Below are 72,089 nucleotides of genomic sequence, written 5' to 3' on the forward strand. Positions count from 1 at the left end.
TCTTAATGAACATAAAAGCAAAAATCTTAAATAAAATGCTAAGAAAAAGACTACAGCAAATTATCACAAAAATTATCCACTATGACCAGGTTGTATTTATACCAAGAATGCAAGGATGGTTTAATAATAGGAAAACTATCCATGTAATTAACTATATCAATAATCAAATCACCACTAATCACACAATTATGACAGTAGATGCAGAAAAAAACCTTAGACAAAATACAACACATATTTATAATAAAAAATACTAAAAAGGATAGGAATAAAAGTGGCTTTCCTCAAAAAAAAATATGTAGAACCTATCTAACACCACTAGAAAGTACCACCTATAATGGGAACAATTCAGAAGTCTTCCCAATGAGATCAGGCATGAAGCAAGGATGCCTATTATCACCTCTATTATTTAATATTGAACTAGGAAGCCTATTGGTAGCAATTAGAGGAAAAAAGAAATTGAATATTTAGGAATCTATCTACCATGACAAACAGGAATTATATGAGCACAAAGAAAAAGCACTTGTCACACAATTAAAATTGTATCTAAATAATTGGAAAAGCATTAATTGCACATGAATAGAAAGAACTAATAAAATAAAAATGATAACTCTACACAAATTAATTAAATTATTCAGTGCCATACTTATCAAACTACCAAAAATTTCTTTCAAGAGAATTAGAAAAACTTATAAAAGTTCATCAGGAACAACAAATGATGAAAAATATCAAGGGAAATAATGAAAAAAAATGTGAAGGCTTGGGATCTAATAGTACCAGGTATTAAATTGTACTATAAAGCAGTGGTAATCAAAATAATATGGTACTGGCTAAGAGACAAAAGAGTGAATCAATAGAATAGACTAGGCGTAAATGACCTCAGGAAGTTAGTGTTCAATAAGTCTACCCATCCTGGATTGTAGGACAAGAACTCACTATTTGAAAAAACTATTGGGAAATTTGCAAAACAGTATGGAGCAAATCAGGTTTAGATTAAGACCTTAATAATAATTATTATTATTATAAATAAAAAAAATAAATAAATAAAAAAAAAATAAAAAAAAAATAATTATAAATAAGACCTTAATAATAAATTCAAACAGGTAAATGACTTAAATATAAGGAATGCAATCATGAATAAATTAGGTGACCAGAATAGTATACCTGTCAGATCTGTAGGCTCTTAGACCAAGCCAGAGACAGAGAAAATTCCAGAATGTAAAAATGAATGATTTTGATTACATCAAATTAAAAAGTATTTGTATAAACAAAATCAATGTAATCAAAATTAGAAGAAAAGCAACAAATTTGGGAAAGAAATCTTTGTAACAAAACTCTGACAAAGGTTTAATTTCCCAAATATGTAAGGAACTATGTAAAAATTTATAAAAAAAAAATAAGCCATTGCCCAATTGACAAATGTTCAAGGGATATGAATAGGCAGTTCTCAAATGGAAAAATCAAAACTAGCTATAAGGAATTGAAAAAGCTTTCTAAATCCCTCCTGATTAGAGAAATGCAAATACAAACAACTCTGAGGTACCACCTCAAACCAACCTGACTAGCTAATATGACAGCAAGGACCATAAAAATTGTTGGAGGGGATGTGGCACAATTGGGACACTAATGCATTGCTGGTGAGTTGTGATTTAATCCAGTCATTCTGGAGGGCAATTTGGAATTATGTGCAAAGGGCTTTTAAAGACAGCCTGTCCTTTGATCCAGCCATACCATTGCTGGGTTTGTTGCCAAAAAATATAATGAGGAAAAATTCTTTTACAAAAATATTTAGAGCTCCTCTCTTTGTGGTGGCAAAAAATTTTGAAAATGAGGGGTTGCCTTTCAATTCAGGAATGGCTGAAAAATTTGTGGTATCTGATGGTAAGGGAATACTATTGTGCTGAAAGGAATTATGTACTTGAGGAATTCCCAGTAAACTTGAAAGACCTCCAGGAATTGATGCAGAGAGAAAGAAGCAGAACCAGAACATTGTACACAAAGACTGATATTGGCACAATCAAATATAAGAGACTTTTCTGCTAGAAGCAATGCAATGATCCAGGACAATCCAGAGAAATTCATCAAAAGAATACTATCAATGTATAGAGAAGAACTGTAGAAATACAGAAGAGAATCAAATGACCTATCACTTATTTGTATGGTCATACAATTGGGATATTGGTGTTAAAAGATTACTCTACTACAAATATTAATAGTATGTAAACTTGGAGATGGAGAGTAACTGCTATATATGAAAATACATGTATTAATAGTCATTTGCAGATTTTTTTTTAAATCTTGCATTGATGTTGCCAAATTTTGTACTTTTCCCTCTGCCTTTTCGTACCTTATTTAGCTACCAACCTCTCCAAAATTTTTGCTCTTTTGGTACATTTTAATATAAAGTTGACCCAGGGAATTTGAGACATTTGCATCTACATTCATTAATTAAATTGGTCTATAGTTTTTTTTTTTCTGTTTGTCTATTTTGGATTTAGGTTATCGGTACTGGAGTTTTCTTGGACTCCATCTTTACCTATTTTCCAATAATTTATATAAGATTGGAGTTAGTGGATCTTGAACATCAGGTCCTGGTGAATTTTATGGCCTGTTCAATTTATTTTTCTGAGATAGGTTGATATTAATTTTATATCTTCTCCCCTCTTAGTCTAAGCAGTTTATATTTTTGTAGTCATTCTTCCATCATGCTTTCATTAAAATTGTTGACATGTGCCTTGGCAGAATAGTTCTGAATAACTGCTTTGATTTCATATTGATTAGTGGTATATTCACCCTTTTGATTCTTGATGTTAGCAATGTCTTCTCTTTTTAAAGCCATATTAATCAATAATTTATCTATTTTCTGGATTTTTCATTAAGCTAAATTCTTTATTCTATTTATTAAAAATTCAATTAAATTTTTATTTTAAAAATTAAAAATTCAATTAAATTTTTATTTTAAAAATTAAAAATTAAAATTTTCTATTTATTAAAAAATAAAAATTTATTAAAATCTATTTTAAAATCATTTTTATTTATTAATTAATTTAATATTATGATATAAATTGTATTAATCTCATATGTAGATTTTAGGATTACTTATTTGGTATTTTATTGGAGATTTCTGTTTCTTTTTTTTCCTAGTTTGTTCATTGCAGACAATTCATTGCCCTCATCTTTATGTATGTTTATTGTAAGTGTTTAAAGATTAAAAACTTATATCTAATTTCTGATTTCTTAGAAATCCGTATTTTGATATGTTTTGTCATTATTATCATTATATAGTTTAATAGCTTGTTCTTTAACTGACTCATTCTTGAAGATTAGATTACTTATTCTTCAATTGATAGTTAATCTGTGTTCCTATACTCCCTTATTAAATATGATTTATTGCATCATGATTTGAATTTGATAAATTAAGAATTTCTGCTTTTATGCATTTAACTAAACTTTTTTATTATCATAATTGTGATATTGAAATATTTATATTAACCTCCTTGACTGTATAGAGCGGGAAGTGAAAAGTATAATGAAGTCAAAGAAATTAATAGAGAAACAACAGAGGAAGATACCTGGAGTACATGGATATTAGAGAAATCATGGGAGTTATTTGGAGTTAGTTCATAAAAGTCATCAAAATTTAAAAAAAAATTGGTGATAGAGACATAACCACATAAAGAAGAGCAACTGAACCTCAAATAAGCAACTATATGACAATTAAGATAGCAAGAATAAAGGAAGACAAACTAAAAAACCAAATCCAGACAATATTATTTACTATATCTGTTCTTATGATCCACTCTTATAAATGGAGAAAAAGGTGACCATATTTGTTTTGTATCAATATTTTATCTAATGATAACTTACAATCTCATAAAATGACATATTAAAAGTATATATCAGGCAATGGAGGTCTTCAATTCAAATCCACTCAATAAATATTTTGATGCAACTATTTCTTCCAAGTCATTATGCAGTTTCCTCTTGTAGCCAAATATTATTATTTTATTTCAAAGTTATTAAATACATTGATAAGAAATTCCGTATACCTATGAAAGCATAAATATTTTATGATTTTGTGTGATGTCTATAACATGTTCTATGGCCAGAAGTCTTTCCATTATGAGTAGACTCAATGAGAATCTCTGAATTTAGCTAAGTTATTCCTCATGCATAAGACATACAATTAGTAGTCAAAGCCATCTCGTAATATCCCAGTAAATAGCTGTATGTAATATGTAGAATGGGATAATTTTAAAAGTTAGAAAAATAAAAAATATACATTTGTCTGAAGTTTTTTATATTGATTATTCATATTGATGATTTTAATTGATAAATTTTTGATAAGTTTATAGCTCACCAAGACTTGATACTATTTTTCTATATTTCTTAAATAAAAATGATAAAAAAAATTTAAATGCTGAAAATGAGATCTGTCATAATGGAAAATCTTCTGGCTATTGTAATTGTTATGGGCATCACACAAAAAAAAAGATTTCTACTTTACAACTAAGGATCTTATAGAAGTGTATCAGGAACTAAGAGATAATTGACTTGACTAATGCCACCCAAATGTTTCAGTCAGAAGAAGCACTAAAACCCAGAGCTTCCGGACCCTGAGACTGACTCTCAGGCCATCATATTGCAGCTGTAACTATATTTCAGAATAAATGTGAAGGCCAGAAGAGAAATCATGGGAGGCATAGTATTTCTAATTCCAATAAATAATAATATTAATTCCAATTAATAACCATTAATGATTACCTATTCCTTACCAGAAATCCAGAAAATTCTATCAACCAGATCAGAGGAGCTATAGTAAGCAGAACACCTCGTTCTCTATCTTTGGACACAACTAACATTCTCACAAGCACACACAGAGCACCAGGTTTATATTTTCAGAAGATGGAATCTTGGCAGAGAAACGTGTCAGCATAAAAACCCAAAAAGGTCTTAAAACAGTCTTTCTGAGCCAAGAAACCTAACTAAGTTTGAACCCAGGTGCAATGACTGAGTACTAAGTTTTTTTATTAAAGATACTGATCCAAAACAAAGACAGGAGTTGGCAAGATGACATGTGTTCTCCTCATAATGTATTTTGGTCTCTTATATGTGCTGATATTTGGTCACCATGTACCATGGCACCCTATCTTTCTGCTTAGCTGGGAAGGGTAAAGCCCCCCACTACTAGCATCCCAGATATTAGTTTATTTGATTAATATTTTAATAGGATAGTCAAAAGTTGGGCAAAGAGACAGATAAACAGCTCCCTTTGCATCTTCTGTCTGTACTGTTTGTGGGGCACTCTGGAAAATTATCTGGAGGAAAGGAACTGACCCCTCTTTCACCATTATCTCTTCTAGATCCCTCCCTTCAAAAGATATCTTATCAGTTATTACTTCAGTACCACTCCCACCAAAATAATGTGTCACTTCAGCAAAAATTGCTACATTTTTTTTATTTGCTGACTAAAGGATTGAATTGAGAAAAAGGCATTAGAGATCACTTATTAAAAACTTGTTATGACACAAATATGAAAAATTAAATCTAAAAAGAAGAAACAATTTATCCAAAGCTTCAGGATTACTGGAATTATTACCTAAAGTTAGAGGTAAAGAATGTGATAGAAACAATACTTGTTTTAGTTAGAAGACAGCCCCTGTCATCATATCAAATAGTGTAAACTTGGCTTAAAGTGTGAATTTTATGATATTCTTAACTTACGATTAGAGATTTGTTATTTAGTACTCCTCTACTGTATGAGGCATGAATGGTCTTGATCAGAGCTGAAAAAAGTAATATAACTCCATTGGGTTTCCAGAAAAGGGGGAGAAGACTTAGGATTCTGAATTCTCTTCATGTTCATGAAAGGTGAAAGAATTTGAAAACTAAAGTAATGGCTGGTAAACCTTTGATGATGTCCTGACTCCTAGGATATACATTAGAAATGTTGGGGAATTTCCCCTTGGTTGACACCTGCAACTGCCTCTTGGTTAAACTGAATTACCAGGATCCTGAAGAGAGGGATCATTCACCCTTCGAATCCTGTATTATAGAACCTCATATATACATGTTTGTTTGTTTGTTTTATTTCAGTTTATATGATTAGGTCTCTTTAATTTTGCTAAATGTATTCATAATGGTACATATATTTGGCTGAATAGGACTAAAACTTTGGATACATGACATAGGGAGCTCCTTTCACATTAAGGAATAACAATTAAAAGTTTTAGCTTGAATTTGAAAAAGTATTAATTCTTCAATAATCTCTCTCTTTCACATTTTACATATAGTATATATTCGCATATATACGTATCTATGTATATGGCAAGGTTAGTAGTTAGAATGTTGGGCTTAACACTAAAAAGGCTTATCTTCCTGAGTTCTAAGACCCTTATTAACTGTTTGACTTTAGGCAAATCTCTTAACCTTGTTTGCCTCAATTGCCACATCTATAAAATGAGGAGAAAACAAAAGCAGTGAACCACTTCACTGTTTTTGCCAAGAAAACCCAAATGGTGTTTCTAGGAATCAGAAATGAGTGAAGAAAGAAATATGTTTATATAAACATACACACACACACATTTTCCCTTATTTTCCACCTTCATTTTTCTAGATGATTAGTTCTATTAGGGAACAAGAGAGATAATCACCTTATATGTGACACAGAAGACTGAAAAATAAAAATCCCATCAGATTGCTGGCTTTAGTTTATAACATCAGACTTGTTATTCTGACAATTCATGAAGGATCTCCTTGTCTGAAGGGATGACAAGTGGGTCTTATAGGTAAGAAGGAACCAAGTAGTCACTAAAAGACAAATGTGGTCACAAAACAATGGAATGAGTCACAGGGACACAGCATTTTCCTTGTCAATTGCCCTTGATAAAAACTAATCAGTCCATTAATAGAGGCATAACAGGAAATTATAGCTTCCTTGCAGTTCAAGGTAGATTGAAATTTCTTTGTCAATTCTTTTCCTACTTGTACTCCCCAAAGATTATAACCTTTGTCATCCCACACAATACCGTGAACAAAGATATTCTGCTCATACATAGCAATAAAAATCAAAGCCTGAAAGGAGTGACTTTTCTAAAAGAAATAGATGATTTCCCACAATGACTTTATGAGGCTGTACCTTTTGCATGGGATCACCACTCTTCCTCAATGTCAGAGATTGTGACATTCATTCTCTGATCTCTTCCCCTTCATCAGACTTTTCATCTAAGCTCAGACGTTTGCTAGAGGGATCCTGTGGGCAAGGTTGGTCTGGATTGGATTCTGTGGCATTGTAAAGATATGAAAGTAACCTAGAAATCATTGGGATACCCTTCTGAAATTACATGGCAGCAAATGTACTTTCCCTTCATTTTTGACTTTTTCACATATTGCCAATTATATTATAATCAGTTTGGGAATCCCAATTAGTGATATACTTCCCATTGAGACTCCATCTTACTCCAAAGTAAGTAGATCAAGAATTGCAGCACATATATTGGGCCTCAATACGTGAATCTCATATCCATGACAAGTAATATATTATTCTGTTCCAGGGTGAAGGGGAAGATGGAATTGTTCATTAAATGAGCTGCTGACAAGAGCAAATTAGTGTTGTCAGAATCAACATCAAAGATAATGGAGAGGCTAAATGCAGACTACAGTGGGACACATGATTAGAGAATGTAATATAGAAAAAGGATGCACAAAGGAGAAAGAGTCAGAGAGGCAAAATACAAGTAATCCATGGTAAATGGTATCTAAAAAAACCTAGTTTACCAGTAGTAACATGGTATCTAATAACCTTAGGTAGAGACTTTCAAGGAGGAGAGAATGACTAACAATGCCAATGGCTGATTGGAGGTCAAAGAATGAGGATTGAGAAAAGGCCACTGTATCTGACAACTAATAGATGAGTAGTATATTTGGAAGGAGAAATTTTGAGGGAAACTTAGAAGGTATATTATAAGGGAATGGGAGAAGAAAATGTAAATGATCCTTCAGTAGATTTTTTTAAAATTAATTTAGCTGCAAAGAAGAAGATGGTTGGTTAGGAAAGAAGGATTAATTAAGGTTGTTTTTTTTTAGGAATAAGATTATATATCTATTTTTGTAGGTAATGGGGAACAAAAGAGGAGACACAAAGATTGAAAATAAATTATAGCATTGGAATAACAAAGGAACGGTCTATTGGGGGAGATAGGATGGAACAGAATCAGGTGAACAGATAGAGGGATTAACTTGGTAAGGAGTAAGACTATTTGATCAAATAGCAGAGAGGAGACAGATACAGAAGGTACTTAAATTATGGGACATGAGGAAGAGAGATCATAAAGTTTATGACAGAAGAGGCATATTTCATAATTTTCTTTGTTGTCCTTGGCATCAATCCATGATAAATAATTTAGAATTATGAGAATATTCTGTAGGTTCCAGACAAAAAGAGAAAAAAATTCAAAATGAGAACTTAAGAAGTTGAAGTAAAAAATAAAGTTCCTACAAACTCTTAATTAAAAAAAAAACTTATCCAAGGAAAAAATGGGGTAGAAATGAAAGAAAACTATAATAGGGTTACAATAATTCACTCAGTTTAATTAGTATCTATCAATTATCAAAGTAAAGAGATAAAGTGATAAAGTGATCTCTAATCTAAGCAGCCTAAAAAATACTGAATCTACAGATACTGGGCTTCCTTGCAATTTTGATTCTTTGGTTTTTTTCTTTCATATTCAAAGGGGACCAAAATGATATCACTGGTGATGTCTTTTGACTCACACATGAATTAGATTGCAGAGAGGCAGAGTTAAACAAGGTTCACAGCCTCTCTCTTCCAGAGACATCAAATTATTGAAGCATGAAAAAAAAAGTTGAGATGACTGGTGATGGCTTTGGATGCAGTGGATGACCTTGATTTCTTTGATACATAATCAAGTTCTTAGTATTCCACAGAGCCAACTTCATGGCCATTTCAACAAAATTTTTTAATTTCCCCTTTGGGTAAGAGAAGTCTTCGTGTACCTCAGATAGACATCTTCCTAAGTCTTCAACAATTTTGAGGTTGTCAGTTAGCCTCAACCTAGTTTAGTCTGCCTGTTGAGATATTTTGCTGGATGCAATCACTGCAAATTTTATAGATTTTTTCAGCTACAAGAAAGAAAAGGGTGGCAGATGGACACACATAAAGAAAAAAAGTTCTTAAAAAAACTCAGGAAGCCCTGAAACCAGAGCTACTAGTCTTCTCTGAAAACCACGTGCCAAGTAGGGAAATATGGAAGCCACAGGCAAATTTTATTAAAACTATATACTTATTAAAATATATGAAGTATAATACAATATTACGAGCAATTTTCCTTCATAAAATACATCAGTAGATTATGAAGTCTGTTTTTCACAAAGTGAATATGAAACAAAGCTGGGAGTATTGGGCAATGCTAGGTTGCTCAATGGATTGAGAGGCTGGTCTATAGAGAGGAGGTCCTAGGTTCAAATTTGATTACAGACAGTTCCTAGCTATGTGACCCTACAATTGGGTAATTGAAATATTACTGCATTGTGTCCTACAAACATGTAAGGTAGAAATTATTTTAATTGGACCCTAATAGAAGGGCTTATTGTGAATTGATTCTTATTTACTCAAAATTCTGTATACATGGATTTTTGATATTTTGATTCTGATTTTGGATTTTTCTTTCTCCCAAAAAGTTTAATTTTCCTTCCATTTTTTATGTTTTGATTTTCTTTTGATAATTGACTCATACGCCCCATAATTTGGATCTCTTCAATTTCCTTTTCCCCTCTAATTGCTATTGCTAGCATTTCTAATACAATATTTAATATTAATGGTGATAATTAGCACCCCTGCTTCACTACTGATCTTACTGGGAATGCATCTAACAGATTCCCATATCAGATGATACTTCCTGATAATTTTAAAGAATTACTCATTGTAATTATGAGAAAATGTCATTTTATTCCTATATCTTCTAGTGTTTTCAATAGGAATGTGTGTTTATGTCTTATGTTTATGACAAAAAAGTCAATGACTTTTTTGCAGCTATTGAGATAATTATGTGATTTCTATTAGTTTGGTTGTTGATATGGTTAATTGTGTGGTTAGTGTAATGGAGAAGGTTTGTAGTTGGTAAAAGAAACAGGATCTAGGAGAGACAGGTGATGTTTAAAATTGGCTCAGAGAGAGGACAGAGGGTTTGAAGAATTTCCCCCTTTAGCCTTCTGTCCTCATTGGCTGCTCTCACAGATTGGGTCTTGTCCCCTTCCACTACTAGGGCCTAAAATGTTTGGTCCTGGGAAGATTTCTCTTCTCCTGAAGCTGTTATACTCACATTTGAAACAAATTTAGGAAAGGATAATCACTTTAATGTAAATTAATTCAATTAGGGTAATTCAAAGGAATGGCTAGCAGGGGAAAGAATGGAAAATGAAAGTGGGGAAAAGGTGGGTTGCTTTCTCTCTAACCCCTTTCCCCTCCCTCCTCAAGTGTGAGGGGAACTCAGGCTTTGGCAGCCTGAGCCCCCTGAGAGAGAGTCAGGTTGACTGACCCTGGGTTTGGCCCCCTGGCCACAGTTCAGACCCAGGGCAACAGGAGCTGATATAAAGTCTGACAGAGACTCAAAATGTCTTTTCTCAGGTTTCTCTTCAGTAGTCTTTCCAATTGGGAAATGTTGGGGGTAAGGATTTCCAGTCATTAGCAGAAAAAAGGTGGGTAACCCTCCGGAGAAAGTCTTAACAAGTCCTTTCTCCTCAGCTTCTCAAAACTGAGAGACCAAATGCTCTTCAGAAGTAACCTTCAGGCTTCACAAGATTCCAATCTCCTGGGGCCTCTCCCCTGATGAGGAGAAAGATTCAGCCTGGCACTCTTCCTTTATGCCAGCCTCTGTCATATTAGTTTTCCTAATATTAAGTCATCCATGCATTTCTGGTACAAATCCTCCCTGGTGATAGGGAATAATCATTGTGAGAACTTGCTATAGACTTTTTACTAGTATTTTATTTAAGATTTTGCATCTATGTTCATTATGGGGATAGTTCTATAGTTTTCTTTTTCTATTTTTGGTCTTCCTGAATAGGGAATGAGGACCATGTTTATATCATAAAAAGAATTTGGAAAGACTTCTTCTTTGCCTATTTTGTCAAATAGTTTGTAGAGTATTGGGACTAATTGATCTTTAAATGTTTGATAGAATTCACATGTGAATCCATCAGGAAATGTTTGATAGAATTCACATGTGAATCCATGTGGCCCTTTTGATTTTTTCTTAGGGAGTTCCTTGAAGTCTTGTTCAATTTCTTTGTCTGAGATGGGATTATTTAACTGTTGTATGTCCACTTCCATTAATCTGGGGAATTTATATTTTTGTAAATATTCATCCATTTCATCTAGGTTGCCATATTTATTTCCTTATAATTGGGCAAAATATTTCTTGAAAATTACCTTAATTTCCTCTTCATTACATGTGATATCACCATTTATATTCATAATACTCTTAATTTGGTTTCCTTCTATTTTTTAATTGGATTAAATAATATCTTATCTATTTAATATTGGATTTCCAAAATACCAGTTCCTAGTCTTATTTATTGCTTCAATAGTTATTTGCTTTTGATTTTATCAATTTCACCTTTGATTTTTAGGCTGTCCAATTTGCTCTTTCTCTGAGGGTTTTTAATTTGTTCTTTTTCTAATTGTTTAAGTTGTAAGCCAAATTCATTGATCTCTTTGCTCTTCATTTTGTTGATATAGGCAATCAGAGATATAAATTTTCCCCTTTGTATTGCTTTTATATTATCCAAAAAAAAATGTGATATGTCATTTCTTCATTGTCATTCTCTTTGATGAAATTAGTAATTGTTTCAAAAATTTGTTCTTTAACCCACCAGTTTTGGAGAATAAGATTATTTAATTTCCAATTAATTTTTACTTTGCCTCTTACTAATTAAATTTTTTTCACATAATGATCTGAAAAAGTTGCATTCATTCTTTCTTCTGTTCTGTATTTTTTAATGTTTTGGGTTTTTTTTTTTTTTTGCCCAACTACATGGTCAGTCTTTGTGAATGTTCCATGTGATACTGTAGCATATTTTTTTTCTATCCACAGGTATGCAAATGATAAGCAAAACATCAAAACTATAAAAAGAGATTTATTATGAGAGGGTCTATCCCACAACAAATCTGGACCCCTGGTCATGACCAGGGGACCCCCAAAACTGGGAGAGACATTCCTTTATATCCCAAAGAATTAGACAACTTTTATACCACTAATAGTCATAGCCCTCAAAAATAGAGACACCCAGAAGCAAATAAGCATTGGTTAAGTCTGGTAGGAATCACTCCTTATTTGTCCATAGGTTAGTTCAACTAGGAAGCACCCCTTATTTAGTGAAAGAAATCTTTTATTCGTGAATTAAAAATCACTTAATGGAAAGGAGGAAAGCAGTGATGCCTGGGCTAATAGAGGGTAGTAATGAGTGTTACCAGGTTCTGAAATAATGGGCAGGCATCCTGATACATAATAGATAATAAGTTATGGTGCCTGATAGAGCAACATTGAAGGGTGGGGCTGGCAGTTTTTCCATAATGCAAAACTTTACTACCTATACCATAATATTCACAAAAGTCTGCTACAATCATGACTTATGCTGACTATATTAGAATTACAAATACAATTATCTCAAGACAACTGATAACATTAAAATTGAATCTTCATTTTATAGGGGTAAGGAGATTTTTCTCCCACACTTCTAAAAAGAAGGTGTATTCCTTTTTATTCCTATTTACTTTTCCCCAGATATCTCTTAACTCAAATCATTATAAATGATTCTAAATCATTTCTTGCTTCTTGCTTCTTTATTTTTTGGTTTGATTTATCAGGATCTGTTAGAAGAAAGTTGAGGTCTCCCACTAGTATAGTTTTACTATCTATTTCCTCCTCAAATCCCAAGAGTTTCTCCTTTAAAATTCTGAATGCTTTACCATTAGGTGTAAACATTTTGAGTAATGATATTTCTTCATGGTCCATACTACCTTTTATCAGAAGGCAATTTCTTACTGATCTCTTTTAATCAAATCTACTTTTACGTTTACTTTGTCAGAGATCATGATTTTAACCCCGAAATTCTTTTTCTCAGTATATTTCAAATAAATTCTGCTTCAACTTCTTACCGTTACACTGTGTGTGTCTACATGACTCATGTGTGTTTCTTATAGAAAACATATGATATTATTTTGGTTTTTAATCCACTCTGCTATCTGCTTCCATTTTGTGGGTGAGTTCATCCCATTCAACATTCAGAGATATGATTACATGTATAGTTCCCACCAATTTTATTTACGTTATTATTCCTACCCTATCTTTCCATATTTTTTCTACAGGAGTGTTTTACTTTTAATCAGTCCCCTTTCTCTCCACCCTTATTTTACTTCCTTCACAACCCATCCCTTCTAATTACCCTTCTATTTCTCTTTAAGATCTATTCATTGATCCCCACCCAAACCTTTCCCTCCCTTTGGTACCCTGCCTCAACCCTCCCCTTCCCTTTCTACTTTCCTGTAAGATAAGATTCTATACCTCAAAAACTCTGGCTGTTCTTCCATCTGAGAACTGATTCCACTGAGAGGAATGTTTACATATTACCTATTAACACTTTCTTCCTCCCCTGCCATGAAAGTATTCCTCCTCCTGCCATGCCCTCCTTTATGTGGAATAATTTAAGCTATTATAATTCTTTCTTAGTGTTTTTCTTGGTGACATCCTTTTTTGTCTTTTTTTGTAAAGGACAGAAGTTAAAGCAGAATGAGCAAAGTGGGTCTCCTTCTAAATACACTGTGAAAGGTAGGAAGAGAAAAGGGATTTCCGTGTTATTTGAGACAAAACCAAACAAGAAAAAGTGCAGGCTGACCAACACCACTTCCCCACCCCACCTACTTCACCTAACACAGAGTCAGGACCCAGGCAACATCCTGAATTCTATAAGGTGGGAAACACTAAAGCAAAAGCACTATAAACCTACACCTAGAGGTGCCAGGTCCTGGTAGTGAGACTTTCAGTTTAATATCACTGTACTGACAGTGATAGTGGCAGCCAAGGAGGCAGCACAAAGGTGATAGCAACAGAAGCAGGAAAGATAGTTTCTGGGCAAAACACTGAAAAGCTTGCTATATCATAAACAACAATAACTAAAAAAAATAACAATACATCACAGACCTACCCCCTGGAAATCCCATGTTTTGGTGTTGGGGGTTCAAGTTCTAGACCACTGGCTTCACTCTGGAATAAAATTAGTGGCAGTAGTGGCAGCTGTAGCAACAGCAGCAGGGTCAAGGAAGATAACCTATGGACAAAATATTGCTAAGGGGAATACGCTAAAAGAAAAATACTGAAGACCTACCCCTTGCAATCCCAGGCACTGGAATGGATGGTCAGAGCTTAATAATACTGGGCTTTGTGAAGATGGAATTTAGCTATTCCCTATTTGTAAAAATGAAGATACTTAGTTTAACAAAATCAGGAATGTCTTGGGAACTTAAAAATTGCTCCACCCTACTTAGACAATACTTTAGGAGAAGATACAGTTGTCATCTACTGATTGAACAATGAAGGTACTCTTACCTTATATTGAACCTTTTAAGCTAAGTCTATTTTTGGATCTTAATACAAAAAGATGTTAAGTAACTATCAAGGTTAAATTAGTCACAAAAAGTTCAGGTAACTAACAAAAGGTGAACTTAACAAAGAAGTGTTCAGTAACTCTAAAGATATAATTTAATCAAAAGAAAATGAGAACTAAAAGTATGGGCAGTCCTGGAGAAATGCCTTTGATGTGATTGGTAGATGTGAAAATTTAGAGCAGGAGACACAAGGGTGAATGATGCATATATTTTGATCACTTCCTCTCTCTGGCACCTTTTGCTGTGGAGAATTGGCTCTTAGCAGCATGCTGGGTCTTTCAACATCTTAGCATGGCTAAAAACTATTGTCTGATACAGTGGTGAGTTTCTGGCTGAGTTTCCCTTCTTTATTGTTCCAACTTTATCCCCTTAGAAGCCTCTATTCTTCTTCAGAGACCTAGAGGTGGGAATTTTAAACTCCCCCTGGCACAGGCCAGGTAGGAGAAATCCTATATCCTCTTCCCTCCTCATTAAATTCCTTCCCTCTATATTAAATTACCATAAATTTCCAGACTGACTTGGGTATTTTATTTGGGATTTTCCCCAGTGACCAAATAAATCTAGATTTTAAGTCACTACCCTAAAAATATCTTGACAGCTTCCTCAGCCCTCTGAAAGAGAAGTTAAGAGAGCCCCAAGATAAAGTCCTGAGAGATAGAAGCTAAGATAAAAATGACAAGCAACATGCTGGAGTCCCCTTCTTGAAGGGGAAAATGAGTAAACAACACCAAAGAAAGCTCTCAATGCTGGAAAATTTCTGTGGATAAAAAAGAACAAAAAACAGAAGCCAAAACACAAGTTGAGAAACAAACAAACACATGCAAAATATATAAAAAAGGGAATCTGATCACAAGCTCTGGAGAAACTCATAAGGAGTTCAAGAAAAAACTAAGACAAATAGAAGGAAAATGAAAAGAAGAGTGGGAAAAATGGAAAAATGTAACAAGAAAATAACAGCGTAAAAGGCAAAATTCATCAAATGTAAAGAAACACTGAAATAAAACGACATAATAAGAACACTAAAAAATAAGAATTGATCTGCTGAATGAACAGGCAAAGAAGTCTAAAGATGAAAAGAGTGCCATAAAAAGCAAAATAGTCCAAATCAAAAAGGAGAATGAAAAAATCATGCATGAAAATTGGTATTTCAAGACTAGAATTGGGGAAGTTGAAGCTAATGGTTTCATGAGACATCAGGAAATGAGAAAACAAAATCAAAAGAATAAAAGAAGACAAAAACATTCAATTTCCCATTGAAAAAACAACTGATGAGGGAAATAGGTGGAAGAGAGAAATTTGAGAATTATTTCACTACTTGAAAACAATGACAAAAAAGGCTATACATCATATTACAAGAAATTATCTAAGAAAATTTCCCTGATACTCATGAACAAAGAAGAAAAACAGATGTTGAAAGAATCCACAGATTCTACATTTAATTCTCAAATGACAACTTCCATGAATCTTATGTCTGAGTTCAAGAGCTTCCAAGCCAAGGAGAAAACACTGCAACTAGACATGAGGTAACAATTCAGATACCACAGAGCCCCAGTCAGGATTACACAAGATATGGTAACTTCCCCACTGAAGGACCTCAAAGCTTAGAATATGATATTCCATGAGGGAAGAGAATTTGGTCTAAACCCATGCATTACCTACTTATCAAAATTGACTATATACTTCCAAGGTTAAGTATGGGCTTTTAATAAAATAAAAGATTCCAAAGCATTCACAGAGAAAAGATCAAAATTAAAGAGAAAAATTGATGCCCAAATATAAAATTCAAGAGAATCATAAAAAAATAAATAAGAAAGAGAAAAAAAAATAAGGGTTTCAATAAGTTGAAGTTGATATTGAGCTAAAAGGAATAATGAACAGGAGGAATTCTATGTGGACTGGAATGACCTCCAAGAATTTAATCAGAGTGAAAGGATCAGAAACAGGAGAATTTTGTATACAAAGACATATATACTTTGGCACAATTGGATATAATACACTTCTCTACTAGCAGCAATGAAATGATCCAGGGCAATTCTGAGGGACTTATGAGTCCCATATGAGTTATGGTTTTAAAAGATTTCTCTGTTATAAAAATGAATACTATTGATATAGGTGTCAAGTAATACATCATGTATAAATCAGTTGAATTGATTGTCAGATGTGGAAGAGGAAGAGGGGAGGAAGAGAAAATAAATCATATAACAATAAAAAAATTTTTTGAGATTTTTTAAAATTGTGACATATTCTGAGGCAGTTGGGTGACCCTGTGGGTAGGGTGCTATGGTTGTTATCAAGAAAATCTCCATTTACATCAGGCCTTAAATACTCACAAATTGTGTGATTATTGAAATATTATAGAAACTATCTCTGTTTCCTCAAATGTACAACAGTTATAAAACCACTTGCACAAATTCTGATATAAAATGAGATGATTAGTAAATAAGTCCCTGAGATATAGCAGGTACTTGGAAAATGTTATTATTCTTATTATTATTACTATTGTTGTTTTTGTCACTATTACTTTAATTAGTTCCTTTACCACTTAAATGATGTTTTCTGAGTTAATCACCACATAAACTGCATATGATAATTCTAATATCTCTGCAAATGTATTAATTGTTTTATCGTTCTTCTCTTATTGCTCTAACTAGCTCTCATAGAGCTCTGGCCTATACTGGACAGAGAAGAAGAGAAGATCCACATTTTAAGTCTGTACTTGCTAATTCAGATGATATAGATTTTATTTATAAGCATATGCTTATTTTGTATTACAAAAATTTCTTCCTATGCTTATTGTTTTCAAAATTCATAAATACTGCATTCAAAGAACTTTTGCTTATATTCATATAGTTGTAGCTTAAATTGTTTCATCATTATTAAATGTTATCAATTATCAATATTAATATTAAAATGTTAATAAATATTCAAAATATGTTCATTGATTTCATAATGTTAAACTGTTCTTCTAACTTCAATTAGTCCTACTTGGCTATGGCAATTGAAGTATATTTGAAAAAAAATTTAATAGTCTATTTACCAAATTTTTGCTAAAAACATTTGTATAGATATTCATAATTGATTTTTGGTTTTGTTTTATAGTTTTCTTTTCCCACCTGATTTGATAGGTGTACAAGATATTCAGACAAGATTGGCACCTCTTCTGGGAAGGACTCTTCAAGTGTTTTTCAGGATGTTCATCCATCCACTTTCAACATCCATCTTTCACCCAACTGTCCCTATGGCAAGCATATCAGCCATACTCTAGTAAAATCATCTCAGCAGATGAACTAAAATCAAGTGATGGTAACCCACAGACCTCAAATCCTTCAGTGAGATTGAAGAATGTCTACCAAAAACATATGCAGGCTTTCCCTTGCAGAATGGGCAGATGGGAATATTGTTTTTCTAAAGTCCATATAAAACCAACTGTGGAAGTGTTATAAGGGAGGGAGATCTTGTGGTATTAAAAGAGACAATTGATCATGATTTTGCATATCCTGATCCCACAAGGTAACTCCCTATGAGTGTATTAGAGGGTTGGTTTGGGTATTATGCTGAAAGAGTTGATAATATCTGCCCAGAAGGTGGAAGGAGGGTGAGATGGATCCCCCCCTTTAGTCCTCTTCAAATATGTATCTCCACTAACCCTGTCTTTACTCGCCTCTTATAACTGGTTTTATAGATGAACCTCTTTTCTTCAGGAAAGAGAGAAATCAGCTCTTTCCCTCTTCCACTATGACTAGGAAGTCAATTTAGGATAAATAACAACTTTATTCTAACAATTGTGGGTAGGAATGAATTAGAAAGATTTCTGAAGGTTAGGGTCTATAGGAAAGAGGGGAAAGGAAATCCGTGTCTGTCTCAAATCTCCCTTTCCCTCCCTCCAATGTTGAGAGACTCAGGCTTCACAGCCTGGTCTCTGAGAGTTCAGGTTTTGTGACCCCTGGTCTCTTGTCACAGCAGAGCCAATGTCCAGACCCAGGGTGTCCCAGGAGCTGTATGAGACCTTCTAACACTGTTTCTTATTCTTCTCAGATTTCTGCCACACCTCTTCGTATATTGGAGGGGTGGATGATGGCTAAATTCAATAAGGGATTTTTTATGGCTCAGGATTCAGTCTCTGATCAGACCATCACCTTTGCTATCTCAAGATGGAGAGAGACCGACTACCTCTCCCTGGAATCTCTCTTCCCTCCAGATTCCAAGCCTTCTCAACCACCCCCCATTGTGAATGGAAAACTTTGCATTCCTTCCAGGCTCTGTCCTTCAAAGTCTCTGGATTATTCTTCTATCACATGAGGAAGAAAGCAAAGATGGATACACTCTCAGCCCTAGGCCTATACAATCAGGTGGGGAGGATAACACTATTATGTGGAAGAGAGACCCTGCAATAAATGTTGTAAAGGTTTCTAGGATTTGACAGACCTTGCCAGAGAGGGCAGTTCTCTCCACTGGCTGAGAGCACGGCTGGCATCACCCTCAACCGAGGCCAAAGAGATAGATCTGACTCCGGGTTAGAATAACAGTTGTTTATTCAGGGAGATGTTAGGGAAGGCTATTAGATAGGAAGGTTGAGGAGAAATCCTTATCTCTAAAGATGGCTACCTTGAAATCCCCTTCTGTTTTCCCTTGTGAAGACTCTTCTTTGCTTAGCCAAGCTAAACCCACTCACTACTGCTCTCTCTAACCGTGGATCCACTTGCCAAGAAGTCTAATCATAACTAAAACCCACTCAGGGGTTAGAGTTTGTTAGAATAGATTTGTAGTGCAAGAAATCCAGAGTTGAAGTGGTCTGGTTCACCTCTGAGAGGAAAACCCCTCAGAGGCTCCCTTAAGCAGTTCAAACTTCTTCCTCCCTTCAGGATAGCTCTTCATATTCAGTAGTAGAGAGGAATCAGGTGGCAACTTCAGTTGATGACAGGAATGGAACCGGGACGGATTGGGAGCATGTTAGAGATGACCAGGAGTTCAGAGCTGAATTCGAGAGTTGGCTTCAGCCCTAAAGCCTCCAACTGACTTCCCCAGCTTGACCCTTGAATGCTCCAGCCCCTTCCTTCCACAATTCTAAACAAGTTTACCCCTGATTGTGTAAGTACATCCAATGCCATTCCCTTTTGCTGCCAACCTGAATTTCTTCTTCTGAATTCCTTATCACAGAAGGGAGTGTAGAAAGCTTAGAACAAAGACACAAAAGACATCCTAGGCCATCCAGTCAATCTTTTGGCCATTTGTCTTGGCCATGGACTATAAGGATTCATAAAGAGCAAGTGGGGCTGAAGATTTTCTATAACTTGACGTCACTTAAATCTAATTCTAACAAGATTAATGCCATCTCTTGATGCTATTGATCTTTATAGAATAAAAAGGACAAAAAATAACCTAGGTTAGATATTAGTTTTCTATGATAATGCCTCAATTTTGTATAGAGGTGATCCTTGATATTTGAAGGCTTTATGAGCAATGTCTGGAAAATACTACCAAGACAATGAGGCTTTCAGTAGAGTCCCATTAATGAATTGCATTTATATGTTTATGACTTAGCCACATTTAGGGATGAGAGGATAATTACTGAAGAACTAACAGGAAATTAATAATTGGGCCAGAGGAACTCTAAAGACCATAACTAAAGCTAGGTATAGGGAGACTTCAAATTATCAATAGAAGAAACAATCACAGCAGTGAAATTCTTGAATAGGATGAAGTGTTGAATAAAACAGGAAGAATAACAAGATCCAGGATTTCCTCAGTATAGGGAAAGTCAAGGTGAGGAATCCTTATCTCGCAATTCAGTTTGAATTTTATCACTTCAATTCTTATAAAATGAAATGTCATAACTTATCCAATGGTTCACAGTGAATATGTGTCAGAGGAAGAAATAGAGCCCAGGCCTTCTATGACTTCAGCGTGACCTCTCTATTAATGATTCAACACTGCCTCTCCTCCATATAAAATTATTAAAATTTTTGAATATGTTTTATTGTACTGACATTTCATGTCTTAAAATGAAAAAAAAAATCACACCAAAGATTTATTTCTGCCTTAGAAAACTAACTTTCCATGTGGAATTACTTTATTAATACAAGCATAACATATTCCATGCATTTAAACTTCTCCCCTATTTAATATTCTCACTCGTCTATACCACAGAGTCTGAATGCACTCTTCTTTTCTCTCTCTGTTTGCTAAAGTTTGCAGCATTTAAGACGTGGATATTCACAGTAGCCAGATTGTGTATATGGTCTTGGACAATGATAGAAACAACGGCCATCCTCTGAGTAACATTGATTAAAATTTCCAGGTTCCAACTTCCCTGTGGAAATAAGAACATGAATGTTTCAAAATATTTATTTACATCCACAGAGAAGTTATACTGTACTCTGAAACAGAACTGAGAGAATTTAGTGATAAGCCTTAGATATTTTAGTTTAATTTTTTTAACTTTTAAGACTTTTTTCAGTTACATGTAGAAAGTTTGACAATTGTTGTCTGACATATTGTCATTCAGATTCTCTCTCTCCCAGACTTCCCACCTCCAAAAGGCAATAAATTGTCTGATGTACATTATGACATTATTGTCCTGCAATACATATTTCTATATTCCTCATTCCATGAAAGAAGACAGGTATCAGACAAATATCTTAAAAAACCTCATGAACAGAATTAAGTGCAAAATGTCATTTAATCTGTAATCAAATACCAACATTTACTTTATTGGCTATATAGATCATTCTGGGTTCCTTGGAGTAATCTTGGAACCATGCTTTCCTGATAATATTTCAGTTCTGTGAAGTTGATCATCATAAAATATTTCTGTTATCATATATAATGTTTTCCTTGTCCCTCTCACTTCATTTTGCATCAGTGCATAAAACTGTTTCCAGCTTTTTTTTTAAACTTATCCTGTTCATCACTTTTGGTAGAGATAGGTACTTTTCCCTGATCTCTGATATATTTACGCTATAGACCCAAGTGCACATACTTCTATGGTCCTTTGAGCTGTGTTTCCATGTTGCTCTCTAGAATGGTTGTATCTGTTCATACTTCCTCCAGTAGTATATCTGTAATACACTTTTTCTACATCTCCTCCAACATTTATTGGTTTCCTTTTTGGTCATGTTAACCATATGTATGAGAGGTGAGATGTGATATCTCAGAGTTGTTTTAATTTGCATTTTTAATCAATACTAATTTGGAGCATTTTTTCCTATACCTTTAATTTTCATTATCTAAGAAGTGCCTATTTGTAACCCTTAACTATATGTCAATTGGAGAATACATTGCATGCTTATGAATTTGGAGTTATTTTTCTATATGTATGAGAGAAGGGAACTTTGTCAGAGACATTTGCTATACTATCCCCACACCCAATTTGTTATTTCCCTTCTAATATTGGTTGCACTATTTTTTCTCTGCTTTTTTTTTATTTCATGTAATCAAAATTACTTAATTTATTTTTGTAATATTCTCCATTTCTTGTTTCGTTATTAAATCTAACCAGCAAACTCTGCTGTGTTAATCTAATTTATTTATGATACCACCTTTATTTTGAGAATTAATACCAGTTTTGACTTTATCTCATTATATTGTCAGAGATGTTTTTCCCTGCCTAATTTCAGCCATATTGTTTTCTAACTTTTCCAGCAGTTTTTGTAAAATGGTGATTTCTTTTCCAAAGAGCTTGGATCTTTGTGTTTATCAAATAATGGGTTACTATGGTCTTTAACTATTGTGGGTTAGTTATCTAAACTACTCTCTCTACTCTGATGATTTGTGTGTCTTTATTTTATATCTTACAAAATTGCTAGTGTTGTTCATTTCTGTTACTTCTTTTGGTTACTGCTCTGCTTTTCTCTATGTAAACCATCTTATCATCAAGAAAGAGTGCTGACTTTGTTTCCTCATTGACTATTCTAATTCCTTCCATGTCATTATCTGCTCTTATTGGTATAGCTGTCATTTCAAGTATAATATTCAATAGTAATCTTGATAATGGACATATTTGCTTCAGCCTCTATTTATTGCTATATTTTCTGATGTTTTCATAAATAATGGGTGTGTTTTGTCTAAGACTTTGTCTGCATGTGCTGAGATAATGATATGGTTTCTATTGGGTTTTTATTGAAAAGGGAAAATCAAATTGGAATAGAGATTGGAGTAGTAGTTGATGTAGCTCAGGTCTTATTAAATCTTTTGTACTTGGTAAACTGCTATAACTGTCTTATAACCTCTAGAATCAAATCCACATTATCCTGCTGGATATTTAAATCAACTAATAACCTGGCTGTATTTCTCCACTCTCATTACATAATTTATCACACTATTCCATCTATAGCTCACTTAAACTTGTTTCTCATAAAATAGGATTCCATTTATCATCTCTGACCCTTTGTAATGACCATCTCTCACTGGACATTTTCCTTACTTTGACCTTTTAAAAGCATGAATTTCCTTCAACAGTGAGGTCATGGACTAATATATGCAACCAATCCTAATCCTTCTATATAGTATGCTATTCTCTAACCTTATTGCCAGTGATTTATTCATATTTCATATATTATTTTATGTATATCTAGGTTCTTGAGATTGTTTAATAATCATGTTTGTAGTCATAATACCTGGTATTAAGGAAGAACCTTCTGATTAATTGATGTGTAAGGTACTGTGCTTAATACTAGGGAACCATGATTGAAAAAGACATATTCTTTGAGGACAATGAAAATATAATCTGACAAGATATGTAGAGAAGTGAGATAAGAGCAAATAAAATTATTTTTCTTCAAAATGACTTTTAGAGTAAGAGACAAACGTCTCATGGGTAAAAAGTATTAGGGAAGAAAAACTTCTTGAAGAAGGTGATATTTTGAGGTAGGCCTTGAAGGATAAGAAGAATAACTTTAGGCAATTAATTTTTAGGTTTAGATGGTAAAGTGATCAAAGATGCATAGATAGCAGAGTATATGAATTGCTCAAACATTTACTTTGTATGTGAAAGAATACAGGAGACAGAAATCTACTAAGTGATAATTTAGGGGGGAAAAACAATTATATTGAGTCAATGGATTCTTAAAGACTCTTAAAGAAGAAATTGAATAGAACCAATATAGGAAAGGCACTAAAATTAAAGAATTAGGAAAGGCCTGTTCAGCTGATCCATGAAGGAAGCCAGAGAAACAAGTGGTAGAGAAGAGGAAGGAAATTATTGCAAACATGTCAAATAACCAATGAAAATGTCTATAGCACCATGAGAAGGAATGTCTTTTTTCTTGGAACAATAAGAAAGAGAGTTTCACTGGATTTAAAAATATGTGTTGGACAAGAGGATATAAGAAAACTGAATTGTGTAATTTCAGGAAAAAAATACAAGAATTAAGAGATTAGGAAAGACTTTTTGATCTGATCCATAAAGGAAGCCACAAGAAACCAGGAGATAAAGGAAAGTAGGGAGTTGCATTTCCTTAAATAATAGGGATTTAGAGCATTTTTGCATGATGATGAGAACTTTAATTACCTTGTTTGAGAACTACATTTTCATATTCTTTTGACCATTTATCAAATGGGGAGTGCCTTGTATCAATTCATTTCTTTATGTATTTGAGAAAGGAGAAATTTATTAGGGGAAGATGTAAAAAAATTTCATACTATTATTATTACTATTATTTTCCATTCTATTTATACTGGTTTAATTTATGACTTCTACCTTCTCCATTTTTACTCCTTTTCTGTCAGCACCACACCTCATCTCATAACCTCTTCTTGTCCTGTTTTCCTATAGGGTAAAATAGCTTTCTATACCAAAATAATAGTGTATATTCTTCCTTTATTAAGAACATTATGATCAGATTAATGAGATTTCCACCTCACTTCCCACATCTTCCCATCTATTTGAAGGCTCTTTCATGACTCTTTTAGCTCAATAATTTACCTCATTCTATTTTTCCCTTCCCCTTTCCTCCCAAGAGATTACTCTTTCCCTTGCTTTAATTTTATTTTGTCTTTCATATCATCACATCAGATTCAACTTACACCTTCACCCTCTGTCTATGTATACTCCTCCTAACAGCCCTAATAATGACAAAATTCTTTGGAGTTACAACAAACATCTCCTGACATATGGTTGTAAATAGTTTAACCTTATCCCCTATCTTTTGATTTCTTTTTCATATTTACCTTTTAATGCTTCTCTTGAGTCTTGTATTTAAGCGTCAAATTTTCCATTCAGATCTGGTCTTTTCATCAGGAATAGTTGATAGGTCCCTATTTCATTGAATATTAATTTTTTCTGAAATATTATGCTCAGTTTTACTTGGTAAGTGATTCTTGTTTGAAACCCTAGCTTGTTTAACTTCTGTAATATATATTACAGGCCCTCAAATCCTTTAATTCTCTATTCTATATCAAATTCTTGTGTTACCCTAATTGTGACTCCATAATATTTCAATTTTTTTTTGCTTCCAAGATTTTCTCCTTGACCTGGGAGTATGAGAATGTGGCTATAACATTACTGGGAGTTATACTTTGTAGATGTCTTTCAGGAGATGATTAGTAAATTCTTTCCATTTCTACCTTGACATCTAATTCTAGAATGTCAGAGCAGTTTTCCTTGATTTCTTGAAAGATGATGTTTATGCTTTTTTCAATAATGGATTTCAGATAGCCCAAAAATTCTTAAATTATTTCTCCTATATTGATTTAACAGGTCAGTTGTTTTGTTCATTAAGATATTTCATATGTTCTTTTTTTGTTTTCATTCTTTTGAATTTTAATGTTTCTTGATGTCTCATGGATTCTTTAGATTCAACTTGTCCAATTCTAATTTTTAAGGTTTGATTTTTATAAGTGAAATTGTGTGCCTCCTTTGTGATTTGGCCAATCCTCCTTAATAAAAATTTCTTTTCTTCAGACAATTTTTGTACCTGTTGTATTTTTTCCAAAGAATTAATTCTGTCTTTCTCAAAGCTTTTACTTCACTACATTTTGTATATCTTTTTTCCCCCCTGTGGAAGATTCAGGTTATCAAGGAGTCATTCTCTTCTTTGGATTTTTGTGCCCTTTTCCCAATTGGCCTATTCTGTGTTTTTAAGCTATTAATTTTTCAATATTTTCTTACGCATCTTTTACCAAGTTGTTGACTCTTTTTTCATGATTTTTCTGTTATCATTCTCTTTTTATTTTCCAATTTTTCTTCTACCTCTCTTATTTGATTTTTAAGATTCTTTTTTAATTCCTCCACTAATTCGTTTGGGGTTTGAAACAAGTTAATAGTTTGCTTGGAGGCTTTGGATGCAGCAAGATTAACTTGTTATCTTCTGAATTTGATCTACACTGTCACCAAAATAACTTTCCATGTTGTTTGTATATTTTCCTACTTTTTTTTCTTTAAGAAATGGTTAAGGTTAGGTTCAGTAACTGTGGTGAAAAGTACTCTATTCCAAGATTCAAGTTCTTTGTGCAGATGCCTTCAGAGCTAGCTGTGGGGACCTATCTGCTTTCAGTTTTTACAAGGTTACATAATGAATGCAGAGATGTGTATAATATTCTCTGGGCCTCTGATATTTTCTACAAATTAGCCCAAACACCATTTTCATCTCTGGAACTATGACCAAGGCACATGGATCCCCTGTGGCTTCAAGTGCTGGTGTATTCTAGTGCTCTGCTAGAATGAAACTTCCTCAGGGATGTGATCTGGTTTTGTGTATGGGTAATGTAAGAAGAATCTTGCAACCAGACCAGCAAAAGAACCCTTGTAATCTTCTTCTCAGAAGTTGTCAGAACCTCATCCTCTGCGGATAAGAGCTCCAGAAGACTTCCCTGCTGTGTCAGTTGTACCCACTATCTGTGAAGGTCATTTGGTAGAAATCAGTGAGGTCCATCCACCTTCTCCACTATCTTCAGGTATTCACTGAAGAAATGTTTCAAAGTTGAATTCAATAGATCTTGGCTACAGATCGCGTAGAGGAGATGATAGTTGATGAATGCTAGAAAGTAACCCATTTGTGATGCTGAGAGGTAGAGATGATGGTAATACTTGGAATAAATAATGGTAATACATGGATACAAAGATAGGAGCCTTAAGAGTAGGAAGAAAATTTAAAAGAGAGAGTTTTTGGAGGGAAATAGTAATACAGTTTGCACACTCAATTCAAGATGTCATTAAAAGGCAGCTATGAAAGAAAAACTAGAGATCATCAGAGAAGTTAAGACACAAAAAGTATATTTGAGAATCATAAACTGCTAGGTGATAACTGCATGGAAGCTGATGCTATCACCAAGGGAAATAGAGATCAGTATCTCCATTAAGAGTAAACTTTTGGGGTCTATTATTCTCCTTTCCTTCTTATTCCAAATGCTTGGCCAGGACAGAATATAAAATACTCAGTCATAGAAAATTGTAATTCAAAAACACTGGAATCCACAGATGTAGAAGAGGGCTAAGATTGTACACAGAGTGGAGATTAGTGTGTCCTTAGGTGGACATAAGTGAACCACAGCACTTACTGGAATCCCAACTGAACCTTTAAAATGCTTGTACATGAATAACAGCTCACAATTCTCTAGTTCTGCCCTAAATACATCATCTACATAACAGCCTTGAGAATTACACTGTGCAGTAACAAATTGGAGTCCAGGGAGTTTCATTAATTTATCTTAGATCACTCCAAGATTTGGTATAAGCTAATTCTTTAGGGAGATATAATGTGGAAAAGTGAGATTCAAGCCCAGATCCTCTTGTTCCAAAGGCAATGGTTTAGCCACTCCATCAGGTGATGCCTCAGTAGATAGAGTTAAATAACACCCTCCCCATATCTCTATATAAATATAACATAATAGGAAGGTACTTCTGAATGTATTCTTTCTAACTTGCATTCATATCTCATGCCTGATACTTTCAGTATGACCTTAGGAGAAGCACATAAACTTTTTGGCCTCAGTTTTTTTTCCCATCTATGAAATGAATGAGTTTTTACTAGAAGATATTTTAGCTTCCTTCCAATTAGGAGCTGATGCTCTCATTCTTTGTGTGATGCATACGATAAAATAGCTGACTTACCATGGTTTTTAAGAATTCTTTTAAATAAGGAGTGACCTCCCATTGGTTCAAAGACTCTTATCCTTCTTGCTTTTCTTCCTTCTGGCTAAAAAAATGCCTCTTTTATACTCCTAAATGAATACTATTCTAATAGGCTCCTAGGACTCAATAAAAGCATATTTTCCCTTGCTGTTCTTTAGGCAGGTCCCAGGAATAAGTTAAATTGTCTATAGTTCCAAACAACGTAGGAGACGGCTGATTGAATTAATTGGAATATATATTGGGAGATATATTGGGATATATATATATCCCAAACCTTTTCATTTCTCATTCTGAATCTTACCTTTGGCAGTATAGGGAAATACCAAAAAAAGCACCATGTACATCAGGTAGAGAGTCCTCATGGTCAGTGACAACCTAGAACCTTAGAATTGAAGAAGACATGAAGGGAGGACAACTATCAGCAGATATGATAAAATACATATAAGATAAGAACAGACTAGGTAATATCCTATTTACCTTGGTTCAGCTAATATCACCTCTTTTTTTAAACCCTTACCTTCCATCTTTTGGAATCAACACTGTATTTTGGTTTCAAGGCAAAAGAGTGGTAAGGGTTATGCAAAGGGGGTCAAGTGACTTGCCCAGGTTCACCCAGCTGGGAAATGTCTGAGGCCAGATTTGAACCTAGGACCTTACATTTCTAGGGCTGGCTCTCAATCCACTGAGCAACACAGCTGCCCCCAAATAATATTACCTCTTAAATGTCTGAAACTGACTAACCTAGGTCTTCCATCACTTCAGTGTGGCCCCTCTATCAACACTGCTTCTCCTCCATACAAAATTGTTAAAATTCTTGAAGATATTTCATCATATAGCTATACCGTATCATCAAGTGATAAAAATTATGCCCAAGATTCATTTTTGCCTTAGAAAACTAAGGTTCCAAATGGATTTTCCTTTATTTAAACAAGCATAACATCTTCCATGTATTTTAACCTCTCCCCTATTTTATACACTCATTCTTCTATACAGACTCTGGATGCACTGTTCTTTCATGCTTATGTTTGCTAACATATGCATCATTGTTTGTTTGGGGTTTTTTAACTCTTTTGACTCTGACAGAAACCAGAAGCTACGTATTGTCTTGGACAATAATAAAAACAGTGGCCACCCCCCAACCAACATTTCAACATATTTTGGATATCCTCCATCTCTGTGGAAAGAAGAACATGAATGTTTCAGAATCTTTGTTTATGGTCACAGAGAAGTTAAGCTATATTCTGAAGCAGAATTGAGAGAATTTAACCCTTTAGATTAGATTCAATAATTTCATTTTTTAACTTTAAAAAATTTTTCAGTTTCATGTAAAAAGTTTTTGACAATTGTTATCTGATATCTTTCTATTCAGATTCTCTCTCTCCCAGAATTCCCTCCTCCAAAAGGCAATAAATTGTTTCATATATGTAATAACTGTGCAGTCATTAGACACATACTTCTATATTCCACATTCTATAAAAGAAAATGTGTATATCATTTACAATAAAAAAAATCCTTGTGAAAATAATTAAATAAAAAATGCCATATTTGATTTGCAGTTAGAGGCCAATATTTCTTTCATTGGTTAAAGATTGCATTCTTTATCAAGAGTCTCTTCGGGTAAAAGTGGTACTGTTCTTTCCTGATAATATTTCAGTAGTTTGAAGTTGATCATCATCATACAATATTTTTGTTATCATAGACAGTGTTCTGCTGATTCTTCTCACTTCCATTTTGCATCAGTACATGAAACTGTTTCCAGCTTTTTCTGAACTTATCCTCTTCATTATTTTTGGTAGAGGTAGGTCCTTTTCCCTGATCTCTGATCTCTGGGATATAGACCCACAGTGCACATAGTTTTATGGTCCTTTCACCCTGGTTCTATATTCTCTCTAGAATGGTTGCATCAGATCACAGTCCAACCAAAAGTGTATCAGAAATCCTGTTTTTCTTCATTCCTTCCAATATTTATTTGTTTCCTTTTTGTTCATATTAACCAATATGAGCAATGAGATATGATATCTCAGATTTGCATTTTTTATCAATATTGACTTGCAACATTTTTTCCTATATGACCATAGAGAATTTTAATTTCTTTTTCTGAGAAAGTACCTATGCATATCCTTTGACTATATGTCAATTGTAAAAAACATTAAATCTGTAAATGAGGAAGAAAAATGGAATCCCCAACTACTTAAGTCAGGGCTAGAGTATGGACTAGAATGGAGCTATGTGCCTCCTTTTTGATTTGACCAATCTTCCTTCATAAAGAGTTCTTTCCTTCAGCAATGTTTTGCTTGTTTCTCCTCCCCCAAAGAATCAATTTAGTATTTCACAAAGTTTTACTTCACTGCAGTATATATATATATATATATATATATATATATATATATATATATTTATGTAGAGATAGATAGATAGATAGATAGGTAGATAGATAGATAGATAGATAGATAGATAGATAGATAAATTGATAGATAGATAGAAAGATATAGATATAAATATATCTTTTCCCACATGGAAAATTCCACTTTTTAAGTAGTTCTTCTCTTGTTTGGATGTTTGTGCCCTTTTACCAATTGGACTATTCCATTGTTTAAGTTATTGATTTCTTCAGTATTTTCATATATCTCTTTTACCAAGTTATTGTCTTTTTTCATGATTTTTTCTGTATTGTTCTCATCACATTTCCCAATTTTTCTTCTGTCTCTCTGATTTTATTTTTAAGATTATTTTTAACTCCTCCACTAATTCTTATGGGGTTTGAAAGAAGTTAATATTTTGTTTGGAGGCTTTGGATGCAGCAATATTAACTTGTCTTCTGAGTTTGAGTCTACCCTTCCAGTTAGGAACTGATGCTTTCATTTGTGTGATGCTCACAGTGTATGAAATATTCTCCTTTTTCCTGACATGTTGTTTAAGAGTTCTTTTAAATATGCAGTGACCTCCTCTATTACAGGGTCTCTTATCCTTCTAGATTTTCTTCCTCCTGGACAAAAATGCCTCATTTATGTACCCAAATGAATACTAATCTAATAAGCTCCTTAGACTCAGTTAAATCTTATTTTCCCTTGCTGTTCTTTAGGCAAGTCTCAGTAATAAGTTCCACTGAACCAATCCTACATATATATATAAATATTTCCCAAAACTTTTTTGTTATTCATTCTAAATTTTACCTTTGACAGCATAAAGAAATACCAAAAAGAGCATCATATACATTATGTAGAGAGTCCTCGTGATGAATGATTGCTTAGAGCCTTGGAATTATAGATGACATTAAGGGAAAACAACTTAGCAGAAGATAAGACAAAATACAAATAAGACCAGAACGGGATAGAGGTAAATACCAATTTACCTCAGTTCGGCTAATATAAACTCTTAAATGTCTGAAACTGACTAAAGGAACATTCCCAGGAGCTTGGAGATTGGCCTTGGAAATTATTGAACATTAACAAACATTAAAGTTTAATATACAATTGATGAAAAAATTGTGAAGTTTTACAGTAACCCTTATCAAATATCCCATAATTTTTTTAAATCTGAAATGATTCTTTGTCAAGGGGACTCAATTCCCTCTGGAATGGTTTCAAGAGTACCAACTTGAATGTTGTGGCTATACTAGCTTCTTTCAGAGGCTGCTCTTTCTTATATAAATGTCTTAGGACCAAAGTTTGACATCCTAGAGGTGTTGAAGAATTTCTAAACCATGGTTCCTAGACGACCCATTGAAAAATCTCATCTATCCCCAAAGAATATATTGAAAGTCTATTGGAAAAGAGTAGATTGGTTCTCAGCCAGTTTAGGGACACAGATAATTTAAAAAATAAGTCCCTCAGGAGTAGATAAATTCAAGTGTCCCTGTGCCATCAGAACTTTTGTCATCATGGTTTCAATATGTCACGGATTGCCATAAGAAATTAGGTGAGATTTTCTGCAAGATTTTTGGAACTGTAGATGACAAATAAAGGCCAGCAAGTGACATAGAAAAAGTTTAGAAATTCAGAAATGCATTTACTATATGTATAGTGTTATATAACATCGACATATTTTATATTTTAATATCACCAATATATTAATCACCAACAGATACCACAATTTGTTCAGCCATTCCCCAATCAAAGGGCAACTAGTCATTTTACACTTTTTTTTGCCACCACAAACAGAGTGGCTATAAATATTTTTGTACAAGTATTTTCCCTATTATCACTTTAGGGTACAAACCCAGCAGTGGTATGGCTGGATCCAAGGGCAAGCATTCTTTTAAAACCCTTTGAACATAGTTCCAAGTTGACTTCCAAAAAGTTTGGATCAATTTCCAACTCAACCAGCAATGCATCAGTGTTCCATTTTCCCCCAACCCCTCCAACATTTATTGCTTTCCTTTGCTGTCATATAGACCATCTGCTAGGTGTGGGGTAGTACTTCAGAGTAGTTTTGATTTGCATTTCCCCAATTATGAGAGATTTAGAACACTTTTTCATATGCTTATTGATAGTTTTCATTCCTTTATCTGAAATCTGCCTATTCATGTCCCTTACCCATTTATCAAGTGGGGAATGACGTGATCTTTTGTACAATTGATTTAACTCCTTATGTATTTGAGAAATTAGACCTTTGTCAGTGGTTTTTGTTATAAAGACTTTTTCCCAATTTCTTGCTTCCATTTGCTTGCATTACAATAACTTTGTTTGTACAATAACTTTTAAATTGATTTTAATTTAAATTATTCATTTTATATTTTGTAATATTTTCTATCATTTGCTTGGTCTTAAATTCTTTCCTTTCCCATACATCTGACAGGTATACTATTCTATGTTTACCTAATTTATTTATGATTGCATTCCCTATATTTAAATCATTTACCCATTCTGAATTTATCATGGTATAGCATGTGAGATGTTGATCTAAATCAAATTTCTCCCATACTATTTTCCAATTCTCCTAGCAGTTTTTGTGAAATACTGGGTTCTTGTCCCAAAAGCTGGAATCTTTGGTTTTATTGTACACTATTTTGCTGAGTTCATTTACAAAGAGACAAATCTAATAATCCTGTCTCCTTTCTCTTAGCCAATACCATATTGTTTTAATGATCATTGCTTTATAGTACAATTTAAGATCTGGTACTGTTAGGCCCCCATCCTTAACAATTTTTCTTAAACTTTCTTGGTATTCTTAATATTCTGTTCTTCCAAATGAGCTGTGTTACAATTTTTTCTAATTCCATATAAAAAGCTTCTTGGCATTTTGATAGGTATGGCTCTGAATAAGTAAATTAATTTGGGTAGGATTGTAATTTTTATTATATCTGCTCATCCTACCCATTAGCAAGTAATGTTTTTCCAATTATTTAGATCTAGTTTTAATTGTGTGGAATTTGTTTGGTGTTTGTGTTCATATAATTCCTGTTTTTGCCTCACCACATAGATTCCTAAATATTTTATATTGTCTAGGGCAGTGTTGGGCAACCTTTTGAGCTTAGTGTGTCAAAATTCACTAAAAAGGTGAACATAACTCAGGTGGTATGTCACTTCGAGAAAAAAAAACATAATTTCACTATAGTTATGCTTTAAATTACAAATTGTTTAATTGTAGTATATAATGTATTTAATAAACCAAAAATTAATTATTTAACATACCTGCTTAGTGATCTCTTTGTTCATCTGTCAGTTGGGTTCTTTTGTTGGTCTTGATATTATTTAACTTGTGTGGGGTTCCGGGGAATTCTTTAACTAACCTGTCTATTGGTGACTTTTTTGTTGCTGAATTTCATTGGCTTAATCGTCAATTGAATGTTGGTATTTTGTACACTTCAAGCCCATGCAAGTGCTACTAACTTCATCTGTCAATCTGTTTCTTTTGTTTGTTTCTATATTTAACACTGAAGATAAGGTCTCTCAAAAGTACAAAGTGGGAAAAATTGTGAGTTAAGATGTTGGTATATTTTTCAGGGTGCTAAAAGTGTCTGGTAATCAATTCCAGGCCCTCCAAATTTCCTGTTCATAGTAGCACTCCTCTTGATTGTCCAAGTGGCATCTTTATGGATTCTCTAGCTTTGAATTCAAGTTGACAAACACCTGAGCCGAGATGCTGTCTTGAATGAACTTCTGCAAGTGCATCTCCATTCATCAATGTCCATCCATTGGAAACCATTTAATTCCAAACTACTATAGACTACTACATCAGGATACTTAATTGTTTTCATGGTTGGTTCTGGCTTCTAAATTGATTAAATCTATCACTGAACTTGCCAAGTAATGAGTCTAAAACATACTTGTACTTCATATGCAAGGGTCCCATTTCATTTTGTATAGCTGCACTGGCCTTCTCAAAATTACTGTCTTAATCAAGGAAAATACTTTTAAGTTTTGTTTTCTACTTCTCACTTGAAAATTTTAAGTTCATTTTCAAAAACTTTTATGCATCCAAACATAACATCAATACTTTTGCCAAAACCTTGTAACTTATGTTCAGTTCATTAATATGAACAGAGAGATCTGTAAAAAAAAAACATCAGGGTATTGACCACTTATCATCATTGCACTGAAGAAAGTTTCCCAGATCCTTATCCTCAAAAATACCTTAATTTCTTCAAAGCACTCCACAAAGTACTCAAGAACTTTGCCTTGGTTCACCAATCTTACATTATTGTACATTAGCAGTCAACTGTAAGTTGAATCAACCTCCAATAGGGAAAATTCTTGCTTGTGAAAGGGGAGAGCAGCTCTTAAATTAACTATTTTTGTAACCAAGTCTGTGAATCCTGCCTTAGCACACAAAGCTGCCTAATGGATAATACAATGAAAAAACACAATCTGATGTCCAATAGGTTCTGTAAACAATTTGACAAAGCCGACTATTTTCTCCACCATGTTTGGTGCCCTATCTATCGATGCTTAGGTCACAGAATGCTTGTATAACAACCTTATGTATTTTGCTTCATGATATACTTCTTGGTTTTGATACTAACTTCATCAACTCTTCTCTCATTATGAACCCTCAGAATATCGACCAACAATGGCCAACTGAATATGTGATGTGACATCAGTAGTTTCCTCAAGAGAGATCAAAAATTATTTGGAATTACTTATGACATAAGTTTTATGTCTCTCTTTAATTGATGTTGTACATTTGTGTTCATTATCATTATTTGGTCTTTTATGATATTTCTACTGGATGGCATCTCAGATATTCTCTTAATAATTGCATCTTTATTCTGCATATTGTGAAATAGAACTGGTGCACATCTTAGGAGAGTTTCTTTAATAAATTCTCTCTCATTGAGTGCTTTTCCATGCTGAGCTATGGAGTGAGCAATGCTCAGACCTGTAGATGTTAAATTTGAAGAGCCTTTTACAAATTTAACGATGGAATTAGATTGGCTTTTATAAAGGTGTAGATGCCTGGAAATGCATTCCGTCCTTTCGTACTCACTTTTATTCAAGAGCTGGGAATGATTAATTTCAAAATGTCTATTTATATTCAACATCTGCTTACTATCATTTCAGTACATACAACACAAAATGATCTGCCATTTTTTCCCTTTAATGCTATACATCTCGGTGCATGTCTCTTGAAAGATTGGCTACTGCTCTTTCTACTTCCTTCACTTAACCTTTTTTTTTTATTTTTTTTTGGGTTCTCCATCAGTGGGGCAGTGAAAGAAGATACAGTTATAGATAGCCTGTTAGTCCTCCAGGCAATTAGAGGTTAACTAGCCTAACTGACCACAAGATGGCACATGTAACTGTCTTTAAGAAAGGGCAGGGTTAATAAGAAGAAATGGGGGTTAATAAGGATACCACACCACAGTAGTAATAGTGGTGAAATGGAGTCTGCACTATGCTGCAAAACAGTGTTCCTTATGTAAACTAAGATGGCTGCCTCTATTTCTAATTTTGGGAAATGACACCCATAGCACAGGCCCTCACCTCTCCTAGCCTCCACCTCACTTATCTCAGTAATGATGGTCAATTAGAAACCCATGACACCCCAGAGCAGAAGATTGGATGATGGTTGCTATGGTCATGTGGTTGCTGGTAATGGTGATCAGAGGTCCCCCAGAGATGCTTCCCCTGTGGCATTCCACTGCTCCCTGCTTTGCCAGCTGGAAGTGAGTTCAAAGATCCCCTAACGACCTAACCAGAATTCCCAGCACTAGATACTTTGTACCGGAGTTATGATGTTTTGGCCTCCAGGCCTCCAGCGCAGAGTGTCTACACTACACTACAGCAAATGTTGTATCCCTGGCTACTGCACCTGGCCGTGTCTTATTGAAAATGGTGATGTGTCATGGGTTCACCATCAAGGGTCTAGGATGATTTTAAAAGGAATTTCTCTTTCTAACTCTTGCTGGTGAGTTCTGTTGTAAATATATAGAAATAATGATGTCAAATGTGGGCTTATTTTGTATCTTACAACTTTGCTAAAGTTGTTGATTTTTTCCACTAGCTTTTTAACTGATTTTCAGGCATTCATTAAGTATACTATCTTATCATCTGTAAAGAGTAATAGTTTAGTCTCCTCATTGTCTACTTCAATGCCTTCAATTCCTTTTTTCTTCTCTAATTGCTACTACTAGTATTTCTAGTACAATGTTAAATAAAAGAGGTGATAATGGGCATCCTTGCTTCACTCTGGATTTTATTGGTAAAGCTTCTAACATCACTATTGCAAATCATGTTTGATTAATGTTTTAAATATATACTGTTTATTATTTTTAGGAAAGTTCCTTTTATTCCTATACTTGCTAAAGTTTTCCATAGGAATGGATGTTGTAATTTTCGATGTTTTTTTTTTCTGCATCTGTTGAGATAATCATGTGATTTTCTGTTGGTTTGGTTATTGATATGGTCAATTATGTTGATGTTTTTCCTAGTATTAAATCATCAATGCATTCTCAGTATAAATCCCATCTGATCATAATGAATAATCCTCATTAGACCTTGCTGGAGTCTTTTTGCTAGTATTCTATTTAAGATTTTTGCATCTGTGCTCATTAAAGAGATTGTTCTATAGTTTTCTTTCCCTGTTTTCCATTCCCCTTGCTTTGGAATCAGTAACATATTTGTCTCATAAAAATAATTTGGTAAAACTCCTTCTTTCCTATTTTGTCAAATACTTTGTATAATATTGAGATTAGTTGTCCTTTGATATTTGATATAATTCACTTGTGAATCCATCTGGACCTGGGGATATTTTCTTAGGGACTTCTTTGATGGCTTGTCTAATTCCTTTCTGAGATGGGATTATTTAAGGATTCAATTTCCTCTTTTGTTAATTTAGGCAATTTATATTTTTGTAAATACCCACCCATTTCCCCTACATTGCCATATTTATCACCATATAATTGGGCAAAATAACTCTTAATAATTACCTCAGTTTCCTCCTCATTAAAGGTGAGGTCACAGTTTTTATCTTTGATACCTTTAATTTAATTTTCTTCTTTTTTAATTAAATTAACCAGTACTTTATCTATATTATTTGATTTTACAACGTCTTACTTATTAGTTTAATAATTCTTTTACTTTCAATGTTATTAATTTAATCTGTGATTTTTAGGATTTTCAATTTAGTTTTTATCTGTGAACTTTTAATTTGTCCTCTTTATAGTTTTTTTTTTTTTTTAAGTTTTATGCCCAATTCATTGATGTCTTTCCTCTCTGATTTGCTGATATATGTACTCAGGGAAATAAATTTCCCCCTAGGTAGTGATTTCACTGAATGCCACAGATTTTGATTTGTAGTTTCCTCAATGTCATTTTCTTTAATGAAATCAGTAATTGTTTTTGAATTTGTTTTTTAATCCACCAATTTAAAAAAAATTAAACCTTACCTTTTGTCTTGGAGTCAGTATTGTATATTGGCTCCAAGGCAGTAGAGTGGAAAGGGTTAGGTAATGGGGGTCAAGTGACTTGCCCAGGGTCACACAGCTAGGAAGTGTCTGAGGCCAGATTTGAACACAGGACCCCCTTTCTCCAGGCCTAGCTCTCAAGCCACTAAGCCACCCAGCTGCCCCCTAACTCAAGAATATTGACAAATTAGATTATTTAGATTCCAGTTAATTTTATATCTTCCTTTTTATAAGCCCTTATTGATTATAATTTTTATTGCATTATGCTCTGTAAAATTGTTTAATATTTCTGCTTTAATATATTTGCTTATAATGCTTTTATGTCCCTAGTGTATTGTCAATCTCTGTATATGCCATGTACTGATGAAAAGAAGGTATATTCCTATGTATTACTATGTTGTCTTCAGATACCTATTAGCTCTATTTTATCTAACTTTTCATTTCTCTAACTTCTTTCTTATTTATTTTATGGATTGATTTATCTACTTGTGACAGGGGAACTGTGTAGAAGCCCATGAAGAATGAATGGAATAATTTTAAGAAGAATTATGAAATCAAATGAGAGAGAGGATAAAAAGAAATGAGAGTGATGCAAGAATATTGAGAAATAAGAGGCAAAAACTCCAGAAAAGAGATGAAAAGCACTAATAAACATATTTTTTCAAATATATGAGGTTTGATTATCATATGGTGAAAATGAAAATTTGAAGATTTTTATGAAAATTTTAAGTTCCTTGTTGTGCTTATTCCTTTTGAAAGCTACGTGTCTAAAGCTTTTCTTCCTGATTGCCTCTTTTTTTATGAACAATTTTGATGGAGAATAAGGTGAGGGGTTTGTTCTTTTTTTAGTATGTAGGGAGGAATTAATAGGTTTGTTTTTTTCCTTTTTGATCAAGGTATGGTTTTCTCAATGTAGAGATGTTCTAGTGAGAGGATACCTCTAACAATATCTTAGACATCTTGCAGCTTATATTAGCCTTTTTAATATTTTGTTTTCCAGCTTTCCATGAAAAACAATTTTTAATGTTTAAAAATTATGAATAACAAGTTCATTTAAATGTCCCTTCCTCACCTCCCTCACTCTTTACTACTTTTCCTCATTCCCCAAGATGGTAAGTAATTTGATAGAGATTCTAGATGTGACATTATTTAAAATATTTTTCCATATTAGTCATTTTGTAGGAAATTTTAAACAGAAAAGGAAGAACAAGAAAAAAAGTGAAATATAGAATGTTTTGGTCTGCATGCAGACTCCATCAACTCTTTCTAAAGGAAGCTGGCATTTTTCATCATTAGTCTCTAGGATTGTTCTGGATCAGTGTATTGCTAAGAAAAAATAGGTCATGCTCAGTTGTTCATCATATATCATTGCTGTTGCTATTATAATACTCTTTTGGTTCTGCCTATTGCATCTTTTTTTCCTGAAATCTTCCTACTCTTCATTTCTAATGGCACAATTGTATTCTAGATCATAGTAATCAACCACAGTCCACAAACTACTACTTCATCTCCTGGTAGATAATTAAGACTTGCTTGCATAATGAGAGGAGGAGTAGATGCTAGAAATGTCTGTATAGGAGTACCTAATTCTATTGTGATTGGAAGATATTGTGGGTTTTTTTGCAACTGGAAGGTTTGTGGTAACCCTGTGTCCTGCAAGTATATCAGTACCATTTGGTATAACAGAAAGTGCTTACATCACATCTGTTACATTTTGTGAAGTCAGACAATGTTTTAATCTTTTTTCCTCGTTATATCAAGTTTCATTGATGTCACAATTGTAATTGTTATCAGTTGCTTGAAGCATACTACTATTAAATAGAGGTTTTAATTGATGAATGTTATTTATGCTCTGTCTTCTTCACCTACTGGCCATTCCATCCTGTCTCTATTTCTCCTATGATCTCTCTATTGAAAAAAACCTGGTAATGTTGAAATTAAGCCAATTAAGAACCCTAGAAGCATATCTAAATGTTCAGGTGTAAAGAAGATTCAATAAATGCAGCAACCTTCATTCTTGTTTTTTTAATGAATTGTCATAGTTAGGGAGAGCCATAAATATGGAGCCGAGACACTCCTCCATTAAAAATAATGCAAGTTCCTGAAGAGTTGAAAGATAGCATTTTAGCAAGAAATTATTTTAATTAAGATATATACATTTTACACACAATTCTGTTGACTTGGACTACAACATAGTATAAAACTAACTTTTATATGCATTGGGATACCAAAAAATTCCTAACTTCCTTTAAGATATTTGCTTTGTTTTGGCATTCTGGAAAAACAACCTGCAATACCTCCCAGTATCATTGGTATTGGTCTCCCTTCAAGCCACCTTTTGAAAGACTCAGGTTAATAATGATAACCTACAGGGGCCAAACATTATTACAACAATAACTCACACTCCCTAAACCACTAATGCTATGAATGGGTCCTAAAGATAATCTAGACTAAACTTCACTCTAAAAACTTCACTTTACAGGTGCAGTGCCTTAAAGTGCTTCCATAGGTTCTAATCTGGTAAGAAACCATTAAGCTCAGCTGAAAGGAGTCAGCCAAAAATTTTTCTCCCTCTTCAAATATTCCTAAAATATGTTGCTGCCTCCTTTAACCACCACCTCTACTTTCACATTTTCTTATATATAAGTCCATATCTAATATATCCTCATCCTGTTCACAACATCATATTACATTAGAGTGAAAGTGGGAAAAATACTGGGTAGCAGTATGACAGAAACTAGGCACTTACCAGTATCTCATAATATATGCCAGAAAAATGTCAAAGTGCATACTTGATCTAGTAATAAAGCATGACACCATAAATAACTTCTGAGAACATAGAAACCATTACCTATTAGAGACATGGATAAGTGAAGAAGTAATGTAGAAGATTTTATTACATTAAATTAAAAATGGTTTGAACAAATACAATGCAACCAAGGTTAGAGGGGAAACAAGAATTTGTGGGGGGAGATTTATACCAAGTGTTGCTGACAAAGTCCTTATTTCTCAAATATATAGAGAAAAGAGTTGAATTCATAAGAATTTATATCATTGTCAACTGAAAAAGAGTCACAGCGAATGAACAGGTAGTTCTCAGAATAAGAAATTAAAACTATCTATGCTTCTATGAAGAAACTGCTCTTCATCAATATTAATTACAGAAATGCAAATTAAAACAACTTTGAGATACTACTTCATAACTATCAGCTCAGTTAACATAAGCAAAAGGGAAAATGATAAATGTTGGAGGGGATGTGGAAAAACTAGAATACTAATACACTGTTGGTGGAACTGTGAACTGATACAAACATTCTCGAGAGCAATATGGAAAGAGGCTCAAAGGGTCATAAAACTATGCAAACCCTCTGACCCAGTAATACCGCTTCAGGTCTATATCTCAAAGAGATCAGAGAAAAGGATAAATTGATTCAGAGTGAACTGAGCAGAAGCAAAACAATATAAGAAGTAAGATATATTTTACAGTGATCAGCTGTGAATGAGTAAACCATTATCAGCAAAGCAAATTTCCAAATTTCCACATGATGAAAAATGTTATTGACAGAGAAGAAACTGTTGGAGTCTGATTGCCCATCAAAAGCATGGCATTTTTTACTTTGTTTCATTTGTGGCCTTTTATTGAATGTGTGATATGTGTTTCTTTAGGACATGAGCAATATAGAAATATGTATTGCATGACAGTAATGGTTTAAAATATATCAGATTATTTACTGTCTCATGAAGGGTGGAGAAATGAAGGAAAGAGAGCATCTGAATACCAGATGCTACATGACAATTGTTAAAACCTGTTTCTTAGGTTTTTATGTATTTTGTCATCTTCACATGAGGATAATTTTATCATCTGCCAATGTTTATAAATTTTAATGATTTTTCCACTCTTTGTTTAGCTACCTCTCTTGGTGCTATGTCACATACAGGAGAAGAAAGAGGACATCTTCATTTTCTCCCTATAATTATAGGAAAAGTTCAAGGATTTTTCTCTAAGAGCCAATAACTTTTGTTGCTAGACATGTAGCTATTTCCTATTTAAAATGATTTTTGAAACCTTATACTTTTAGACATTGATACATTTTAAATCTTCTCAAGGTTTTTTCTGTATCTTAATCACCTACGTATGGATCTTTCTGCCTAAAGACTAGGGTGGAGCTCCAAGACAAGGCCATCAAGGATGTGCATGATTGGATCAAATATACAGCAGGACCAAAAAGTTGAGTTTAAGTCTAGGGCTAGAATATGATCACAGTGAAATCAAAAGCTTATGACCAAGCCTGAGGCAAGATATTAAGACATCAGCATCACAAGAGTCAAATGAATTAGCAGCGGTAGATGGCTCCCAGAGCTCTCAACCCCCAGACCAAGAAAATAAGCTAAGAATAACATCAAACAAGGACTGAAGTTTAAAAGAGCACCCCAACTTCTCCCCCCCAAAAAAAGAGCGTAACTACAATTAGATAGTATAAAGAAGCTAAAAACAATAAAGAAAGCTCACAGTAGAGAATTTTTATAGAGAAAAAGAGCAAGGCACAGACACAGAAAGGGAGAGTGAAAGCAAAGGAAATACATGCAAAGTCCAAAAGAAAAATATGGGTTGTACATAAATTCTCGAAGAGCTCAAAGAAGACTCCAAAAACCAGTTAATAGAATCAGAGAGAAAGTGGGGAAGAGAAATGAAACTGATGCAAGAAGAAAGGAAAGTGATGTAAGGAGAAATGAAAGAAATGAGCCAATTGAAAACAGAGACAAAAAACAGAGAGGAAAACCAGATCTTAAGAATCAAAACTGACTCACTTGAAACTAAGGATTTCAATAGATATAAAGAAGTGATAAAGTAGAATCAAAGGAATGTAAAAACAGAATAAAACATAAAATATTGAAAAAAGAACTGACCTAGAAAATATAACTAGGAGAGACAATTTGAAAATTATTAGAATACCTGAAAGGCATGACCAAGAAAAAAAACTTTACATATCATATTAAAAGAAATTATCATATATAATTTCACAGAGATCCTCAAACAAAAAAAAAATTGAAATTGAAAGAATTCACAAATAACCTCTAGAAAGAAATTGTCAAATGACAACTTCCAGGAATATAAATAGGTAAATTCAAGAGTCAAAAAAACAAGGAAAATTACATCAAGCAGCCAGAAAGAAACAATTCAAATATCATGGAGCTACAGTCAGTATCACACAGGACCTGGCAGTTTCTACATTAAAGGATCAAAAGGCATGGGATATAATATTCTCGAAGGCAAAAGATTTGGATTTACAAAACTGAAAACCTATCCAGGAAAACTGAGTATATTCTTTCAAGAAAAAAAAACAGGCATTCAATAAGATAGAAGATATCTAAGCATTCCTGAGGAATAAGCCAGAATTTAAAAAATTGCAGTTAAAATATGAGACATAAGACAAGCCTAAAATAGTAAACAAGAAAGAGCAAATTGAAGGAACTCATGAAAGTCAAAATGTTTATGTCTACATGGAAAGAGAATTTCTGTAATTCTCAAAACTTACTCTTAATAGTAGGGAAGAAGGAAAAAAATTATTCAGAAAGAGGTTGGAGAAGTAAGCTTATTATGATGAGATGATGTATATGATGATATAGGTTGATGTGATGTATATATAAATGTGATAATATGAAATGATAAATATATATGATGTGATGTTTGCGCATATGAATGACTTGGGAAAAATAAATCTAGGACTGAAAGAGAGGTTGCACTGAGAGAAAAAAAAGAGAGAAATAGAATTGGGTTAATTCTATATCATAAAGAAGCATGAAAAATCATTATAGAGACAAGAGGAGAGGATAAGTGTGCTGTTGAGCAATGTTTAAACTTTACTCTCATCTTAACTGATTCAGAGAGCAAAAAACAAGTCCTTCTCTAATGAGTGGGGTATAGAATTCTCTCTTGCCCTACAGAGAAATTGAAGGGAAATATGGAAAATGGAAAAATAAGGTAATTAGAGGGAGGGATAACTGGGGCAGGGTGTGACAAAAAGTAAAATACAGATGAGGAGGAACATTGAGAAAGGGAATAGAGGAGAATGAAAAAGGGAAAATAGGATGAAGGGCAATACAATGATAGTAATAATGATGCTGAATGGGAATGGGATGAACTCATCCGTTAATATGGAACAGATAGTAGTTTGGATTAAAAAACATATTCCTACTATATGTTGTTGACAAGAAACATATATGACACAGGGTGACACACACAGATTCAGAGTAAAAGCCTAGAGCAGAATATATTATACATTATCCAAAGTAAAAAAAAAAAAAGCAGTAGAAGCAATCATGATAGCAGACAAAGCCAAAGTAGAAATTGATCTTATTAAAAGAGGTGAGGAAGGAAATTACATTTTTTCTAAAATTTACTATAAACAAGGAAGTATTATCATAACTAAGCATTTATGCCCCGAAATGAATAACATCTAGATTTCTAAAGGAGAAATTAAAGGACATTGTGAAGGAAATAGATAGTAAGATCATATCAGTGGGGAATCTCCATTCCCTTCAGAACTAGATAAATTTAACAAAAAAATAAATAAGAAAGAACAAATGGAAGTGAATGAAATGTTAGGAAAATTAGAATTAATAGATATCTGGGGGAAATTGAACAAAGATAAAGAAGAATATATCTTCTTCTCAGCAATACATTATATAAGCACAAAATCAACCATATACTAGGGTATAACAATAATGCAAACAAATGCAGAAAAGCAGAAATAATAAATGCAACTTTTCCAGGTCATAATGTAATAAAAAATTATAATAAATAAAGGTGCATGGGATGGCAAATTTAAAATTAATGAGAAAGTAAATAATCTAATTTTATAAAACTAGTTGGGTCAAAACAATTAGAGACTTCATTAAAGGGAATGAAACTGAGAAGACCACATATAAAAATCTATGGGATACAGGCAAAGCAGTACTCAGAGGAAAATTTATATCTCTGAGTCTCTATATGAACAAAATGGAGAGGGTAGAGATCAATTAATTTGACTTACAACTTAAAAAAATTAGAAAAAGAACAAATGAAAAATCCCCAGATAAAAGTAAATTGGAAATCCTAAAAATTAAAGGAGAAAATAAAAGTAATAGAATTATGAAAATATTAAATAAGACTATAGCGTGGTTCCTACTTAGAAAAAACAAATGAAATAGATAAAATACAGGTTAATCTAATAAAAAAGAAAGAAGAGAAATACATTAACAGTATCAAAGATGAAAAAGGGCAATCTTATCTCTAAAAAAGAGGAAATTAAGTATTGATTAAGAACTATTTTGAATAATTCTATGGCAATAAATATAACAATCTAGGGGAAATCGGTGAATATTTACAAAAATATCATTTGCCTAGATTAACAAAAGAGGAAATAGAATGCTTAAATAATACCATCTTAGAGAAAGAAATTAAACAAGTCATCAAGGAACTTCCTAGGGAAAAATTCCCAGGAACAGATGGATTTACAAGTGAATTCTATTAAACATTTAAAGAACAACTAATAACAATACTATACAAAGTATTTGACAAAATAATCAAATAAGGAATTTTAACAAATTCTTTTTAGGACACAAATATGGTACTGTTTCCAAATCCAGGCAGACCAAAAATAGAGAAAGTAAAATACAGACCTAACTCCTTAATGAACATAAATGCAAAAATCTTAAATAAAATGGTAGCAAAAAGTCTACAGTAAATTGTCACAAAGATTATCACTGTAACCAGGTTGTATTTATACCAGGAATGCAAGGATGGTTTAATAATAGGAAATCCATCCATGTAATTGACTATATCAAAAATCAAATCATCACTAATCACACAATTATCACAATGAATGCAGAAAAAACCTTAGACAAAATATAACACATAGTCATATTAAAAATACTAACAAGTATAGGAATGAAAGGGATGTTTCTCAAAGAAATAAGTAGTATATATCTAAAACCACCAGCAAGTACCATCTGCAATGAGAACAATTTAGAAGCCTTCCCAATGAGATCAGGCACAAAGCAAGGATGCCTATTATCACCTCTATTATTTAATATTGAACTAGAAAGCCTATTGGTGGCAATTAGAGGACAAAAAGAAATTGAATATTTAGGAATCTATCTACCATGACAAATAGGAATTATATGAGCACAACTAAAAAACACTTGTCACAAAATTAAAACTCTATCTAACTATTTGGAAAAACATTAATTGATCATGAATAGAAAGAACTAATATAATAAAAATGATGACTCTACAAAAATTAATTTAATTATTTTGTGCCATAATTATTAAACTACCAAATATTTCTTTCAATAGAATTAGAAAAACTTATAACAAAGTTCATCTGGAAGAACAAATGATGAATAATACCAAAGGAAAACATGAAAAAAAATGTGAAGACTTGAGACCTAACAGATCTTAAATTGTACTATAAAGCAGTGTTCATCAAAATAATATGGTACTGGCTAAGAGACAGAATAGTGGATCAATAGAATAGAGTAGGGTTAAATGACCTCAGGGAGCTAGTGTTCAATGAGTCTACCCATTCTGGATTATAGGACAAGAACTCACTATTTGAAAAAAACTGTTGGGAAATTTGGAAAACAGTATGGAATGAATCAGGTTTAAATCAACACCTCACACTCTATCCCATGATAAATTCAAAATGGGTAAATGACTTAAATATAAGGAATGCAATCATAAGTAAATTAGGTGACCAGAATAGTATGCCTGTCAGATGTGTAGGATCTTAGACCAAGCAAGAGATAGAGAAAATTCCAGAATGTAAAATGAATGATTTTGATTACATCAAATTAAAAAGCATCTGTATAAGCAAAACTAATGTAACCAAAATTAGAAGAAAAGCAACAAATTTGGGGGAAAATCCTTATAACAAAAATTCGATTAAGGTTTAATTTCCCAATATGTAAGGGATTAAGTCAAAATTTACCAAAAAACAAGCCTTTTCCCAATTGACAAATGTTCAAGGGATATGAATAAGCAGTTCTCAGATGGAAAAATCAAAACTAGCAATAAGGACTTGAAAAATTGTTCTAAATCCCTCCTGATTAGAGAAATGCAAATAAAAACAACTATGAGATACCACCTCACACCAACCAGACTGGCCAGTATGACAGCCAAGGACCGTAAAAATTGTTGGAGGGGATGTGGCACAATTGGGACACTAATGTATTGCTGGTGAGTTATGATTTAATCCAGTCATTCTGGAGGGCAATTTGGAATTATGTGCAAAGGGCTTTGAAAAACAGCCTGCCCTTAGTCCAGCCATAACATTTCTGGGTTTGTTCCCCAAAAAGATAATGAGGAAAAATACCTGTACAAAAATATTTAGAGCTCCACTCTTTGTGGTGACAAAATTTTTGAAAATGAGGGTTTGCCCTTCAATTGGGGAAAGGCTGAAAAAATTGTGGTATCTGATGGTAAGGGAATACTATTGTGCTGAACGGAATTATGAATTGAGGAATTCCATGTAAACTAGAAAGACCTCCAAGAATTGATGCAGAGTGAAAGAAGCAGAACCAGGAGAACATTGTACACAAAAACTGATACTGGCACAATCGAATGTAATAGACTTTTCTGCTAGCAGCAATGCAATGATCCAGGAAAATCCAGAGAAATTCATCAAAAGAATACTATCAACCTGTATAGAAGAACTGTAGAAATACAGAAGAGAAACAAATGACCTATCACTTATTTGTATGGTTATACAATAGGGATATTGGTGTTAAAAGATTACTCCATTACAAATATGAATAGTATATAAATGTGGAGTTGGAGAATAACTGCTATATATGAGAATACATGTATAAATAGTCACTTTGCAAGTTTTTTTTTTTAAATCTTGTATTGATGTTGACAAATATTGTATTTTTCCCTCTGCTTTTTCCTACCTGATTTAGCTATCAAGCTCTCCTAATTTTTTGCTCTTTTGGTACATTTTAATATGAAGGTGACCAGGGAATTTGAAAACTTTGCATCTATGTTCATTAATTAAATCACTATAATTTTTTTCCTGTTTTTCCTATTTTGGGTTTAGGTTATCGGTACTGGAGTTTTCTTGGACTCTTTCTTTACCTATTTTCCAATAATTTATATGAGATTGAAATTAGTTGATCATGACCTGGTGGATTTTTGTTTAAAAAGTTTATTTATGGCCTGTGCAATTTATTTTTCTAAGATAGGTTGATATTAATTTTATATCTTCTCCCCTCTTAGTTTAAGCAGTTTCTATTTTTGTAGTCATTCTTCCATCATGCTTTCATTAAAATTGTTGACATGTGCTTTGGCAGAATAGTTCTGAATAACTGCTTTGATTTTATATTGATTAGTGGTATATTCACCCTTTTAATTCTTGATGTTACTGATGTCTTTTTCTTCTGTTTTTTAAACTATATTAATCAATAATTGATCTATTTTCTGGATTTTTCATTAAACTAAATCCTTTTTCTATTTATTAATTAATTCAATATTTTGATATAAATTGTATTAATCTCACATGTAGATTTCATGATTACTTATTTGGTATTTTATTGGAGATTTTCGTTTCATTTTTTCCTTGTTTGTTCATTGCACACTAAATTCATTGACCTCATCTTTGTGTATGTTGATTGTAAGTATTTAGAGATTAAAAATTTTCACCTAATTTTTTATTTTTAGCAATCCATATTTTTGGTATGTTTTTTCATTATTATTATTTTCTATATAGTTAAATGGCTTGTTCTTTAACTGACTCATTCTTGAAGATTAGATTACTTACTCTTCAATTGATACTTTATCTGTGTTATTACTGTCCCTTATTAAACATGATTTATTGTGTCGTGATTTGAATTTGATGAATTAAGTATTTCTGCTTAAATACATTTAACAAAACTTTTTATTGTTATAATATATGATGAATTTTCTAAGATTATATTAATCTCCTTGAATGTATACAGATGGAAATTAAAAGTATAATGAAGTCAAAGAGATTAATAGAAAGTTAGATCTGCTTATCTAGAGAGAATAGAATGGGAATTTAAAAAAATACCATTTTCTCATTGGTACTTGGTACCTGCGCAAAATTCACCATATGTTAGGGTGTTAAACACTTTAGTTAAATGAATAAAAGAAGAAATACTAAATTCAAGTTCAGGATATAATGTGTATATATGCAATATACTTAGAGACAAAAGAGACCTTCATTTCACTCATAAAGAAACTGAGAATCAGAACCAATAAGTGGTTTGCCTGAAAGTCACATAGTTATTAGAAGAGCCAGTATTAAAACCCATCATCTAATTCACATCCATCTACCTTTCCCTGATTTACTGCATAATATTTATATACTACTATGAACAAAGTTCCCTATCATAATATATAATAAATAAATATGTATCTATTTGTATATTTATATGTATACATATAGTCAGTGATAAAATTATATTACAAGAATCCTTCATCCATATTGTACCTTAGGTATTTGTCTACCTGGGCTATGCAGACATCTTTGTGTCTGGTAATGACAATAAAACAAGCTTCGGGAATTATAGGATGCCAGATGAGGCATAACACCAGAGGAGGATACCTGGAGTACATGGATATGAGAGAAGTCAGGGGAGTTATTTGGAGTTAGTTCATAAACAGCAAAAGAGTTAAAAATAATTGGTGATACAGACATAACCACATAAAGAAGAGCAACTGAAGCTAAAATAAGCAACTAAAAGACAGTTTAGATAGCAAGAATAAAGGAAGACTAAGTAAAAAGTCCAAATCCAGACAATATTATTTACTATATCTATTATTATGATTCACTGTTATAAATGGAGAAAAACGGTGACCATATTTGTTTTGTATCAATGTTTTAGCTAATCATACCTTACAATCTCATAAAATGACTTATTAAAAGTATATATCAGGTAATGGAGGCATTCAATTCAAATCCACTCAATAACTATTTTGATGCAACTAGTTCATCCAAGTCATTATTCAGATACCTCTTAGAGACAAATATTGATATTTTTATGACAAAGTCATTAATTTCATTGATAATAATTTTCCTATAAATATAAGCATAGAAATATTTCCTGATTTTGTGTGAAGTCTATAACAAGTTCTATGGCCAGAAGACTTTCCATTATGAGTAGACTCATGAAGAGAATCTCTGAATTTAGCTACTTTATTCCTCATGCATCGGGCATAAAATTAGTAGTCAAAGCAGTCTTTTTAATATCCCAGTAAATAGCTGCATGTAATATATAGAATGGAATAATTTTAAGTTACAAAAATAAAAATATACATTTACCTGAAGATTTTTATATTGATTATGTATATTGATGATTTTTAATTGATAAATTTTTGATAATTTTAGAACTCACCAAGACGATACTATTTTTCTACATTTCTTAAATAAAAATGATTAAAAATTCTAAAAAATGCTGAAAATGAGATCTGTCATAATGGAAAATCTTCTGGCTATCATAATTGTTATGGACATCACACAAAAACATAAAAGATTTCTACGTCATAACTAAGGATCTTATAGAAGTGTATGAGGCACTGAGATAATTGACTTGACTAATGTCACCCAAACATTTCAGTCAGAAGCAACACTAGAACCCAGAACTTCCAGACCCTGAGCCTGACTCTCAGGCCACATTATTGCAGCTATAACTATATTTCAGAATAAATGTAAATGCCAGAAGAGAAATCCTGGGAGGCATAGTATTTTTATTTCCAATAAATAGTAACATTAATTCCAATTAATAACCAATAATGATTACCTATTCCTTACCAGAAATCCAGAAAATTCGGTCAATCAGATCAGAGGAGCTATAGTAAGCAGAACACCTAGTTCTCTATCTTTGGACACAAATAACATTCCCACAAGTACACACAGAGAACCAGATTTATATTTTCAGAAGGTGGAGTCTTGGCAGAGAAACCGATGGGCATAAAAAACAAAAACATTCTGAAAACAGTCCTTCTGAGCCAAGAAATGTAACCAAGTTTAACCCCAGATGCAATGATTGAGTACTAAGTTTTTTTTTGTTGTTTTTTGTTTTTATTAAAAAGACTGATCAGAAACAAAGACAGGATTTGGCAAGATGATGTGTTCTTCTCATAATGTATTTTGGTCTCTTATATGTGCTGATATTTGGTCACTATGTACCATGGTACCCCAACTCTTCTGCTTAGCTGGGAAGGGTAAATCCCCCCACCACTAGCTTCCCAGATATTAGTTTATTTGATTAATATTTTAATAGGATAGTCAAAAGCTGGGCAAAGAGACAGATAAACAGCTCCCTTTGGGTCATCTATCCATAGTGTTTGTGGGGCACTCTGGAAAATTATCTAGAGGAAAGGAATTGACTTCTCTTTCACCATTATCTCTTCTAAATCCCTCCCTTCAAAAGATATCTTATCAGTATTACTTCAGTACCACTCCCATTTTTTTATCTGCTGACTAAAGCATTGAATGAAGAAAAGGCATTAGAGATCACTTATTAAAAGCTTTTTATGTCACAAATATGAAAAATCAAGTCTAGAAAGAAGAAACAATTCATCCAAAGCTTCAAGATTACTGGAATTATTACACTAAAGTTAGAAGTATAGAATGTTATAGAAACAATGCTTGTTTTAGTCAGAAGACAGCCCCTGTCATCATATCAAATAGTGTAAACTTGACTTAAAGTGTGAATTGTATGGGATTAGTTATTACTATTAGAGATTTGTTATTGATCAGAACTAGAAAGAATAATGAACTCCATTGTGTTTCCAGAAAGGAGGGAGAAGACTTAGGATTCCTAATTCTCTTCATGTTCATGAAAGGTGAAAGAATTTAAAAACTAAAGTAATGGCTCATAAACCTTTGCTGATATCCTGACTCCTAGGATATACATTAGAAATGTTGAGGAATTTCCCCTTGGTTGACACCTGCAACTCCTTCTTGGTTAAACTGAATTACCGGGTTCTAGAAGAGAGGGATCATTCATCCTTGGTATTGTGTAAAAACCTCATATATACATGTTTGTTTGTTTTTTATTTCAGTTTATTTGATTGGGTCTCTTTACTTTTATTAAATGCATTCATAATGATACTGATATTTAGCTGAATAGGAGTAAAGCTTTGTATACATGACATTAGGGTGCTCCTTTCACATTAAGGAATAACAATTAAAAGTTTTAGCTTGACCTTGAAAAAGTGTTAATTTTTCAATAATCTTTCACATTTTATAGATAGTATATATTTGCATATATATGTATGTATGTATATGGCAAGCTTAGTAGTTAGAATATTGGGCTTAACACTAAAAAGTCTTATCTTCCTGAGTTCTAAGACCCTTATTTTGACTTAGTTTGACTTTAGGCAAATCTCTTAACCTTGTTTGCCTCAATTGCCACATCTATAAAATGAGGTGGAAACAAAAGCAGTGAACTACTTCACTGTTTTTGCCAAGACAACCCAAATGGTGTTTCTAGGAATCAGAAATGATGAAAGAAAGAAATATGTTCATATAAACACACACACACACACACATTTTCCCTTATTTTCCATCTTCATTTTTCTAGATGATTAGTTCTATTAGGGAACAAGAGAGATAGTCACCTTATATGTGACACAGAAGACTGAAAAATAAAAATCCCATCAGATTGCTAGCTTTAGTTTATAACATCAGACTTGTTATTCTGACAATTCATGAAGGATCTCCTTGTCTGAAGGGATGATAAGTGGGGCTGATAGGTAAGAAGGAACCAAGAAGTCATTAAAAGACAAATGTGGTCACAAAACAATGGACTGGGTCATAGGGACACAGCATTTTTCTTGTGAATTGCTCTTGATAAAATCTAGTCAGCCCATTACCAGAGGCATAACAGGACAGTATAGATTCCTTTGAGTACCAGGTAGATTGAAATTTCTTAGTCAATTCGTTCCTTCTTACAATCCCCAATGATTATAACCTTCGTCATCTCACACAATACCGGGAACAAAGATATTCTGCTCAAAAAAAGCAATAAAAATCAAAGCCTGAACGGAGTGACTTTTCTGAAAGCAATAGATGATTTCCCACAATGACTTTATGAGGCTGTTGGATTTGCATGACATCACCACTCTTCCTCAAGGTCAGAGATTATGACATTCATCCTCTAATCTCTTCTCCTTTATAAGACTTTCCATATAACTCAGAATTTGGCTAGAGGAATGCTATGGGCAAGGCTGGTCTGGATTGGATTTTGTGTCATTGTAAAGATAAGAAATTAACCTAGAAATTATTGGGAAACCCTTTTGAAATTACATGGCAGCAAATGAATTTTCCCTTCATTTTTGACATTTTTTCACATATTGCCAATTATATTATAATTAATTTGGGAATCCCAATTAGTGATGTACATCCCATTAGATTCCATCTTACTCCAAGGGAAGTAGATTGGGAATTGGGGCACATATATAGGGCCTCAACACGTGAATCTGATATCCATGACAAGCAATATAGTATTCTGTTACAGGGTGAGGGGGAAGATGGGATTGTTCATTAAATGAGCTGCTGATAAGAGCAAATTAGTGTTATCAGAATCAATATCAAAGGTAATGGCGAGGCTAAGTACACATTACAGTGGGGCACATGATTAGAGAATGTGATCTCTAGAGAATGTGATAGAAGAGTATGCAACAAAGGAGAAAGAGTCAGAGAGGCAAAATACAAGTAATTCATGGTAAATGGTATCTAAAAAAACATAGTTTATCAGTAGTAAAATGGTATCTAATAATCTTAGCTAGAGAGTATCAAGGAAGGGAGAATGACTAACAATGCCAAAGGCTGATGTGAGGTCAAAGAATGAGGATTGAGGAAAGGCCAGTGTATCTGTCAACTAGATCAATCTGATCAGTAGAATATTTGGCAGGAGAAATTTTGAGGGAAAATTAGAATGTAGATTATAAGGGAATGGGAGAAGAGAATGTAAATGATCCTTCAGTAGATGTTTTTTTAATTAATTTAGCTGCAAAGAACAGGATGGTTGTTTAGGAAAGAAGGATTAATTACGGGAGGTTTTTTTCTGGAGTGGATCATATATCTATATTTGTAGGCAATGGGGAACAAAACAGGAGACAGAGAAAGATTGAAAATAAATGTTCAAATAAAAATTTTTTTAAAGTTCAAGTAAAAAATAGATTTCCTACAAACTCATAATTATAAAAAAACTTATCAAAGGAAAAAATGAGGTAGAAATGAAAGAAAACTATAATAGGGTTATAATAATTCACTCAGTTTAATTAGTATCTATCAATTATCAGAGTAAAGAGATAAAGTGATAAAGTGATCTCTAATCTAAGCAGCCTAAAAAATACTGAATCTACACATATTGGGCTTCCTTGCAATTTTGATTCTTTGGTTTTTGTCTTTCATATTCAAAGGGGACCAAAATGATATCACTGGTGATGTCTTTTGACTCACACATGAATTAGATTGCAGTGAGGCAGAGTTAAACAAGGTTCACAGCCTCTCTCCTCCAGAGACATCAAATTACTGTAGCAAGAAAAAACGTCAAGATGACTGGTGATGGCTTTGGATGCAGTGGATGACCTTAACTTCTTTGATACATAATCAAGTTCTTAGTATTCCACAGAGCCAACTTCATGGCCATTTCAACAAAATGTTATAATTTCCCCTTTGGGTAAGAGAAGTCTTCGTGTACCTCAGATAGACATCTTCCTAAGTCTTCAACAATTTTGAGGTTGTCAGTTAGCCTCAACCTAGTTTAGTCTGCCTGTTGAGATATTTTGCTGGAATGCAATCACTGCAAATTTTATAGATTTTTTCAGCTACAAGAAAGAAAAGGGTGGCAGATGGACACACATAAAGAAAAAAAGTTCTTAAAAGAACTCAGGAAGCCCTGAAAACAGAGCTACTAGTCTTCTCTGAAAACCACATGCCAAGTAGGGAAATATGGAAGCCACAGGCAAATTTTATTAAAACTATATACTTATTAAAATATATGAAGTATAATACAATATTACGGGCAATTTTCCTTCATAAAATACATCAGTACATTATGAATTCTGTTTTTCACAAAGTGAATATGAAACAAAGCTGGGAGTATTGGGCAATGCTAGGTTGCTCAATGGATTGAGAGGCTGGCCTATAGAGAGGAGGTCCTAGGTTCAAATTTGATTACAGACAGTTCCTAGCTATGTGACCCTACAATTGGGTAATTGAAATATTACTGCATTGTGTCCTACAAACATGTAAGATAGAAATTATTTTAATTGGACCCTAATAGAAGGGCTTATTGTGAATTGATTCTTATTTACTCAAAATTCTGTATACATGGATTTTTGATATTTTGATTCTGATTTTGGATTTTTCTTTCTCCCAAAAAGTTTAATTTTCCTTCCATTTTTTATGTTTTATTTTTCTTTTGATAATTGACTCATACGCCCCATAACTTGGATCTCTTCAATTTTCTTTTCCCCTCTAATTGCTATTGCTAGCATTTCTAATACAATATTTAATATTAATGGTGATAATTAGCACCCCTGCTTCACTCCTGATCTTACTGGGAATGCATCTAACAGATTCCCATATCAGATGATACTTCCTGATAATTTTAAAGAATTACTCATTATAATTATGAGAAAATGTCATTTTATTCCTATATCTTCTAGTGTTTTCAATAGGAATGTGTGTTTATGTCTTATGTTTATGACAAAAAAGTCAATGACTTTTTTGCAGCTATTGAGATAATTATGTGATTTCTATTAGTTTGGTTGTTGATATGGTTAATTGTGTGGTTAGTGTAATGGAGAAGGTTTGTAGTTGGTAAAAGAAACAGGATCTAGGAGAGACAGGTGATTTTTAAAATTGGCTCAGAGAGAGGACAGAGGGTTTGAAGAATTTCCCCCTTTAGCCTTCTGTCCTCATTGGCTGCTCTCACAGATTGGGTCTTGTCCCCTTCCACTACTAGGGCCTAAAATGTTTGGTCCTGGGAAGATTTCTCTTCTCCTGAAGCTGTTTTACTCACATTTGAATCAAATTTAGGAAAGGATAATCACTTTAATGTAAATTAATTCAATATGGGTAATTCAAAGGAATGGCTAGCAGGGGAAAGAATGGAAAATGAAAGTGGGGAAAAGGTGGGTTGCTTTCTCTCTAACCCCTTTCCCCTCCCTCCTCAAGTGTGAGGGGAACTCAGGCTTTGGCAGCCTGAGCCCCCTGAGAAAGAGTCAGGTTGACTGACCCTGGGTTTGGCCCCCTGGCCACAGTTCAGACCCAGGGCAACAGGAGCTGATATAAAGTCTGACAGAGACTCAAAATGTCTTTTCTCAGGTTTCTCTTCAGTAGTCTTTCCAATTGGGAAATGTTGGGCATAAGGATTTCCAGTCATTAGCAGAAAAAAGGTGGGTAACCCTCTGGAGAAAGTCTTAAAAAGTCCTTTCTCCTCAGCTTCTCAAAACTGAGAGACCAAATGCTCTTCAGAAGTAACCTTCTGGCTTCACAAGATTCCAATCTCCTGGGGCCTCTCCCCTGATGAGGAGAAAGATTCAGCCTGGAACTCTTCCTTTACTGCCAGCCTCTGTCATATTAGTTTTCCTAATATTAAATCATCCATGCATTTCTGGTACAAATCCTCCCTGGTGATAGGGAATAATCATTGTGAGAACTTGCTATAGACTTTTTACTAGTATTTTATTTAAGATCTTGCATCTATGTTCATTATGGGGATAGTTCTATAGTTTTCTTTTTCTATTTTTGGTCTTCCTGAATAGGGAATGAAGACCATGTTTATATCATGAAAAGAATTTGGAAAGACTTCTTCTTTGCCTATTTTGTCAAATAGTTTGTAGAGTATTGGGAGTAATTGATCTTTAAATGTTTGATAGAATTCACATGTGAATCCATCAGGAAATGTTTGATAGAATTCACATGTGAATCCATGTGGCCCTTTTGATTTTTTCTTAGGGAGTTCCTTGAAGTCTTGTTCAATTTCTTTGTCTGAGATGGGATTATTTAACTGTTGTATGTCCACTTCCATTAATCTGGGAAATTTATATTTTTGTAAATATTCATCCATTTCATCTAGGATGCCATATTTATTTCCTTATAATTGGGCAAAATATTTCTTAATAATTACCTTAATTTCCTCTTCATTACATGTGATATCACCATTTATATTCATAATACTGTTAATTTGGTTCCCTTCTATTTTTTAATTGGATTAAATAATATCTTATCTATTTAATATTGGATTTCCAAAATACCAGTTCTTAGTCTTATTTATTGCTTCAATAGTTCTTTTGCATTTGATTTTATCAATTTCACCTTTGATTTTTAGGCTGTCCAAATTGCTCTTTCTCTGAGGGTTTTTAATTTGTTCTTTTTCGAATTGTTTAAGTTGTAAGCCAAATTCATTGATCTCTTCGCTCTTCATTTTGTTGATATAGGCAATCAGAGATAAAAATTTTCCCCTTTGTATTGCTTTTATATTATCCCAAAAAAATGTGATATGTCATTTCTTTATTGTCATTCTCTTTGATGAAATTAGTAATTGTTTCAAAAATTTGTTCTTTAACCCACCAGTTTTGGAGAATAAGATTATTTAATTTACAATTAATTTTTACTTTGCCTCTTACTAATTAAATTTTTTTCACATAATGATCTGAAAAAGTTGCATTCATTCTTTCTTCTATTCTGTATTTTTTAATGTTTTGGGTTTTTTTTTTTTTTTTTGCACAACTACATGGTCAGTCTTTGTGAATGTTCCTTGTGATACTGTAGCATATTTTTTTTTTCTAACCACAGGTATGCAAATGATAAGCAAAACATCAAAACTATAAAAAAGAGATTTATTATGAGAGGGTCTATCCCACAACAAATCTGGAACCCTGGTCATGACCAGGGGACCCCCAAAACTGGGAGAGGCATTCCTTTATATCCCAAAGAATTAGACAACTTTTATACCACTAATAGTCATAGCCCTCAAAAATAGAGACACCCAGAAGCAAATAAGCATTGGTTAAGTCTGGTAGGAATCACTCCTTATTTGTCCATAGGTTAGTTCAACTAGGAAGCACCCCTTATTTAGTGAAAGAAATCTTTTATCCGTGAATTAAAAATCACTTAATGGAAAGGAGGGAAGCAGTGATGCCTGGGATAATAGAGGGTAGTAATGAGTGTTACCAGGTTCTGAAATAATGGGCAGGCATCCTGATACATAATAGATAATAAGTTATGGTGCCTGATAGAGCAACATTGAAGGGTGGGGCTGGCAGTTGTTCCATAATGCAAAACTTTACTACCTATACCATAATATTCACAAAAGCCTGCTACAATCATGACTTATGCTGACTATATTAGAATTACAAATACAATTATCTCAAGACAACTGATAACATTAAAATTGAATCTTCATTTTATAGGGGTAAGGAGACTTTTCTCCCACACTTCTAAAAAGAAGGTGTATTCCTTTTTATTCCTATTTACTTTTCCCCAGATATCTCTTAACTCAAATCATTATAAATGATTCTAAATCATTTCTTGCTTCTTGCTTCTTTATTTTTTGGTTTGATTTATCAGGATCTGTTAGAAGAAAGTTGAGGTCTCCCACTAGTATAGTTTTACTTATCTATTTCCTCCTCAAATCCCAAGAGTTTCTCCTTTAAAATTCTGAATGCTTTACCATTAGGTGTAAACATTTTGAGTAATGATATTTCTTCATGGTCCATACTGCCTTTTATCAGAAGGCAATTTCTTACTGATCTCTTTTAATCAGATCTACTTTTACTTTTACTTTGTCAGAGATCATGATTTTAACTCCTAAATTCTTTTTCTCAGTATATTTCAAATAAATTCTGCTTCAACTTCTTACCGTTACACTGTGTGTGTCTACATGACTCATGTGTGTTTCTTATAGAAAACATATGATATTATTTTGGTTTTTAATCCAATCTGCTATCTGCTTCCATTTTGTGGGTGAGTTCATCCCCTTCAACATTCAGAGATATGATTACATGTATAGTTCCCACCAATTTTATTTACTTTATTATTCCTACCCTATCTTTCCGTATTTTTTTCTACAGGAGTGTTTTACTTTTAATCAGTCCCCTTTCTCTCCACCCTTATTTTACTTCCTTCACAACTCATCCCTTCTAATTACCCTTCTATTTCTCTTTAAGATCTATTCATTGATCCCCACCCAAACCTTTCCCTCCCTTTGGTACCCTGCCTCAACCCTCCCCTTCCCTTTCTACTTTCCTGTAAGATAAGATTCTATACCTCAAAAACTCTGGCTGTTCTTCCATCTGAGAACTGATTCCACTGAGAGGAATGTTTACATATTACCTATTAACACTTTCTTCCTACCCTTCCATGAAAGTATTCCCCTCCTGCCATGCCCTCCTTTATGTGGAATAATTTAAGCTATTATAATTCTTTCTTAGTGTTTTTCTTGGTGTCATCCTTTTTTGTCTTTTATGTAATGGACAGAAGTTAAAGCAGAATGAGCAAAGTGGGTCTCCTTCTAAATACACTGTGAAAGGTAGGAAGAGAAAAGGGATTTCCGTGTTATTTGAGACAAAACCAAACAAGAAAAAGTGCAGGCTGACCAACACCACTTACCCACCCCACCTACTTCACCTAACACAGAGTCAGGACCCAGGCAACTTCCTGAATTCTATAAGGTGGGAAACACTAAAGCAAAAGCACTATAAACCTACACCTTTCTGGGCAAAACACTGAAAAGCTTGCTATATCATAAACAACAATAACAAAAAAAAAATAACAATACATCACAGACCTACCCCCTGGAAATCCCATGTTTTGGTGTTGGGGGTTCAAGTTCTAGACCACTGGCTTCACTCTGGAACAGCTTTAGTGGCAGTAGTGGCAGCTGTAGCAACAGCAGCAGGGTCAAGGAAGATAACCTAAGGACCAAATATTGCTAAGGGGAATACGCTAAAAGAAAAATACTGAAGACCTACCCCTTGCAATCCCAGGCACTGGAATGGAGGGTCAGAGCTTAATAATACTGGGCTTTGTGAAGATGGAATTTAGCTATTCCCTATTTGTAAAAATGAAGATACTTAGTTTAACAAAATCAGGTATGTCTTGGGAACTTTAAAATTGCTCCACCCTACTTAGACAATACTTTAGGGGAAGATACAGTGGTCATCTACTGATTGAACAATGAAGGTACCTTATAGTGAACCTTTTAAGCTAAGTCTATTTTTGGATCTTAATACAAAAAGATGTTAAGTAACTATCAAGGTTAAATTAGTCACAAAAAGTTCAAGTAACTAACAAAAGGTGAACTTAACAAAGAAGTGTTCAGTAACTCTAAAGATATAATTTAATCAAAAGAAAATGAGAACTAAAAGTATGAGCAGTCCTGGAGAAATGCCTTTGATGTGATTGGTAGATGTGAAAATTTAGAGCAGGAGACACAAGGGTGAATGATGCATATATTTTGATCACTTCCTCTCTCTGGCACCTTTTGCTGTGGAGAATTGGCTCTTAGCAGCATGCTGGGTCTTTCAACATCTTAGCATGGCTAAAAACTATTGTCTGATACAGTGGTGAGTTTCTGGCTGAGTTTCCCTTCTTTATTTTTCCAACTTTATCCCCTTAGAAGCCTCTATTCTTCTTCAGAGACCTAGAGGTGGGAATTTTAAACTCCCCCTGGCACAGGCCAGGTAGGAGAAATCCTATATCCTCTTCCCTCCTCATTAAATTCCTTCCCTCTATATTAAATTACCATAAATTTCCAGACTGACTTGGGTATTTTATTTGGGATTTTCCCCAGTGACCAAATAAATCTAGATTTTAAGTCACTACCCTAAAAATATCTTGACAGCTTCCTCAGCCCTCTGAAAGAGAAGTTAAGAGAGCCCCAAGATAAAGTCCTGAGAGATAGAAGCTAAGATAAAAATGACAAGCAACATGCTGGAGTCCCCTTCTTGAAGGGGAAAATGAGTAAACAACACCAAAGAAAGCTCTCAATGCTGGAAAATTTCTGTGGATAAGAAAGAACAAAAAACAGAAGCCAAAACACAAGTTGAAAAACAAACAAACACATGCAAAATATATAAAAAAGGGAATCTGATCACAAGCTCTGGAGAAACTGATAAGGAGTTCAAGAAAAAACTAAGAGAGATAGAAGGAAAATGAAAAGAAGAGTGGGAAAAATGGAAAAATGTAACAAGAAAATAGCAGCGTAAAAGGCAAAATTCATCAAATGTAAAGAAACACTGAAATAAAACAACATAATAAGAACACTAAAAAATAAGAATTGATCTGCTGAATGAACAGGCAAAGAAGTCTAAAGATGAAAAGAGTGCCATGAAAAGCAAAATAGTCCAAATCAAAAAGGAGAATGAAAAAATCATGCATGAAAATTGGTATTTCAAGACTAGAATTGGGGAAGTTGAAGCTAATGGTTTCATGAGACATCAGGAAATGAGAAAACAAAATCAAAAGAAAATAGAAGACAAAATCATTCAATTTCCCATTGAAAAAACAACTGATGAGGGAAATAGGTGGAAGAGAGAAATTTGAGAATTATTTCACTACTTGAAAACAATGACAAAAAAGGCTATACATCATATTACAAGAAATTATCTAAGAAAATTTCCCTGATACTCATGAACAAAGAAGAAAAACAGATGTTGAAAGAATCCACAGATTCTACATTTAATTCTCAAATGACAACTTCCATGAGTCTTATGTCTGAGTTCAAGAGCTTCCAAGCCAAGGAGAAAACACTGCAACTAGACATGAGGTAACAATTCAGATACCACAGAGCCCCAGTCAGGATTACACAAGATATGGTAACCTCCCCACTGAAGGACCTCAAAGCTTAGAATATGATATTCCATGAGGGAAGAGAATTTGGTCTAAACCCATGCATTACCTACTTATCAAAATTGACTATATACTTCCAAGGTTAAGTATGGGCTTTTAATAAAATAAAAGATTCCAAAGCATTCACAGAGAAAAGATCAAAATTAAAGAGAAAAATTGATGCCCAAGTATAAAATTCAAGAGAATCATAAAAAAGTAAATAAGAAAGAGAAAAAAAATAAGGGTTTCAATAAGTTGAAGTTGATATTGAGCTAAAAGGAATAATGAACAGGAGGAATTCTATGTGGACTGGAATGACCTCCAAGAATTTAATCAGAGTGAAAGGATCAGAAACAGGAGAATTTTGTATACAACGACATATATACTTTGGCACAATTGGATATAATACACTTCTCTACTAGCAGCAATGAAATGATCCAGGGCAATTCTGAGGGACTTATGAGAAAGAATGCTATCAACATGAAGAGAAAGAACTGTGGTAGTAGAAACACAGGAGAAAAACATATGATTTATCACTTGTTTGCATGGTTACATGATTGGGGGTTTTGGTTTTAAAAGATTTCTCTGTTATAAAAATGAATACTATTGATATAGGTGTCAAGTAATAAGTCATGTATAAATCAGTTGAATTGCTTGTCAGATGTGGAAGAGGAAGAGGGGAGGAAGAGAAAATAAATCATATAACCCTAAAAAAATATTTTGAGATTTTTTAAATTGTGACATATTCTGAGGCAGTTGGGTGACCCTGTGGGTAGGGTGCTATGGTTGTTATCAAGAAAATCTCCATTTACATCAGGCCTTAAATACTCACAAATTGTGTGATTATTGAAATATTATAGAAACTATCTCTGTTTCCTCAAATTTACAACAGTTATAAAACGATTTGCACAAATTCTGATATAAAATGAGATGATTAGTAAATAAGTCCCTGAGATATAGCAGGTACTTGGAAAATGTTATTATTCTTATTATTATTACTATTGTTGTTTTTGTCACTATTACTTTAATTAGTTCCTTTACCACTTAAATGATGTTTTCTGAGTTAATCACCACATAAACTGCATATGATAATTCTAATATCTCTGCAAATGTATTAATTGTTTTATCGTTCTTCTCTTATTGCTCTAACTAGCTCTCATAGAGCTCTGGCCTATACTGGACAGAGAAGAAGAGAAGATCCACATTTTAAGTCTGTACTTGCTAATTCAGATGATATAGATTTTATTCATAAGCATATGCTTATTTTGTATTACAAAAATTTCTTCCTATGCTTATTGTTTTCAAAATTCATAAATACTGCATTCAAAGAACTTTTGCTTATATTCATATAGTTGTAGCTTAAATTGTTTTATCATTATTAAGTGTTATCAATAATCAATATTAATTAATATTAAAATGTTAATAAATATTCAAAATATGTTCATTGATTTCATAATGTTAAACTGTTCTTCTAACTTCAATTAGTCCTACTTGGCTATGGCAATTGAAGTATATTTGAAAAAAAATTTAATAGTCTATTTACCAAATTTTTGCTAAAAACATTTGTATAGATATTCATAATTGATTTTTGGTTTTGTTTTATAGTTTTCTTTTCCCACCTGATTTGATAGGTGTACAAGATATTCAGACAAGATTGGCACCTCTTCTGGGAAGGACTCTTCAAGTGTTTTTCAGGATGTTCATCCATCCACTTTCAACATCCATCTTTCACCCAACTGTCCCTATGGCAAGCATATCAGCCATACTCTAGTAAAATCATCTCAGCAGATGAACTAAAATCAAGTGATGGTAATCCACAGACCTCAAATCCTTCAGTGAGATTGAAGAATGTCTACCAAAAATATATGCAGACTTTCCCTTGCAGAATGGGCAGATGGGAATATTGTTTTTCTAAAGTCCATATAAAACCAACTGTGGAAGTGTTATAAGGGAGGGAGATCTTGTGGTATTAAAAGAGATAGTTGATCAGGATTTTGCATATCCTGATCCCACAAGGTACCTCCCTATGAGTGTATTAGAGGGTTGGTTTGGGTATTATGCTGAAAAAGTTGATAAAAAATGCCCAGAAGGTAGAAGGAGAATGAGATAGATTCCCCCCTTCAGTCTCCTTCAAATATGTCTCTCCACTCACCTTGTCTTTACTCCCCTCTAATAGCTGGTTTTATAGATGAACCTCTTCTCTTGGAAGAGAGACAAAGCAGCTCTCTTCCTCTTCCACTATGACTAGGAAGTCAATTTAGGATAAATGACAACTTTATTCTAACAATTCTGGTTAGGAATAAATTAGAAAGATTTCTGAAGGTTAGGGTCTATAGGAAAGAGGGGAAAGGAAATCCGTGTCTGTCTCAAATCTCCCTTTCCCTCCCTCCAAAGTTGAGAAACTCAGGCTTGCCAGTCTTGTCTCTGAGAGTTCAGGTTTTGTGACCCCTGGTCTCTTGTCATAACAGAGCCAATGTCCAGACCCAGGGTGTCCCAGGAGCTGTATGAGACCTTCTTACGCTGTTTCTTATTCTTCTCAGATTTCTGCCACGCCTCTTGGTATATTGGGTGGGGGGTTAAATTCAATGAGGGATTTCTTATGGCTCAGGATTCAGTCTCTGATCAGACCATCACCTTTGCTATCTCAAGATGGAGAGAGACCAACTACATCTCCCTGGAATCTCTCTTCCTTCCAGATTCCAAGCCTTCTCAACCACCCCCCATTGTGAATGGAAACCTTTGCATTCCTTCCAGGCTCTGTCCTTCAAAGTCTCTGGATTATTCTTCTATCACATGAGGAAGAAAGCAAAGATGGATACACTCTCAGCCCTAGGCCAATACAATCAGGTGGGGAGGATAACACTATTATGTGGAAGAGAGACCCTGAAATAAATGTTGTAATGGGTTTCAAGGATTTGACAGACCATGCCAGAGAGGGCAGTTCTCTCCACTGGCTGAGAGCACGGCTGGCATCACCCTCAACCGAGGCCAAAGAGATAGATCTGACTCCGGGTTAGAATAACAGTTGTTTATTCAGGGAGATGTTAGGGAAGGCTATTAGATAGGAAGGTTGAGGAGAAATCCTTATCTCTAAAGATGGCTACCTTGAAATCCCCTTCTGTCTTCCCTTGTTAAGACTCTGCTTAGCCAAGCTAAACCCACTCACTACTGCTCTCTCTAACCGTGGATCCACTTGCCAAGATGTCTAATCCTAACTAAAACCCACTCAGGGGTTAGTTTGTTAGAATAGATTTGTAGTGCAAGAAATCCAGAGTTGAAGTGGTCTTGTTCACCTCTGAGAGGGAAACCCCTCAGAGGCTCCCTTAAGCAGTTCAAATTTCTTCCCCCCTTCAGGATAGCTCTTCATATTCAGTAGTAGAGAGGAATCAGGTGGCAACTTCAGTTGATGACAGGAATGGAACCAGGATGGATTGGGAACATGTTAGAGATGACCAGGAGTTCAGAGTTGAATTCTAGAGTTGGCTTCAGCCCTCAAGACTTCAACTGGTTTTCCCAGCTTGACCCTTGAATACTCCAGCCCCTTCCTTCCAGAATTCTAAACAAGTTTACCCCTGATTGTGTAAGTACATCAAATGTCATTCCCTTTTGCTGCCAACCTGAATTTCTTCCTCTAAATTCCTTATCACAGAAGAGAGTGTAGAAAGCTTAGAACAAAGACATGAAAGACATCCTAGGTCATCCAGTCAATCTTTTGGCCATTTGTCTTATATCTGGACTCTAATGATTCATAAAGAGAAAGTGGGGCTGAAGATTTTCTATAACTTGACATCACTTAAATCTAATTCCTACAAGATTAATGCCATCTCTTGATGCTATTGATCTTTATATAATAAAAAGTACAAAAAATAACCTAGGTTAGATATTAGTTTTCTATGATAATGCCTCAATTTTGTATAGAGGTGATCCTTGATATTTGAAGGCTTTATGAGCAAGGTCTGGAAAATACTACCAAGACAATGAGGCTTTCAGTAGAGTCCCATGAATGAATTGCACTTATATGTTTATGACTTAGCCACATTTAGGGATGAGAGGATAATTGCTGAAGAACTAACAGGAAATGAATAATTGGGCCAGAGGAACTCTAAAGACCATAACTAAAGCTAGGTATAGGGAGACTTCAAATTATCAATAGAAGAAACAATCACAGCAGTGAAATTCTGGAATAGGATGAAGTGTTGAATAAAACAGGAAGAATAACAAGATCCAGGATTTCCTCAATATAGGGAAAGTCAAGGTGAGGAATCCTTATCTCGCAATTCAGTTTGAATTTTATCACTTGAATTCTAATAAAATGGAATGTCTACCCTTTGATCCAGCCATAGCACTGCGGGGTTTGTACCCCAAAGAAATAATGGACCAAAAGATTTGTACAAAAATATTCATAGCTGCGCTCTTTGTGGTGGCTAAAAATTGGAAAACAAGGGGATGCCCTTCAATTGGGGAATGGCTGAACAAATTGTGGTATATGTTGGTGATGGAATACTATTGTGCAAAAAGGAATAATAAAGTGGAGGAATTCCATGGAGACTGGAACGACCTCCAGGAAGTGATGCAGAGCAAGAGGAGCAGAACCAGGAGAACATTGTACACAGAGACTAATACACTGTGGTATAATTGAATGTAATGGACTTCTCCATTAGTAGTGGTGTAATGTTCCTGAACAATCTTCAGGGATCTAGGAGAAAAAACACTATTCATAAGCAGAGGACAAACTGGGAGTAGAAACACCGAGGAAAAGCAACTGCCCAACTACAGCGGTTGAGGGGACATGACAGAGGAGAGACTCTAAACGAACACTCTAATGCAAATACTAACAACATGACAATGGATTCAAATCAAGAACACATGTGATACCCAGTGGAATCACGCGTCAGCTATGGAGGGTGGGGGGGAGGAAAAGAAAATGATCTTTGTCTTTAATTAATAATGCTTGGAAATGATCAAATAAAATATTATTTTTAAAAATGGAATGTCATAACTTATCCAAGGTTTCACAGTGAATATGTGTCAGAGGAAGAAATAGAATGGAGGCCTTCCATGACTTCAGTGTGACCTCTCTATTAATGATTCAACATTGCATCTCCTCCATTAAAATTATTAAAATTCCTGAATATGTTTTATCATATAGAAATTTCATTTCTTTTTTTAAATAATTTTTGAGCATTTCCAAGAATTATTCATTAGAGACAAAGATCATTTTCTTTTCCTCCCCCCCCAGCCGACACATGATTCCACTGGGTTTCATATGTGTTCTTGATTCGAATCGATTTCCATGTTGTTGGTATTTGCTCTTGATTGTTCATTTAGATAGAGTCTCTTCTTTGTCATTTCCCCTCAGCCTCTCTAGTCAAGCAGTTGCTTTTCATCAGTGTTATTACTCCCACAGTTTATCCTCTGCTTGTGGATAGTGTTTTTTAGATGCCTGCAAGTTGTTCTGGGACATTGCATTGACCCTAATGGAGAAGTCCATTACCTTCAATTGTACCACAGTGTATTAGTCTCTGTGTACAATGTTTTCCTGGTTCTGCTCCTTTCACTCTGCATCACTTCCTGGAGGTTGTTCCAGGCTCAATGGAATTCTTCCACTTTATTATTTCTTTTACACAATAGTATTCCATCACCAACATATACCACAATTTGTTCAGCTATTCCCCAATTGAAGGGCATCCCCTCATTTTCCAATTTTTGGCCACCACAAAGAGCGCAGCTATGAATATTCTGGTACAAGTCTTTTTCCTTATTATCTCTTTGGGGTACAAACCCAGCAGTGCTATGGCTGGGTCAGACTGCAGACAGTCTTTTATCACCCTTTGTGCATAGTTCCAAATTGCCCTCCAGAATGGTTGGATCAATTCACAACTCCACCAGCAATGAAAAAGTGTCCCTACTTTGCCGCATCCCCTCCAGCATTCATTACTATCCATAGCTATCATGTTAGCCAATCTGCTAAGGGTGAGGTGATACCTCAGAGTTGTTTTGATTTGCATCTCTCTGATTATAAGAGATGTAGAACACTTTTTCATGTGCTTATTAATAGTTTTCATTTCTTTGGCTGAGAACTGCCTGTTCATGTCCCTTGCCCATTTATCAATTGGAGAATGGCTTGTTTTTTTGTACAATTGATTTAACTCTTTGTAAATTTGAGTAATTAAACCTTTGTCAGAGGTTTTTATGAAGATTGCCTCCCAATTTGTTGCTTTCCTTCTGATTTTAGTTATATTGGTTTTGTTTGCACAAAAGCTTTTTAATTTGATGTAGTCAAAATGATTTATTTTACATTTTATGATTCTTTCTATGTCTTGCTTGGTTTTAAAGTCATTTCCTTCCCAAAGGTCTGACATGTATACTATTCTGTGTTTGCCTAATTTACTTATAGTTTCCTTCTTTATGTCCAAGTCATTCAACCATTTTGAATTTATCTTTGTGTAGGGTATGAGGTGTTGATCCAAACCTAATTTCTCCCACACTGTCTTCCAATTTTCCCAGCAGTTTTTATCTAATAGTGTATTTTTGACCCAAAAGCTGGGATCTTTGGGTTTGTCATATATTGTCTTGCTGAGGTCACTTGCCCCAAGTCTATTCCACTGATCTTCCTTTCTGTCTTTTTGCCAGTACCAAATTGTTTTGATGACTGCTGCTTTGTAATATAGTTTAAGGTCTGGGACTACAAGGCCCTTATCATATGTGGTTTTTTTTTCATTATTTCCCTGGATATCCTTGATCTTTTGTTATTCCAGATGAATTTTATTATGTTTTTTTCTAAATCAGTATAGTAATATTTTGGGAGTTCAATGGGTATGGCACTAAAAAGATAAATGAGTTTGGTTAGGATGGTTATTTTTATTATATTGGCTCGTCCTATCCATGAGCAGTTAATGTTTTTCCAATTGCTCAAGTCTAGTTTTAGTTGTGTGGCGAGTGTTTTGTAGTTGTGTTCATATAGTTCCTGTGTTTGTCTCAGGAGGTAGATTCCTAGGTATTTTATTTTGTCTAAGGTGATTTTGAATGGGATTTCTCTTTCTAGTTTTTGCTGCTGAGCTGTGTTGGAGATGTATAGAAATGCTGATCTTATGCGGGTTTATTTTGTATCCTGCAACTTTGCTAAAGTTGTTCATTATGTCAAATAGCTTTTTGGTTGAATCTCTAGGATTCTTTAAGTAGACCATCATGACATTTAATTTCTTAAAATGAATAAAAATCACACCCAAGATTTATTTCTGCCTTAGAAAACCAAGTTTCCAAATGAATTTTTCCTTTATTAAGATAAGCATAGCATATTCCATGCATTTCAACTTCTCCCCTATTTAATACTCTCACTCATCTATACCACAGAATCTGAATGCACTCTTCTTTTCTGTCTCTGTTTGCTAACTTTTGCAGCATTTAAGACGTGGACGATCACAGAAGCCATATGGTGCATATGGTCTTGGACAATAACTGAAACAACGGCCACGCAAAAAGTTACATTGCAGAAAATTTTCAGGTTCCCCCATCCCTGTGGAAAGAACATGAATGTTTCAGAACATTTATTTACAGCCATAGAGAATTTATACTGGACTCTGAAACAGAATTGAGAGAATTTAGCCATAAGCCTTAGATTTTTTAATTTGATTTTTTTAACTTTTAAGATTTTTTTCAGTTACATGTAGAAAATTTGACAATTGTTATCTGACATCTTGTTATTCAGATTCTCTCTCTCCCAGACTTCCCACCTCCAAAAGGCAATAAATTGTCTGATATACATTATGACATTATTGTCCTGCAATACATATTTCTATATTCCTCATTCCATGAAAGAAGACAGGTATCAGACAAATAACTTAAAAAACCTCATGAACAGAATTAAGTGCTAAATGTCATATTTCATCTGTAGTCAAACACCAACATTTCTCTTATTAGTTATATAGATCATCCTGAGTCCCTTGGGGGTAATCTTGGAACCATGCTATCCTGACAATATTTCAGTACTGTGAAGTTGATCACCATAAAATATTTCTGTTATCATATATAATGTTTTCCTGGTCCTCACTTCATTTTGCATCAGTGCATAAAACTGTTTTCAGCTTTGTTTAAAGTCATCCTGTTCATCATTTTTGGTAGTGTTTGGTCCTTTTCCCTGATCTCTGATATCTTTACTATATAGACCCACAGTGCACATAATTCTATGATCCTTTGAGCTGGGTTCCATGTTGCTGTCTAGAATGGTTATATCAGTTCACAGTTCCACCAGTTGTATATCAGTGATCCAGCTTTTCTACATCTCCTCCAACATTTATTGGTTTCCTTTTTGGTCATGTTAACCATAAGTATGAGAGGTAAGATGTGATATCTTAGAGTTGTTTTAATTTGCATTTTTAATCAATACTAATTTGGAGCATTTTTTCCTTATTACAATAATAGCTTTAATTTCCATTATCTAAGAAGTGCCTATTTGTAACACTTAACTATATGTCAATTAGAGAATACATTGCATGCTTATGAATTGCAGTTATTTTTCTATATGTTTGAGAGAAGGGACCTTTGTCAGAGACATTTGCTATACTTTCCCTACACCCAATTTGTTATTTCCCTTCTAATATTGGTTGCACTATTTTTTCTCTGCTTTTTGTAAATTTCATATAATCAAAATTACTTATTTCATTTTTGTAATGTTTTCCATTTCTTGTTTGGTTATTAAATCTAACCAGCAAACTCTGCTGTGTTAATCTAATTTATTTATGATACCACCTTTATATTGAGAATAAATACCATTTTTGACTTTATCTTATTATATTGTTGGAGATGTTTGTCGATGCCTAATTTCTGCCATATTGTTTTCTAGCGTTTGCAGCAGTTTGTGTAAAATGGTGATTTCTTTTCCAAAGAGCTTGGATTTTTGTGTTTATCAAATAATGGGTTACTATGGTCATTAACTATTATGGTTTAATTATCTATACTACTCTCTTCCTTAAGAAATACAAGTTTATTTTGATAAATGCCCCTTTATAATATAGTTTGAGATCTGTTTTTCAATGGGCTTCTTTCCTTCAAATCTTTTCATTAATTTCTCTCACATTCTTGACATTTTGCACTTCCAGAAGATTTTTTGTAATTTTTTCTAGCTGTGTAAAATAATTTTCGGGTAGATTGATTATTATTTCAATGAACAATTAATTAATGAGGGCAGGATCATTTTATTGTATTGGTTTACCCTAACCACTAGAAAATAATGTTTTTACAATTGTTTAGATCTGACTATATTGGTGTGAAGAGTGTTTTACAGTTGCATTCATATAGTTACAAGGAATATTTTAGTAAGGATATTTTAAGGTATTTTATATTGCCTATGGAATTTCCTTTTCTTTCTCAAACTGTTGGACTTTGTTGGAGCCATATAGTAATGATGGTGATTTGTGTGTCTTTATTTTATATCTTACAAAATTGCTAATGTTCGTTTCTGTTACTTCTTTTGGTTACTGCTCTGCTTTTCTCTATGTAAACCATCTTATCATCAAGAAAGAGTGCTAACTTTGTTTCCTCATTGACTATTCTAATTCCTTCCATGTCATTATCTGCTCTTATTGGTATAGCTGTCATTTCAAGTATAATATTCAATAGTGATCTTGATAATGGACATATTTGCTTCAGCCTCTATTTATTGCTATATTTTCTGATGTTTTCATAAATAATGGGTGTGTTTTGTCTAAGACTTTGTCTGCATGTGCTGAGATAATGATATGGTTTCTATTGGGTTTTTATTGAAATGGGAAAATCAAATTGGAATAGAGACTGGAATAGTTATCTCACTGATGTAGCTCAAGTTTTATTAAATCTTTCCTACTTGGTAAACTGCTATAACTGTCTTATAACCTCTAGAATCAAATCCACATTATCCTGCTGGATAGTTAAATCAACTAATAACCTGGCTGTATTTCTCCACTCTTATTACATAATTTATCACACTATTCCATCTATAGCTCACTTAAACTTGTTTCTCATAAAATAGGATTCCATTTATCATCTCTGACCCTTTGTAATGACCATCTCCCACTGGACATTTTCCTTACTTTGACCTCTTGGAAGCATGAATTTCCTTCAACAGTGAGGACCTCACTGTTGCAACCAATCCTAATCCTTCAATCTAGTATGCTATTCTCTAACCTTATTACTAGTGATTTATTTATATGTCATATATAATTTTATATATATCTAGGTTCCTGAGATTGTTTAATAATTATGTTTGTAGTCATAATACCTGGTATTAGGGAAGAACCTTCTGATTAATTGATGTATAAGGTACTATGTTTAATATTAGGGAACTATGATTGAAAAAGACATATTCTTTGAGGACAATGAAAATATAATCTGACAAGATATGTAGAGAAGTGAGATAATAGCAAATAAAATTATTTTTGTTCAAAATGACTTTTAGAGTAAGGGACAAATGTCTCATGGTAGAAAGTATTAGGGAAGAAAAATTTCTTGAAGAAGGTGATATCTTGAGGTAGGCCTTGAAGGATAAGAAGTATAATTTTAGGCAATTAATTTTTAGGTTTAGATGGTAAAGTGATCAAAGATGCATAGATAGCAGAGTATATGAATTGCTCTAACATTTACTTTGTATGTGAAAGAATACAGGAG

General features: G+C 33.7%; 1 long non-coding RNA gene across 1 annotated transcript; it reads right to left on the bottom strand.

The window, feature by feature from the left end:
* Positions 1-20,718: 20,718 nt before the first annotated feature.
* On the bottom strand, positions 20,719-50,490 carry LOC130456527 (uncharacterized). Its single transcript, XR_008915529.1, has 3 exons — positions 50,409-50,490; positions 28,051-28,131; positions 20,719-20,990 (listed from the first exon to the last, which is right to left on the bottom strand). It is a non-coding gene; the product is annotated as an uncharacterized LOC130456527 (long non-coding RNA).
* Positions 50,491-72,089: the final 21,599 nt, after the last annotated feature.

The sequence above is a fragment of the Monodelphis domestica genome, chromosome 1 (assembly GCF_027887165.1).
Source record: "Monodelphis domestica isolate mMonDom1 chromosome 1, mMonDom1.pri, whole genome shotgun sequence".
Lineage (NCBI taxonomy): Eukaryota > Metazoa > Chordata > Mammalia > Didelphimorphia > Didelphidae > Monodelphis > Monodelphis domestica.